Below are 62,082 nucleotides of genomic sequence, written 5' to 3' on the forward strand. Positions count from 1 at the left end.
TTCCTCCACCGCAGGAGCCTCGGTCTGGCTCGGATTCCATGGTGCCAGGACCGGCTGGTATCCCAACACACACTGAAAAGGGGACACGTTAGTAGAGGAGTGGCGTAGTGAGTTCTGAGCCATTTCAGCCCAGGGAATGTATCGTGTCCACTCCCCTGGCCGATCCTGGCAATACGACCGCAGAAACCTACCCACCTCCTGGTTCATTCTCTCCACCTGCCCATTACTCTCGGGGTGATAACCGGAGGTCAGGCTGACAGAGACCCCCAAGCGTTCTATGAACGCTCTCCATACCCGAGACGTGAATTGGGGGCCCCGATCAGAAACGATGTCCTCCGGCACCCCGTAGTGCCGAAAGACATGGGTAAATAATGCCTCCGCAGTCTGCAGGGCTGTAGGGATACCGGGCAACGGGAGGAGACGGCAGGACTTAGAAAACCGATCCACAATCACTAGAACCGCGGTGTTCCCCTGAGACGGCGGAAGATCGGTCAGGAAATCTATGGACAGATGTGACCATGGCCGCTGTGGAACGGGGAGGGGTTGTAGCTTCCCTCTAGGAAGGTGCCTAGGAGCCTTACTCTGAGCGCACACTGAGCAAGAGGAGACATAACCCTTAACGTCCTTAACCAACATAGGCCACCAATACCTCCCCTGAAGGCTCCCCACTGTCCTCGTCACCCCAGGGTGACCCGAGGAGGGTAGGACGTGAGCCCACCGAATCAGTTTGTCCCGAACACCAAGCGGCACGTACCTTCGCCCCGCTGGACACTGAGGAGGCGCGGGTTCAGCCCGTAACGCCCGCTCGATGTCCGAGTCCACCTCCCATACCACTGGGGCTACCAGCTTTGAGGCGGGAAGGATGGGAGTAGGTTCGGTGGACCCATCCTCGGTGTCGTAAAGGCGGGACAGTGCGTCAGCCTTCACGTTCTGGGAGCCCGGTCTATAAGACAAAGTAGACCGGAACCGGGTGGAGAATATGGCCCACCTTGCCTGACGTGGGTTAAGTCTCCTAGCTGCCCGAATATACTCCAGATTCTGGTGGTCGGTCCAGATGAGAAAAGGGTGCTTAGCCCCCTCAAGCCAGTGTCTCCACACCTTCAGAGCTCTAACCACCGCTAGCAACTCCCGGTCCCCCACATCATAGTTACGCTCCGCTGGGCTGAGCTTCCTTGAGAAGAAAGCGCAGGGGCGGAGTTTTGGTGGCGTACCCGAGCGCTGTGATAGCACGGCACCCACCCCAGCCTCGGACGCGTCCACCTCCACTATGAATGCTAGAGAGGGGTCCGGATGCGCCAACACGGGCGCATCAGTGAACAGCGCCTTCAACTTGTTGAATGTTCTGTCCGCCTGTGCTGACCACTGCAACCGCACCGGGCCCCCCTTCAGCAGTGAGGTAATGGGAGCCGCTATCTGGCCAAAACCCCGGATAAACCTCCGGTAGTAGTTGGCAAAACCCAAAAACTGCTGCACCTCCTTTACCGTGGTTGGAGTCGGCCAATTACGCACGGCCCTAATGCGGTCACCCTCCATCACCACCCCCGAGGTGGAAATGCGATATCCCAGAAAAGAGACGGCTCGTTTAGAGAACACGCATTTCTCAGCCTTGACGTATAGGTCATGCTCCAGCAGTCTACCAAGCACTTTGCGCACCAGAGACACATGCGCGGTGTGAGTGGCCGAGTAGATCAGAATGTCATCGATATAAACAACCACTCCCTGCCCGCACAGGTCCCTGAGAATCTCGTCTACAAAGGATTGGAAAACGGCTGGAGCATTCTTTAACCCATACGGCATGACGAGGTACTCATAGTGGCCGGATGTAGTACTAAATGCGGTTTTCCACTCGTCTCCCTTCCGAATACGCACCAGACTATACGCGCTCCTGAGATCCAGTTTTGTGAAGAACTGCGCTCCGTGGAACGATTCCACCGCCGTAGCGATGAGAGGTAGAGGGTGGACCCACTGTGATGGCGTTTAGACCTCTATAATCGATACACGGACGCAAACCTCCCTCCTTTTTCCTCACAAAAAAGAAACTCGAGGAGACGGGTGAAATGGAGGGCGGAATGTACCCCTGTCCCAGCGACTCCGTGACATATGTCTCCATTGCCAACGTTTCCTCCTGGGACAGCGGGTACACATGACTCTTGGGAAGCGCAGCGTCCACCTGGAGATCTATCGTACAATCCCTTCCCGGTCGATAAGGTGGTAATTTAGTCGCTTTCACTTTACTGAAAGCGATTGCCAAATCGGCATACTCGGGGGGAATGCACACCGTGGAACCCTGGTCTGGACTCTCCACCGACGTGGCACCGATGGAAACTCCCAAACACCTTCCAGAACACTCCTCTGACCACCCCTGGAGAACCCCCTGTCTCCACGAAATTTTAGGATTGTGCCGGGCCAGCCAGGGAGTCCCCAGCACCACTGGAAACGCAGGCGAATCAATAATAAAAAAATTGATACGCTCCCTATGATTCCCCTGCGTCACCATGTCCAGTGGGACCGTGGTCTCCTGACCATCCCTGACCCTAATGGCCGGCTATCTAGGGAGTGCACGGGGAAAGGAGAATCTATCGGCACCAGCGGAACCCCTAACTTAAGGGCGAGTCCGCGATCCATAAAGTTCCCAGCTGCGCCTGAATCGACTAGCGCCCTATGCTGGGAAGAGGGAAAAAAGTGAAGGAAAGAGATTAAGACAAACATATGGCCAACAAGGCGTTCTGGGTGAGTTTGATGCTGACTCACCTGGGGTGACCGAGAAGCGTTCCGCCTGCCATCTCTACTCCCAGACGGACCCCCCCAGCACCGATCAGACGTGTGCCCTCTCCGACCACAGTTGGTGCAGGGAAGGCCACCTCCTCCGGTACCCTCGGCGTAGCCCCTCCCAACTCCATGGGAATGGGAGCGGAGGGGCTGGGTGGTGGAACGCACAGAACCCTCTCTGAACGCCCGCGGGCAGCCAGCAGATTATCCAGTCGAATGGACATGTCGATCAGCTGATCCAGTGACAGAGTGGTGTCCCGACACGCTAACTCCCGGCGGACGTCCTCTCGGAGACTACACCTGTAGTGGTCCATAAGGGCCCTGTCGTTCCACCCAGATCCGGCTGCCAAGGTCCGGAACTCCAGCGCGTAATCCTGGGCGCTCCTCTTCTCCTGCCTGAGATGAAATAGTCGTTCTCCCACCGCTCGGCCGTCTAGAGGGTCAAACACGGCACGGAAGCGGCAGGAAAACTCTGTGTAGTGCTCCCGCGCTGAGTCTGGGCCATTCCAGACTGCGTTCGCCCACTCCAGAGCACGACCCGTGAGGCAGGAGATGAGGACACTCACCCTCTCTGCTCCTGAGGGAGTGGGTCTGATGGTGGCCAGGTATAGCTCCAGCTGAAGCAGAAACCCCTGGCAACCCGCCGCTCCATCATAAGCCCTCGGTAGCGTCAGACGGAGGGTGCTGGAGTCGGGAGATCCGGAACCGTGGGTGCCGAAGGTGGAGAGAGGAGACCACTCCTCTCCCATCTTTCCATTCTCTCCATCATTTGATCCATCGCGGATCCGATCCGATGGAGGACGGTGGTGTGGTGGAGAACCCGTTCCTCCATCGATGGGAGAGGGTTGGCTGCTGCTCCTGCTGACTCCATCAATCTGATAGGTGCGGGATTCTGTAATGCTCCGGGTGTCGTGGGTGTGGAGTCAAATGCAGGAGACAGAGTTCAATGCTGTGCGTCTTTTACTAGCACCAACGCACCACAGGGTGCTCACAAAAGTAACGTTCCCAAACACAGGGGAAAAAATACAATGGAAAAATCACGACTAGGCACTAAACACGTACCTCTACAACAGAGCCGAAGGTTACAATGAAATAATCCCGCACAACAACCAGGCGGGCCGGCTGTCTAATAAAGACAAACTAATTAAACATGAACAGGTGCTACCACTAAACATACAAGGAGGGAGAGGAAAAACAATCAGTGGCAGCTAATAGGCCGGTGATGACGACCGCCGAGCGCCACCCGCCCGGGAAGGGGAAACACCCTCGGTCGGACTCGTGACAATAAGAAAGTGGATATTTGTCTAGTCGGTCATAATTTATGTGTTCTAACAAGCCCACAATGTGGTTACTAAAATCCACATACACATGGTTAGCAGATGTTAATGTGAGTGTAGCGAAATGCTTGTGCTTCTAGGTCCGACAATGCAGTAATAACCAACAAGTAATCTAACTAACAATTCTAAAACTACTGTCTTATACACAGTGTAAGGGGATAAAGAATATGTACATAAGGGTATATGAATGAGTGATGGTACAGAGCAGCATAGGCAAGATACAGTAGATGGTATCGAGTACAGTATATACATATGAGATGAGTATGTAAACAAAGTGGCATAGTTAAAGTGGCTAGTGATACATGTATTACATAAGGATGCAGTCGATGATATAGAGTACAGTATATACGTATGCATATAAGATGAATAATGTAGGGTAAGTAACATTATATAAGGTAGCATTGTTTAAAGTGGTTAGTGATATATTTACATCATTTCCCATCAATTCTCATTATTAAAGTGGCTGGAGTTGAGTCAGTGTCAGTGTGTTGGCAGCAGCCACTCAATGTTAGTGGTGGCTGTTTAACAGTCTGATGGCCTTGAGATAGAAGCTGTTTTTCAGTCTCTCGGTCCCAGCTTTGATGCACCTGTACTGACCTCGCCTTCTGGATGATAGCGGGGTGAACAGGTAGTGGCTCGGGTGGTTGTTGTCCTTGATGATCTTTATGGCCTTCCTGTAACATCGGGTGGTATAGGTGTCCTGGAGGGCAGGTAGTTTGCCCCCGGTGATGCGTTGTGCAGACCTCACTACCCTCTGGGGAGCCTTACGGTTGAGGGCGGAGCAGTTGCCGTACCAGGCGGTGATACAGCCCGCCAGGATGCTCTCGATTGTGCATCTGTAGAAGTTTGTGAGTGCTTTTGGTGACAAGCCGAATTTCTTCAGCCTCCTGAGGTTGAAGAGGCGCTGCTGCGCCTTCTTCACGATGCTGTCTGTGTGAGTGGACCAATTCAGTTTTTCTGGGATGTGTATGCCGAGGAATTACTGTTCCATCGATGTGGATAGGGGGGTGTTCCCTCTGCTGTTTCCTGAAGTCCACAATCATCTCCTTAGTTTTGTTGACGTTGAGTGTGAGGTTATTTTCCTAACACCACACTCCGAGGGCCCTCACCTCCTCCCTGTAGGCCGTCTCGTCGTTGTTGGTAATCAAGCCTACCACTGTTGTGTCGTCCGCAAACTTGATGATTGAGTTGGAGGCGTGCGTGGCCACGCAGTCGTGGTGAACAGGGAGTACAGGAGAGGCCTCAGAACGCACCCTTGTGGGGCCCCAGTGTTGAGGATCAGCGGGGAGGAGATGTTGTTGCCTACCCTCACCACCTGGGGGCGGCCCGTCAGGAAGTCCAGTACCCAGTTGCACAGGGCGGGGTCGAGACCCAGGGTCTCGAGCTTGATTACAAGCTTGGAGGGTACTATGGTGTTGAATGCCGAGCTGTAGTCGATGAACAGCATTCTCACATAGGTATTCCTCTTGTCCAGATGGGTTAGGGCAGTGTGCAGTGTGGTTGAGATTGCATCGTCTGTGGACCTATTTGGGCGGTAAGCAAATTGGAGTGGGTCTAGTGTGTCAGGTAGGGTGGAGGTGATATGGTCCTTGACTAGTCTCTCAAAGCACTTCATGATGACGGAAGTGAGTGCTACGGGGCGGTAGTCGTTTAGCTCAGTTACCTTAGCTCTCTTGGGAATAGGAACAATGGTGGCCCTCTTGAAGCATGTGGGAGCAGCAGACTGGTATAGGGATTGATTGAATATGTCCGTAAACACACCGGCCAGCTGGTCTGCGCACGCTCTGAGGGCGCGGCTGGGGATGCCGTCTGGGCCTGTAGCCTTGCGAGGGTTAACACGTTTAAATGTCTTACTAACCTCGGCTGCAGTGAAGGAGAGACCGCATGTTTTCGTTGCAGGCCGTGTCAGTGGCACTGTATTGTCCTCGAAGCGGGCAAAAAGGTTATTTAGTCTGCCTGGGAGCAAGACATCCTGGTCCGTGACTGGGCTGGTTTTCTTCTTGTAGTCCGTGATTGACTGTAGACCCTGCCACATGCCTCTTGTGTCTGAGCCGTTGAATTGAGATTCTACTTTGTCTCTGTACTGACGCTTAGCTTGATAGCCTTGCGGAGGGAATAGCTGCACTGTTTGTATTCGGTCATGTTACCAGACACCTTGCCCTGATTAAAAGCAGTGGTTTGCGCTTTCAGTTTCACGCGAATGCTGCCATCAATCCACGGTTTCTGGTTAGGGAATGTTTTAATCGTTGCTATGGGAACGACATCTTCAACGCACGTTCTAATGAACTCGCACACCGAATCAGCTTATTCGTCAATATTGTTATCTGACGCAATACGAAACATATCCCAGTCCACGTGATGGAAGCAGTCTTGGAGTGTGGAGTTAGCTTGGTCGGACCAGCGTTGGACAGACCTCAGCGTGGGAGCCTCTTATTTTAGTTTCTGTCTGTAGGCAGGGATCAACAAAATGGAGTCGTGGTCAGCTTTTCCGAAAGGGGGGCGGGGCAGGGCCTTATATGCGTCGCGGAAGTTAGAGTAACAATGATCCAAGGTTTTTCCACCCCTGGTTGCGCAATCGATATGCTGATAAAATTTAGGGAGTCTTGTTTTCAGATTAGCCTTGTTAAAATTCCCAGCAACAATGAATGCAGCCTCCGGATAAATGGTTTCCAGTTTGCAAAGAGTTAAATAAAGTTTGTTCAGAGCCATCGATGTGTCTGCTTGGGGGGGGGGGGATATATACGGCTGTGATTATAATCGAAGAGAATTCTCTTGGTAGATAATGCGGTCTACATTTGATTGTGAGGAATTCTAAATCAGGTGAACAGAAGGATTTGAGTTCCTGTATGATTCTTTCATCACACCATGTCTCGTTAGCCATAAGGCATACGCCCCCGCCCCTCTTCTTACCAGAAAGATGTTTGTTTCTGTCGGCGCGATGCGTGGAGAAACCCGTTGGCTGCACCGCTTCGGATAGCGTCTCTCCAGTGAGCCATGTTTCCGTGAAGCAAAGAACGTTACAGTCTCTGATGTCCCTCTGGAATGCTACCCTTGCTCGGATTTCATCAACCTTGTTGTCAAGAGACTGGACATTGGCAAGAAGAATGCTAGGGAGTGGTGCACGGTGTGCCCGTCTCCGGAGTCTGACCAGAAGACCGCCTCGTTTCCCTCTTTTTCGGAGTCGTTTTTTGGGGTCGCTGCATGGGATCCATTCCGCTGTCCTGTTTGAAAGGCAGAACACAGGATCCGCATCGCGAAAAACATATTCTTGGTCGTACTGATGGTGAGTTGACGCTGATCTTATATTCAGTAGTTCTTCTCGACTGTATGTAATAAAACCTAAGATGACCTGGGGTACTAATGTAAGAAATAACACGTAAAAAAACAAAAAACTGCATAGTTTCCTAGGAACGCGAAGCGAGGCGGCCATCTCTGTTGGCGCCGGAAGTCATGAACATGACATGAACATCTATTGGGGATGACATCCATAAGCATTATACTCCATTTTTTAAAATCCCAACATAGTGTAAAATACTCTGACTACACCGTTTGCTTTGAGTGCGCTTCGCGTTGCAAAATACATTTAGAAATCTATGTTATTCAATTATTGCACCCACAGTGCTCACGCGCGTCTGTGTTGCCAAGAGCTAAAATAGAAGTCCTTTCTATTTCTGACGCAGATCGCGCAGCAAGTCCTGCCTCTCCTATCTCCTCATTGGTTTATAGAAGCAGCTACCCACGTGCCATCTCTTCATTGGTTATACCCATGTGGGTGATTGAAAGACAAACTGTGTTGCCTGTTGTCGTGGTAATACTATGAAAGTTTAAATGCCAATCACAATATAAGTACAAAGATGAAAAAGCCTGGAAGGAGAGATGACTAGAAATTATTCAGTCGACCGACCGTTTTATGTGTGGATTAATTGTCGGAGTAGAGGACCTTGTGCATTTCAGGTAAAATAACAACCTACTGTTTATATCACAGGACAAATTAGCTAGAAACAGCAAGCTAGCTAAATAGGACAAATTAATTAACATAATAAAAAAATCCATATCAAAAGCTATAAATTTAAGCATGGGCTAAGTCTCAGTCCACCACATCCGCCTATGTTGGCCTTCGCATCTGCAGTGGAAGGTGGTCGAGGTACAGCAGTGTTTGTCAGACCATGAGACGTCCCTAAAATTGGTCTTCTCACGAGAACATCTTAGCGTATGAATGGTTTGGCCTATACAGTTGTGACCTCCATCTGGCTCTACGACCCCCACAAGTGGCATGGAACTCGTCTGAAGGTAACCCACACAGATTCATTTTTTATTTGATTTATTTCACCTTTATTTAACCAGGTCGGCAAGTTGAGAACAAGTTCTTATTTACAATTGCGACCTGGCCAAGATAAAGCTAAGCAGTTGGACACATACAACAACAGAGTTACACATGGAGTAAAACAAACCTACAGTCAATAATACAGTAGAAAAATAAGTCTATATACGATGTGTGCAAATGAGGTGAGATAAGTGAGGTAAAGGCCATGGTGGCGAATACAATATAGCAAGTAAAACACTGGAATGGTAGATTTGCAGTGGAGGAATGTGCAAAGTAGAAATAAAAATAATGAGGTGCAAAGGAGCCAAATAAATACAGTAGGGGTAGAGGTAGTTGTTTGGGCTAAATTATAGATGGGCTATGTACAGGTGCAGTAATCTGTGAGCTGCTCTGACAGCTGGTGCTTAAGAGATTTTTGTAGTTTGTTCCAGTCATTGGCAGCAGAGAACTGGAAGGAGAGGCGGCCAAAGGAAGAATTGGTTCTGGGGGTGACCAGAGAGATATACCTGCTGGAGCGTGTGCTACAGGTGGGTGCTGCTATGGTGACCAGCGAGCTGAGATAAGGGGTGACTTAGCAGGGTCTTGTAGATGACCTGGAGCCAGTGGGTTTGGCGACGAGTATGAAGCGAGGGCCAGCCAACGAGAACGTATAGGTCGCAGTGGTGGGTAGTATATGGGGCTTTGGTGATGAAATGGATGGCCCTGTGATAGACTGCATCCAATTTATTGAGTAGGGTATTGGAGGCTATTTTGTAAATGACATTGCCGAAGTCGAGGATTGGTAGGATGGTCAGTTTTACGAGGGTATGTTTGGGTGAAGGATGCTTTGTTGCGAAATAGGAAGCCAATTCTAGATTTAATTTTGGATTGGAGATGTTTGATGTGAGTCTGGAAGGAGAGTTTACAGTCTAACCAGACACCTAGGTATTTGTAGTTGTCCACATATTCTAAGTCAGAACCGTCCAGAGTAGTGATGCTGGACAGGCAGGTGCAGGCAGCGATCGTTTGAAGAGCATGCATTTAGTTTTACTTGTATTTAAGAGCAGTTGGAGGCCAGGGAAGGAGAGTTGTATGGCATTGAAGCTCGTCTGGAGGGTTGTAAACACAGTGTCCAAAGAAGGGCCAGAAGTATACAGAATGGTGTCGTCTGCGTAGAGGTGGATCAGAGACTCACCAGCAGCAATAGCGACATCATTGATGTATACAGAGAAGAGAGTCGGCCCAAGAATTGAACCCTGTGGCACCCCCATAGATACTGCCAGAGGCCCGGACAACAGGCCCTCCGATTTGACACACTGAACTTTATCAGAGAAGTAGTTGGTGAACCAGGCGAGGCAATCATTTGAGAAACCAAGGCTATCGAGTCTGCCGATGAGGATGTGGTGATTGACAGAGTCGAAAGCCTTGGCCAGGTCGATTAATATGGAATGTAAGTACTGTAGGGAGGTAGTTTTGTGCTAACAAAAATCAGGGGTTAAATATGTGTCCTGAGCTTTCTTATATCTCCTAGATATATGACAGACACTTAAAAACCTTGTTCCTTGTGATTATTTTTTTTACTGTCTTATTTGCCATTTATGAATGTATTAGTCAATGTGTTTCTATGGGCGATAGTAGTAAAGGCCAAATTCTAGATTTTATCAAATAATGTTACATTTTTTAAATATATATATATACCCAAAGGGTTCTTAAATTCTTATATCTAAAGGGTTCCTAAATTCAAAATCAAATAGCTAATTGATCCATGGTATGTCCAGCTTAAAACAATTCCATATGTTAGCTTAGTAGAACCCACAAGGTTTTTAATGTAAAGTGAAATAACTTGAATTACTATGTAGTTACAATGTAACAAAAATTTTGCACAGTATAGGCTAACCAGGAGAAATTAGGAGACATGAGAATATTAACACTAAAGAAATAGACTAAGGTCCACAATGCATAATTTCTTTCATAGGCTTTCCTCAGCTGTAGCCTAAATTCTCTCAACTCGTCACCTTGGTATTGTTTGCTCAATTTCACTTCTTGTGGCCTAAAATATTTGTAAAATAAATCTGTGAGCCTCCCGAGTGGCAAGCCGGGCACGCTGACTTCGGTAGCTAGTTGTAAGGTGTTTCCTCCCATACCGGGTTAAGCAAGCAGTGTGTCAAGAAGCAGTGCGGCTTGGAAGGGCCGTGTTTCGGAGGACGCGTGGCTCTTGACCTTCGCCTCTTCCGAGTCTGTACAGTTGCAGCGATGGGACAAGACTGTAACTATGAAAAAGGGGTAAAAAGTTTAAAAAAATATATATATATATACATCAGTTTAGAATTATTCCATTTTAAAATCTTCAACTTTAGAACATTTAAAACTGTATTAGAGTAGTTTGAAAAATACTCTTCATAACATTCATTTGTTTGAATGTTTTTATGATATTTCAGTTAGTGGGATTACACTTTTGGTTGTTTGGTTCGCAATGACAAGAAATAATTTCAGTCTTATAATGCTTTGCTCAGGTTAGATTTTTATATGTTACTTTTGTTTCTTTGATCTCTTATTATTACCTTAAGCTCCCATGTTTTTGGGTCATTCAAATACAACTTCAAACTTACTAGGATATCTAACGTTATTCACTGTTTGATCATGATAAAGCGCGGCAGGAGAAATCTAGCATCTGTCGCACTGTAAGAATGGCTTAATAGGCCAATACTCATATCAAATGTAGAGATAATAGAAAATCTGGGCTTCTATAACAATAAGACACCGGAGTGTCCGCTATAAAAAAAAGACTTCGGCTATTGGCCCAGATCATCCGACATTCAAGAGAAAAAAATGTATTTGTAAATGGATATTTTTGCTTTGTAGACTAACAGAGTCTCCATTGTTCTCTTGCTTTGTTTAAATATAACATGTTTGTTTAAATGGTTATAAAAATGTATACCTTTTACTCAGAATGTCAACCATGCATTAGCCTATTTCCAAAATTGTGATACACTGTAAGTTTGATAGTGATTATTTTACTTGTCCATTAAAACTGAAATCTATGTTGTTTGTCAGACTATATTTATTTATCAGTTACAAGCAATGTAACTGATTGAGTTCACTCAACTTGACCAGTAATACAGATATCACCAACCAGTTAGGTTTCATTAGTCAATCACAAACATTTAACAACCAACTCTGTTTTAAAGGTTGTTACAAAGGAGTATACATGTATTTACAATGTAGCTGCCTTGCAAACAAGTAATTTAATGTAAGTGAAATAACTATTGACTAACTGGGGCCTTTTGGTGCAGCGGTCTAATTTGACAGATCCTTGTTCGATACTGGGTTTAAAACTGCGTTGCAGCCGGCCAGGCCGGAAGACCCATGAGGCAAATCAAGTACACACAAGGCCCAGCGTCGTCTTGGTTTGGGCAGGGTTTGGCAGCAAAATTGGTATGTCCATGTTCCATCGTGCTTAAAACTCCTGTGGCAGAGACTGTCATGCACGCAAAGAGCATGTTTACAGTTCTTCCTCTGACACATTGCACTGTCAACACTGTCACGCCTTGGTCTTAGTATTCAGTGTTTTCTTTAGGCCGTATTTGGTCAGCCAGGGACTGTGACTATGGGTATGAATTGTGGGAGAAAAATAAATGTTGAATTACTATGGGGTTTTGTGGGGTGTTGCAGTCAATAGGCTGCCTAAGGAGACAGGAAACATTGTTCAGTTTGATCCTTGTCTTTAATGGGAGCCATTTAAGAAAGATTCATATTCAATTAATAATTTCAGACTCTTAGCAATAACTATTTTAGTGAGTTTACAAACACAGGGTAGGTCAAAGCCAGCTAACATTCCTCCATAAATTAAGTTTCTGAGCTAGCTACCTAGCCAAGCAGCTAAAAAGCCCTGGAACAATGTCAATATGTTTTCCAACTTGGGAGAGGAAACGTCACAAAATTGTAACGTTAACAGAACTGCAGGAAAGCAGTGCTTGGCATGGCAGGGGCAAAGGATGTGGTCTACTGGTGTCTTGGGTGTAGCCCCCACCGCTCGGAAGTACCCTCCTAGTTTAAAAATGTCACTGGTTTTATACATCGCCTTGGTCCGACAATTTACCTGGGAGGCCCCAAAAACATAATAGTTACAGATCAACTGTAATGTCAATACCATTGTAAAGCACACTTTCTCCCTTTTGCAACAAAATAAATTACATGACCAAAACGGCCCGTTTCTGCATGATTCAAGCAGGCAATGAGCCCCGTCGGGTCTTTTTAAAATGGTGGGTGGAGAAACTAGAGTGCGTGATAGTGAGAAGGAGAGATGTTGTGTGGGAAAATTGCTTTTTTTTTTTACTCGATCTGTCCAACTTAGACCTTATCGCCTCTAAATGTAAATAAAACACTATAAAGAGTTTATATAATGTGTGATTACATACCTATTTGGAGATTTGTGTCGAATTTGAATCGGGTTTTTAGGGCGGGCTTGTGATCTTCAGAAGCTAAACAGTTTTTTTGCAGAGTCCGTGATCCAGAGCCACGACCACAAAATCCTGACTAGGTGTCCCCCACCAGGCTTCCTGTCCATTTCTTCCAGTTTTTAAACGATGAGCACCACGCATCAGGCCTACACCTGGTGGAGAGAAGTGCTAGCCAGGTGGAGAGTCTGCGCTAAGAGCCATTTATCTACTTCCCTGCTGAGTCAGATGAACTCATGGATACCATTTCAGCGTCTCTGCATGCAGTTTGAAGGAAGGTAGCCTGGCTGTCAGTCTGCATTGGGCAGTAACCAAAATATTACTGGCCCAAAGGTTGCTGGATCGAATCCTGAGCTGACAAGGTAGAAATCTGTCATTCTGCTCCTGAGCAAGGTAGTTAACCCACTGTTCCCCAGGCGCCAAAGACGTGGATGTCGATTAAGAGCAGCCAGAGCTGCCACAGGTTGTATGATTCAGAGAGGTTTGCCCCTTTCCTGGGTAAGTAGCATTGTAAATACATATTTATTCTTTGTAATAACAGAGTTGGTTGTTAAAGGTTGTTTTATTGTAAGAGCAATGCAACTAAAAGAGTGTCTACCTAATACTGCTGTCTCCCAACTGCTTGTTAGCCTATTTCTGCAAAATTGAGTTACACTGTAAGTCCATAGTAGTTATTTTACTTCCATTAATTTGACTTATGTCAGCTCCTAGACTCTTCCAGATTACCAGTTACAAGCAATGTAACTTTGAGATCACTCAACTTTCAACCAGTAATCACAGCAGTAATCACCAACCAGCCAGGATCACTAGTCAATCACCAAACATTTCTGTAAAAACCCAACGAATTATGCCTTGTGCTTCCTATTTTCTTTCCTCTCAGTGCTGAGCAGTTTTTGGTCTCGTGGGGCAGTTGATGGGTGCACCCAATTCAGTGCCTTGCTGCCCTCAGTCCCGAGAACTGCCCCCATTTTGAACCATTTAGCTTGCCTCAATGTCAGTGGGCCTCTGGGTGAGGCCCAGAGAGCAAATGGTACACCTCGGCGGCTCAGATGGACGGTGTCCCAGGTAGCAGGCATAAAAGAAGGCTAAGCAAATTTATGGTACCGTGAGATTTACAAATGTTTAAAACCATGGCTAGATGGACAGACTGTCAACGGATACAGCAAAGAGCATGTTTAAGTTCTTACTCCGCACTGTCAACACTGTCACGCTTGGTCTTAGTATTTTGTGTTTTATTTATTTATTTGGTCAGGCCAGGGTGTGACATGGGTTATTGTGGTGTGTTTTGTGTCTTGGGGTTTTGTGGGGTGTCTACGTAGTCTATGGCTGCCTGAGGCAGTTCTCAATCAGAGTCAGGTGATTATCGTTGTCTCTGATTGGGAGCCATATTTAGGCAGCCATATTCTGTGAGTGTTTCGTGGGTGATTGTTCCTGTCTTTGTGTTTGCACCAGATAGGGCTGTTTCGGTTTTTGTTATTTCATTTAGTTATTTTTGTAGTTTCTGTATGTATAGGGTTTCCTTCATTAAAATATCATGAATCATCATAACGCTGCATTTTGGTCCGATCCTTGTTCTACCTCTTCGTCAGAGGAGGAGATAGAAGAGAGCCGTTACAAACACTTTGTATTCAACACTTTTGTAAGCCGTAAAATTATTGCATTTTTACTATTTCCACTCAGCGCTACAACAAGCAGTGCAGCAGTAATGAATGAGTAGGAAAGTGTATTTTATAAGCTTGCTTTGTTTGTTGTTATTATTAGCGGCTTGGGTCTTTTTTAATATAGAGGAATATTTCACTTTCTCTCTTCATAGGATTAACAACATTAATTTGTGGATGAGGCAGAAGTAATGCGGTGCGACTCAAGTTTCCAAAATCAACTGGAAAACGGTGTCCCTTTTTGGTCAATGTCAGTGGAGGAAAGGGAAAGAGTAGGGATGGTGAGAGGCGGACCCCCAGTCTGCCCCAGTGCTCCTCCGCTGAGACTGAACATCAGATGCAGGCACCATCAGCCCAGAAAAATAAGATAAAAGCTAATTATTTAAATGTATGCTCAGTCAGCTGTGACTCACAAATGTTGAAAAATATATATTTTAAATGGCCCGAACAACAATGCATTGGCAGGGCAATTCAAGCAAAGCCAATACGCAGTGATAATGTAGGGTTAGGGTTAGGGTTAGATGTCAACATTCTTTAGAACCTTGTTTGAGGCTTCTACTGTGAAAGTTTTTCCTGAGGGTGGTAATGAGAGCTGCATGAGTCAGGGCTCTGCCAGAACTGTGGCATGAGCTGATCACGCGCATAACGTGAGAGCAACCTGCATTCCATCGCATTTCTACAGACAAAGGAATTCTCCGGGTTGGAAAATTATTGTTTGGACATGTTTCTACAAACTGTAATATAACTTTTCATCTGAAATTTTGCCTGCCACTTGCCCGGTAATTGTCAAGCCTTGTGAGTTTGGATTGTGTACTAAACGAGCAAACAAAAAGGAGGTTTTTGGACATAAATTATGGACTTTATCGAACAAATCAAACATTTATTGTGGAACTGGGATTCCTGGGAGTGCATTCTGATGAAGATCATCAAAGGTAAGTGAATATTTATAATGATATTTCTGACTTCTGTTGACTCCACAACATGGCGGATATCTGTATGGCTTGTTTTGTTGTCTGAGCACTGTACTCATATTATTGCGTGGTGTGCTTTTTCAGTAAAGCTTTTTGAAATCTGACACAGCGGTTGCATTCAGGAGAAGTGTATCTAAAGTTCCATGCATAACACTTGTATTTTCATCAACATTTATGATGAGTATTTCTGTAAATTGATGTGGCTCTCTGCAAAATCACTGGATGTTTTGGAAGTCAACTGAACGTCCTAACGCACCAATGTAAACTTGGATATAAATATGAACATTATCGAACAAAACATACATGTATTGTGTAACATGAAGTCCTATGAGTGTCATCTGATGAAGATCATCAAAGGTTAGTGACTAATATTATCTATATTTCTGCTTTTTGTGACTCCTCTCTTTGGCTGGAAAAATGGCTGTGCTCTTCTGTGACTAGGTGCAGACCTAACATAATCGTTTGGTGTGCTTTCGTCGTTTGAAATCGGGCACTGTGGTGGGATTAACAACAAGTTTATCATTAAAATTGTGTAAAATACTTGTATGTTTGAGGAATTTTAATTATGAGATTTCTGTTATTTTTAATTTAGCACCCTTTCACTAGCTGTTGTCATATCGATATCTAAGCCATAAGAAGATATCATACTGAAAGTGCCCTCTGGGAACGGAACCTTGGCCCCCTGATTGAGACAGGTAACCAAACCAACCATGTTAATCTTGGCATTCTCTTCACGTAAAAGTTCCTTTATAAAGCTAGCAAGCCCACCTAAACATGTAGGCTGGAAAGAAAATGAACAACTAAGGCTGGGCTCCTGATCTATCGTTTTTAAATAACCTTTCATTATGGCGAACCCCATGGGTTTAGACCAAATGCAAGGTTTCACATTTTGGAGCCTAGGCTTATGGATAGGGAAAAAAACAAGACTCTTCACCTGATGTCGATCTATGCAGCCGAGTGGAGAGGAAGGCTGGTGGTGAATAAACAAGATTAATAAAGAGAGTGATTAGAGAAGAGAGAGGCCTAGATAGATAGAGGTAAACAACCAAGCTTAATGCAGCCATTAGTGAGGCACAGGCTTTGCACCCTGTGGGAGCTCTCAACACTAGTGAGCTCTTCCTGTGCATTAGACTAGGTAGCAAATGTGCGTGTGTGTCACACCCTATATATTAAGCAGCACGCAGCACACACCAAATGGTTGTTGTTTGCATTATTCTTCAGGTTAGTGGGCGTGCTCACAGAAAAACCCTAGTTATGTTCATGTTGACATGCTGCAAACACCTGGGGTGCATTCGGCATGCTATGTAGACCTAACATGCCTCTGACATTTAGAATAAGGAATCACGTCAGGTTTATTTCAGCCATTTCTATCTACAACGCTCAACATCGTTTGGCTACTGAACTTGGCCCAGTCATGCTCAAGCGCACAGGTTTTACATGACGACATGACCTGACCAGGAAAACTCTGGGCCCTACTCATGCTGCAGTTTCATTCATGTTCACATCACATATGCTGCGATTTGACTATAACACCAGTGTATACACCCTTATGTTATACTAGGGCAATTGTGTTTCCATAGCTAGGTATTTTATGAAGAATTCCATTAAATCACTGGAGCCGAGCGCCCTGCCATCCAGGACGTCTATACCAGGCGGTGTCAGAGGAAGGCCCTAACAGCCACCCAAGTCATAGACTGTTCTCTCTGCTACCGCACAGCAAGTGGTACCGTCCTTATTATAAAAGGCCACATGGAACCATTTCAATGAGTTACAGTTCATATTAGGAAATCAGTCAATTAAAATAAATTCATTGGGCCCTAATCTATAGATTTCACATGATTGGGTAGGTGTGCAGTCAGGATGGGCCTGGGGGGCATAGGCCCACCCACTTGGGAGCCAGGCCCAGCCAATCATAATTATATATTTTTTTCCCTAGAAAATGATTTTATTACAGACAGAAATACTCCTCAGTTTCATCAGCTGTCTGGGTGGATGTCTCTGATGATCCCGCAGGTGAAGAAGCTGGATGTGGATTTCCTGGGCTGGCGTGGTGATCTGCGATTGTGAGGCTGGTTGGACGTTCTGCCATAATTCTCCAAAACGACATTGGAGGCGGCGTATGGTAGAGAAATTAACATTCAATTAATTGGCTCTGGTGGACATTCCTGCAGTCAGCATGTCAATTGCACACTCCTTCAAAACTTGAGACATTGTGTTTTGTGACAAAACTGCACATTTTAGAGTGGCCTTCTATTGCCCCCAGCACAAGGTGCACCTGTGTAATGATCATGCTGTTTAATCAGCTTATTGATATGACACACTTGACAGGTGGATGAATTATCTTACAACGGAGAAATGCTCACTAAAAGGGATGTAAACAAATCACTGCACAACATATTTAAGAAATGTGCTTTTTGTCCTTATGGAAAATCTCTGGGATCTTTTATTTCAGCTCATGAAACATAAAACCAACACTTTACATTTTGCATTGATATTTTTGTTCAGTGTAATTTACATTGAGGCATGTTTTACCTAGCTTCAAAGTAACCGAGACAAAATTATTTTATGAAGACTTCCATATGCCATTCATACCAGTAGCCTATTTCCATCATGTTCTATTGGTTTTCAAATCAACCGTCTTTCAGGTTGTTGCTGAGTGAGTAAGTGAGTGGGGTGGGTGTGTGTGTTGAGAGAGCACCACAAGTATTGGCTGAGTCACATGAGCGAGAGGAGCGAGAGCAGCACTCTGCACATCTTGACAACTTTTTTTCCAGTTGTAGGTAGGCTATTTAGATTGACATTATGGAGACATCTGTGTCCAACACTTTTCTCGGATTTGGTTTAAACTAAACTAAACTGCATTCAAATGTTGACCTTGCCTGAAGAAAACGGCATCAAGTGCTTTATGCATGCTCACTCCTTGAGTCTCTGGGCTGCCCGAGTAGAAATTTGAAAGGGAACTGTGGTTCTTTTAATGGGGAAAAGTCCTTAATGAAGCTGACATTAGGCCAGATGTGGAGATAGATACATTTGCCACTGCTAACCACCAGGTATCCCATTAATGTATATGCCATTGTAGGCTGCCATTTGATACAATAAATAGTTTGAAATTACAATTTCACTGGAGTCATTGCAAATCAATTTGTGCCACTTGTGTAGCCTACCTGAAGCGGACAAACCAATTGAATAGCCTTTTACTTCAGTTTATTGTTGTAGCCTTGTGTTTTAATGCAATTATTAATGGAAAATGTTTTCTTAATTTAATTGGAAATGATCAAGCAGCTAGAGCAGTTGTTACAATGCATTTGATGGACGGTAACAGTAGTCAGATTAGGCTACAAGGTAAAACAAATTCTAAAAAATAAACACTTGTTGACAAGCGCATTCAATTCAAATACATTACCAGTCCAAAGTTTGGACACACCTACTCATTCAAAGGTTTTTCTTTATTTTTACTATTTTCTTCATTGTATAATAATAGTCAAGACATCACAACTATGAAATAACATATGGAGTCATGTAGTAACTAAGTGTTAGACAAATCAAAATATATTTTAGATTCTTCAAAGTAGCCACACTTTGCATTGATGACAGCTTTGCACACTCTTCGCATTATCTCAACCAGCTTCACCTGGAACGCTTTTCCAACAGTCTTGAAGGAGTTCCCACATATGCCGAGCACTTGTTGGCTGCTTTTCCTTCACTCTGCGGTCCAACTCATCCCAAACAATCTCAATTGGGTTCATCACTCCTTGGTCACATAGCCCTTACACAGCCTGGAGGTGTGTTTGGTCATTGTCCTGTTGAAAAACAAATGATAGTGGGACTATGAGCAAACCAGATGGGATGGTGTATCACTGCAGGAAGCTGTGGAAGCCGTGCTGGTTAAGTGTGCCTTGAATCTGTTAAGCAGAGCGCCACAGGGGAACCCAAGAGCAGACTCCGATGAGGAAACGGGGATGAATGAACCAAAATAATTATCATTACTGTCACGAGCGTTGTTATAAGAATCGGACCACAATGCAGTGTGGTTTGGGTTTATCATCTTTATTACGTGAACCGGCAAAAAACAATAAAGAACCAAACGAACGTGAAGCTATGCAGTGCTCAAGGCAGCTATACACAACCAACAGGTTGGAAAAGGCTGCCGAAGTATGATCCCCAATCAGAGACAACGATAGACAGCTGCCTCTGATTGGGAACCATGCCAGGCCAACCTATAAATAAAGAAACTAGAATGCCCACCCTAGTCACACCCCGACCTAACCCCAAAATAGCAGCTGGTAGGGATCTCCTCTGACTCCAGCACACCTGTCTCCAACCACACAGAGAGGGAGAGAGAGAGTGTACAGGGGGAGTAACTGCAGGTAAAGAAGACACCAGATGAACACCAGAGGGCGGAGCAGGAGCAGATGTGACAGAATCATTGACAGTATCACCAGCAAAGCACCTTCACACCCCCTACTCCATGCTTCACGGTGGGAACCACACGTGCAGAGATCATCTGTTCACCTACTCTGCTACTCACAAAGACAGCGGTTGGAACCAAAAATCTCACATTTGGACTGACCAAAGAACTGATTTCCACCGGTCTAATGTCTATTGCAAGTATTTCTTGGCCCAAGCAAGTCTCTTCTTATTGGTGTCCTTTAGTAGCGGGTTCTTTCAGGAAAATCAACCATGAAGGCCTGATTCACACAGTCTCCTCTGAACAGTTGATGTTGAGATGTGTCTGTTACTTGAACTCTGTGAAGCATTTATTTGGGCTGCAAGTTCTGAGGCTGGAACTCCAATGAACTTATCCTCCGCAGCAGACTCTGGGTCTTCCATTCCATTCCTGTGGCGGTCCTCATGAGAGCCAGTTTCATCATAGCGCTTGATGGTTTTGAAACTGCACTTGAAGAAACTTTAAAAGTTCTTGAAATGTTCTGGCTTGACTTACCTTCATGTCTTAAAGTAATGATGGACTGTTAGTCTTTTCTTATTTGAGCTGTTCTTGTAATAATATGGACTGGGTCTTTTACCAAATAGGGCTATCTTCTGTATATTACCCCTACCTTGTCACAATGCAACTGATTGGCTTAAACGCATTAAAGGGGAAAGAAATACCACAAATGTACTTTTAACAGGGCACATCTGTTAATAATTGAAATGCATTCCAGGTGATTCCTGGTTGAGAGTGTGCAAAGCTGTCATCAAGGCAAAAGGTGGCTACTTTGAAGAATATCAAATATAAAATATATTTTTATTTGTTTAATTCAGAAAGGGATCTGAATGAATTAAATATTCTTATTTAAATATTCTTATTAAATACTTTTTTCTTTACATAGTTGAATGTGCTGATAACAAAAATCACGCAAAAATTATCAATGGAAAATTAAAATCAAATTTATCAACTTATGGAGGTCTGGATTTGGAGTCACACTCAAAATTAAAGTGGAAAACCACACTGATCCAGTGTGGCTGATCCAACTTTGATGTAGTGTCCTTAAAACAAGTCCAAATGAGGCTCAGTAGTGTGTGTGGCCTCCACATGCCTGTATGACCTCCCTACAATGCCTGAGCATGCTCCTGATGAGGTGGCAGATGGTCTCCTGAGGGATCTCCTACCAGACCTGGACTAAAGCATCCGCCAACTCCTGGACAGTCTGTGGTGCAACGTGGCGTTGGTGGATGGAGCGAGACATGATGTCCCAGATGTGCTCAATTGGATTCAGGTCTGGGGAATGGGTGGGCCAGTCCATAGCATCTATGCCTTCCTCTTGCAGGAACTGCTGACACACTCCAGTCACATGAGATCTAGCATTGTCTTACATTAGGAGGAACCCAGGGCCAACCGCACCAGCATATGGTCTCACAAGGGGTCTGAGGATCTCATCTCGGTACCTAATGGCAGTCGGGCTACCTCTGGCGAGCACATGGAGGGCTGTGCGGCCCCCCCAAAGAAATGCCACCCCACACCATGACTGACCCACCGCCAAACCGGTCATGCTGGAGGATGTTGCAGGCAGCAGAACGTTCTCCACGGCATCTCCAGACTGTCACGTCTGTCACATGTGCTCAGTGTGAACCTGCTTTCATCTGTGAAGAGCACAGGGCACCAGTGGCGAATTTGCCAATCTTGGTGTTCTCTGGCAAATGCCAAACGTCCTGCACGGTGTTGGGCTGTAGCACAACCCCCACCTGTGGACGTCGGGCCCTCATACCACCCTCATGGAGTCTGTTTCTGACCGTTAGAGCAAATCTTCTTGCCACAGCTCGCATTGATGTCCCATCCTGGATGAGCTGCACTACCTGAACCACTTGTGTGGGTTGTAGACTCCGTCTCATGCTACCACTAGAGTGAAAGCACCGACCAGCATTCAAAAGCGACCAAAACATCTGCCAGGAAGCATAGGAACTGAGAAGTGGTCTGTGGTCATAAACTGCAGAACCACTCCTTTATTGGGGGTGTCTTGCTAATTGCCTATAATTTCCACCTGTTGTCTATTCCATTTGCACAACAGCATGTGAAATTTATTGTCAATCAGTGTTGCTTCCTAAGTGGACAGTTTGATGTCACAGAAGTGTGATTGACTTGGAGTTACATTGTGTTGTTTAAGTGTTCCCTTTATTTTTTTGAGCAGTATATATAATATATATATATATATATATATTTTTTTTTACTGCTGCTTTTTAATTACTTGTTACTATTATCTCTTGTTCTTATACATACTTTTAACCTTGCACTGTTGGTTAGGGGCTCGTAAGTAAGCATTTCACTGTAAGGTCTCTACATCTGTTGTATTCAGCGCATGTGACTAATACAACGGGTAATTAGGGCCACAAGACTGTTACTCACGCATTTCAAAATATATAATAAAATGAACGGCAAGCCATCTGCAATAAAACTTACCAGAAATCCATCCTGCAAAATGGTCAATCGGTTTTGTTTGCATGATATTGACATGACCTTTCAACTGTCACAACGCGCTGTATTAATAGGCACATGGTAGCGATGACGCATTTATTTGGTTTTGCGTTTTATTTTCATGGTGGTACAGAATTTGGCAGATCATGATTGGTATTACATTCCAGCACAGTAGGTGGCGGCATGCACTTTAAACGTTTGTTTGTGGACCTCCATGATATCATAGAAGAAGAAGAAGGTTCTTTCTTTCAGGCGTCGTGAGGCCAGCTAGCGATTAGCAATGGATACAAAAATATCTGGGAAGAGTTTTCGCGTGAGCGACGGAGACTGGATTTGCCCTGATAAGAAGTAAGATAACGAACAAGCTACATTTTGAGCAGACATGTTGTTGAAGCATTCAAATAAAATGTTAGGCTTGCTGTGTCTAGCTTTCACCACATGTTAGCGAAACGTGAATTAGCTAGCTAACGTTACAAAGGACAAGGCCCAAAACGATTTGATATTGTAGCTACCTTGATACTAAAATTACTAACGGTAGTTATAGCTAGCAACAATTATATTTGCTAACGTATCTCGTTAGCTGTATTGTTAACCAGAACTCACTAGCTCGCCAGCTAACGTTACGTCTGTGCAGCCAGTGTATATAAAATCGTTTGCGAGCCTAACTCCCCTTGATGTGTGGTGCAGCTTGTTGGGCAACTAACCCCGATGTTCAATGAAAGAAGGATGGCTTGCTTGCACACATTAGCGACACTTCCTAGTGTTGGCTAGTTAGTTAACTAACGTTAGTTATGTCAACACTGGTTTAATTTTAGCCAGTGTGCCAATGATAAGGGAGGGTTTAACGTTAGATGGTGGCTCGCTATTGTTGGTCAATTATTTGTCCACTCGACACAATTTACAGTTATACTTTAGTCATTTAGCAGACGCTTTTATCCAGAGTGACTTACAGTACAGAGTGCATACATTTTCATACTGGTTCCCCGTGAGAATCGAACTCACAACCCTGGCGTTGCAAGTGACATTCTCTACTTAGTGGCCCACACTGTCCGGTAACAATTTCTCTATCACTAATTCAAGTGATACAAGCTAGTTAGCTAACCAATTCGTATTGAAATTTAAAAAATCCTAGGCCCCGGGGCTTTCCTCTTCCCAGCACACAATTTTCTATTAACAAATCCGTGTAACCAACATGCTAATTTGTCCGACGGCCTTGATTCGGTCTTATGTAGCAAAATTTGAAACTGTGTTTACATTGGATAAAAGCAGAGAGACAGAGCTACACAATTGTATTTCATATACTTCATTAGAGTAACAATGGGAAAGTAAATTCTGCTTTGAAAGATGATAAACTTGTAATCTCACTTCTGAGAAAGTGGCCTTTGCATTTTTTGGGGTACCTACTGAAGAGCTCTTCATTGTGTACACCCATTCAGCATCGTTCACACCCTCTTAAGCTTTAGCCCTCACCCAAACGGACCATTTTATTCACCCTAGTAGAACTGGTTAGGCTGTTTTCGTGTTATCCAGAGTGTTGGTGACTAACTGCTGCTGGCAACAATTTAATTACGATTTTTAGCCGACGTTTACTGACACTGGACATATTCAATGGGTGTTGAGTGTAAGTAAATGAGTTATTCTGCGTTCTGGCACACTTGGATGGCAGTGCTCTGAAATAGAAGTAACATGGCCAAACTGAATTTATGAACGCACCCAAAAGGGTTACATGCATAGTGGAGTCTTTTGTTAGCTAGCTAAACAATGAACCATAATCCCAAGTCATGTTACTACCCTGCATGAATCTGCAGGTCGCTAACCAACCAGGTTCAATGTTAGCTAGCTAACATTAGGCTATAACTAGCCAAGCAAATGGCTCTGAGATACGAATAATAAGATCATAGACGTAATATTAGCTAGTGAGACAGCCAGCTAATGTTAACTAGCTAACGGTACACTTGAAATGAAACCATTTTCTGTCCGTTAGAAATGTGAAATATCTGAATGTAGACTGTTACCCGTGTACATCATGGATGGATGCATCTCCTGTCGGATTCCGTGGTTGCCCTTAGTTTCAAGATGTAATCCGGAGATGGAGAGAACACCTATCACACTCGAATTCCACTGTTTTCAAAACTTGGTCCTCCAGAAAGTGGAGAGCAACACTTATGCAGTTTTACTACACTATTTTTTTAAAATGCCGCACTAGACAGGATTACCTTGACATACTGACCAGCTCAAATAGAGGCGTGTGTTTGAATGTTAAACATTTAACATTTAAGTCATTTAGCAGACGCTCTTATCCAGAGCGACTTACAAATTGGTGCATACACCTTATGACATCCAGTGGAACAGCCACTTTACAATAGTGCATCTAAATCTTTTTAGGGGGGGGGGGGTGAGAAGGATTACTTACCCTATCCTAGGTATTCCTTGAAGAGGTGGGGTTTCAGGTGTCTCCGGAAGGTGGTGATTGACTCCGCTGTCCTGGCGTCGTGAGGGAGTTTGTTCCACCATTGGGGGCCAGAGCAGCGAACAGTTTTGACTGGGCTGAGCGGGAACTGTACTTCCTCAGTGGTAGGGAGGCGAGCAGGCCAGAGGTGGATGAACGCAGTGCCCTTGTTTGGGTGTAGGGCCTGATCAGAGCCTGGAGGTACTGAGGTGCCGTTCCCCTCACAGCTCCGTAGGCAAGCACCATGGTCTTGTAGCGGATGCGAGCTTCAACTGGAAGCCAGTGGAGAGAGCGGAGGAGCGGGGTGACGTGAGAGAACTTGGGAAGGTTGAACACCAGACGGGCTGCGGCGTTCTGGATGAGTTGTAGGGGTTTAATGGCACAGGCAGGGAGCCCAGCCAACAGCGAGTTGCAGTAATCAAGACGGGAGATGACAAGTGCCTGGATTAGGACCTGCGCCGCTTCCTGTGTGAGGCAGGGTCGTACTCTGCGGATGTTGTAGAGCATGAACCTACAGGAACGGGACACCGCCTTGATGTTAGTTGAGAACGACAGGGTGTTGTCCAGGATCACGCCAAGGTTCTTAGCGCTCTGGGAGGAGGACACAATGGAGTTGTCAACCGTGATGGCGAGATCATGGAACGGGCAGTCCTTCCCGGGAGGAAGAGGAGCTCCGTCTTGCTGAGGTTCAGCTTGAGGTGGTGATCCGTCATCCACACTGATATGTCTGCCAGACATGCAGAGATGCGATTTGCCACCTGGTCATCAGAAGGGGGAAAGGAGAAGATTAATTGTGTGTCGTCTGCATAGCAATGATAGGAGAGACCATGTGAGGTTATGACAGAGCCAAGTGACTTGGTGTATAGCGAGAATAAGAGAGGGCCTAGAACAGAGCCCTGGGGGACACCAGTGGTGAGAGCGCGTGGTGAGGAGACAGATTCTCGCCACGCCACCTGGTAGGAGCGACCTGTCACGTAGGACGCAATCCAAGTGTGGGCCGCGCCGGAGATGCCCAACTCGGAGAGGGTAGAGAGGAGGATCTGATGGTTCACAGTATCGAAGGCAGCCGATAGGTCTAGAAGGATGAGAGCAGAGGAGAGAGAGTTAGCTTTAGCAGTGCGGAGCGCCTCCGTGATACAGAGAAGAGCAGTCTCAGTTGAATGACTAGTCTTGAAACCTGACTGATTTGGATCAAGAAGGTCATTCTGAGAGAGATAGCGGTAGAGCTGGCCAAGGACGGCACGCTCAAGAGTTTTGGAGAGAAAAGAGAGAAGGGATACTGGTCTGTAGTTGTTGACATCGGAGGGATCGAGTGTAGGTTTTTTCAGAAGGGGTGCAACTCTCGCTCTCTTGAAGACGGAAGGGACGTAGCCAGCGGTCAGGGATGAGTTGATGAGCGAGGTGAGGTAAGGGAGAAGGTCTCCGGAAATGGTCTGGAGAAGAGAGGAGGGGATAGGGTCAAGCGGGCAGGTTGTTGGGCGGCCGGCCGTCACAAGACGCGAGATTTCATCTGGAGAGAGAGGGAGAAAGAGGTCAGAGCATAGGGTAGGGCAGTGTGAGCAGAACCAGCGGTGTCGTTTGACTTAGCAAACGAGGATCGGATGTCGTCGACCTTCTTTTCAAAATGGTTGACGAAGTCATCTGCAGAGAGGGAGGAGGGGGGGGGAGGATTCAGGAGGGAGGAGAAGGTGGCAAAGAGCTTCCTAGGGTTAGAGGCAGATGCTTGGAATTTAGAATGGTAGAAAGTGGCTTTAGCAGCAGAGACAGAGGAGGAAAATGTAGAGAGGAGGGAGTGAAAGGATGCCAGGTCCGCAGGGAGGCGAGTTTTCCTCCATTTCCGCTCAGCTGCCCGGAGCCCTGTTCTGTTAAATGACGAGACAGAGGCATTGATGCGAGTAACCCGTCTTGTTCAGTACATGACAACACATCTGGGTATCTCAAGCACCCCGGTAAAACACAAGAGTTGCAGTAATGAACATTTACCAACAAACGGCATCACTGTGCCATCTTACACCCATAACATCTTCCATTTAATAAAATAGGACAGGAGGTGTCAATTCACTAACAAAACAAACCTAGTAACAATTTCCAACATGAACAGTTTAGTATTAAAAAAAATAATTCCCAGAACAACAACACATTTTGATATTCTCTTCACTTTTATCTCTGTCAACAATCCCTGATGGGAAACCTACAGATTAAGTATTTTTGGTGGCTGGGACAGATGCCTGCATCGTGAAAAGACAGGGGGCTTGTCTGTGAGGACTGCGGGTTCCCGCACAGGTGTGTCACCTGAATGTCTAAGGGGAGAATTGATGGGCGAGGGAGTGGCCGACCTGTGAACCCCTGGCTCTTCGCCCAGTGCCTCAGGCCCCATGTGACTTGCTGGGGTTCTGTCTTTTGTCATGCGACCCCTTTTGACCATCAGGGTTCTCAGTAGGTGCTGGCTCAGCAATCCGAAGGTCAACCCTGTTACGACGGTACAGTGATCCATTCACTTCGACCAAGTAGGAGCGTGGTGCCACTTTCTGTACACAGGATCAGAGTCTCCAGAGGCCTGTCCGGTCCCCTGGTAGTGGCTTCATTCGCACCGTTTCACCCACCCTAAGCTCAGGTAAGTCTTTTGCTGATTTGTCGTAGATGAACTTGGAGTGTCTTCTGTGACGTAGCTTCACCAGCACGTCTGTCACCACACATGGCTCCAGGAGAGTGCTGGCTACTGGCAGAGCTGCTTTTAAGCGCCGTGCCATGAGGCGCTGTGCCGGGCTGCTGTCCATGCCTTCTGTCGGGGTATTGCGCCACTGCAGGATTGCTTTCCAGGCATCTTTGCCCTCTCGCAGAGCCTTTTTGCAGAGGTTCTTTGCGATTTTTACTGCGGACTCTGCCTTCCCATTAGCTTTTGGGTGTCGTGGTGATGAAGTGACGTGCTCGAATTCTCATCCTGCAGCAAATTTTCGGAACTCAACTCCGGAGAATTGGGGTCCATTGTCTGAAATGACCCTATCTGGCTGGCCATAGTGGGCAAACTGAGCCTTGCAGCGTTTGATCGTTGTCTCTGCTGAGAGGTCGGGGAGGAGGTCGATCTCCCAAAAGTCTGAGTAATGATTGACTACCAGCAGAAAGTCTTTGCCACTGTGCTGGAAGAGATCTAGACTTACTATCTGACAGGGACGCATCGGTAGCTCGTGGGACATCATCGTCTCTCTCTGTTGCTCAATGGCATATTCATCGCAGATTGTGCATTTACTGACAGTCTTTAATTTCACTCTGCATTCCTGGCCAATACAGTGTGTCACGTGCTTGTCTGTAACAGGCCTCACCTCCTATGTGACTTGAGTGCACGCGTGCCAACATCTCAGGGCGCAGAGACCGGGGAATAACGACTCTCTGACTCTTGAATATTACTCTGTTTTGAACACTGAGCTCCTCTTTGATTGGCCAATATTCTCCGACGGCTAAAGCAGTTTCTTCCCTGCAGTCGGGCCAGCCCATCAGAATCACAGACAATGCCTGGAGTTGCCCGTCCCTGTCTGTGTGCTGTCTGATTTGTATAAGGCGCTGGTCCAGTGGACAGCTTCCTCCTCACTGGCTTCAGACCCAGTAAACCCCTGCATTATATGGCCATGGCCTCAAGGAGTGTTGATTGACATTCTGTGTTTCAAAATGCAGAAGTATCGATCCAAAATAAAAAATAAATGGCTTCACTGTCCTGTCTCTGTACAGTAAAATAGTTGTTGTACTGTGCTTTATGTAGGGTGTCCAAATACGCAGGAACATTTTACCCATTGTTCGAAACAGTTGTTTTTGATTGGACATGTACTCATTTTGACACATTATTTTCCTCTAGGTGTGGAAATGTGAACTTTGCAAGAAGAACAAGCTGTAATAGATGTGGCAGTGGTAAGTTATGTCTCTATATGACCCAGTACTACACTTACTACCCTGTCATGACTCTTACATTTGTCAAGATGAATCGCTCCATAAATGTGCAATCGTTTGGTTGGAGGAATAGAGAGATTCATTGTGATGAGACTTACAGTTGTAAATGCTGGTTCTCTTGATGTCAGTCAGCCTGTAAAGAAATCTGTGAGTCCATCAGAAAAGTAACCACTGACAATTCATGTTAGGCGGTATCAAGGAATAACTTGACCAGGATTTGTTTCAATTACTTCGGAGTCAAAGGTTTGTCACACCAATGTGAATCCCTATCTATCCAAAACAGAAAAGACAACGGAGGCAAAGATGATGAAAGCAGGGGGGACAGAGATTGGCAAGACCCTGGCTGAGAAGAGTCGGGGCCTCTTTAGTGCAAACGATTGGCAGTGTAAAACGTAAGTGATTAGCTAACTCTTCATTAAACTTTGACTCGTGCATGGTGGATCTTGACACGGGTTATGCTTTGACTGTGTCTGATAAGCACATGATTGTATTCCTTTTTAATATATAGCTGCGGCAATGTGAACTGGGCCAGGAGGTCTGAGTGCAACATGTGTAACACACCTAAATATGCCAAGCTCGAGGAGAGAACAGGTACATTACACAACACTGCCCTAGAAGTTTTCTGTCATGTTTTGAAATGCATTGCCTCCTTGGATATTCCTAGTTAATTCATTGCCCTTTCCTGTTATCAGGATATGGTGGAGGATTCAATGAGAGGGAGAATGTGGAGTACATTGACCGAGAGGAATCTGATGGAGAATACGACGAGGTGAATCTCTTTTAAGAAGCCACACTATGGGCTTATAACTGTCAAGTAATACTGGTTTATGATTTGGTATACTTTAGACAACAATGTATGTTGCCATTCCGTTTACACTAATACTTTTGGATTTCAATATCTGCCAGTTTGGGAGAAAAAAAAAAAAGTACCGTGGGAAACCTGGTAGCAGGTCTTCCTCGAAGGAGAGTGAAAAGAAGACGGAACCAGTGAAACCAGAAGAGGAAGAGGAGGAGGAGGATGACGACGAAGAGGAAGGAGACCTTTCAAAATACAAACTAGATGTGAGGACATGGTCCCTGAGATGGGGAAATAAAATGCAACCTGTGCTCTGCATTAACTGAACAAGTTTGGGGGCAATATGGCTCTTTTCCATAGCTTAACATTCTTGTCCAATATCAGTATGCAGCACAATGTGGAGAACCCACATTGCATCAGAAAGCTCGCCACACGAGTTGTTAATAGGCCATATTGCAGTAAAATATTGTGCAACGTTAAAGGAAAATTAGCTTCTTATTGGTCACTTTCAGAGAGGACCTCAGTTACAAACAGGGATGGAAGTGTCCATAACCTTAAAGTTAAAAATATAATTTGTACCTAGTTAGCACCACACCACTATATTTTGAAGCCGTGATCTCTGGTTCCCCAGGATGAGGATGACGATGACGACGATGATGCGGACTTGTCAAAGTACGATCTGGATGCCAGTGGTGATGAGGGGGAGAAGGACAAGCCAGTCGCAATAAAGGATAGCACCCCAGGGTCTTCCCAATCCTCCTCGGGCTCCTCCAGCTCTCGGTCCAGGTCCAGGTAAAAGGGTACAGGTCAAGGGTAACTCCAGGCAAAATGTCAGTATCAGCTCAATATTCCTTATAACCTATTGATCCTCATGAATTATGTACTTTTGTGCTACTTTTTTTTCCTCCTGTTTTGTCTTTTAAGTGATTCGGTATGTGTGTGTGGGTTTATCCCCTAATCGTAATGTGAAAAAGGGTACTTGTGCTTATTTGTACACTGAACAAAAATCTAAACGCAACAATTTCTAAGATTTTATTGAGTTACAGTTCATATAAGGAAATGTCCATTTAAATAATTTCATTAGTTCCAAATCTATGGATTTCACATGACTGGGAATACAGATACCTTTAATTTAAATAAAAAAAATAGATTGGGCGTTGATCAGAAACGCAGTCAGCATCTAGTGTGGCCACCATTTGCCTCATGCAGTGCGATACATCTCCCTCGCACGTCTTGACAAAGGAGAAATGGTCACTAACAGGGATGTTAAAAATAAAAAGATTGTGTAAGCAAAATTTTAAACTTTTTGTGCATATGGAACATTTCTGGAATATTTTTCAGCTCATGAAACATGGGACCAACACTACATGTTGCATTTATATTTTTATTAAGTATCTGTTTTTTGTAATTTGTTTCAACTGTTTTCAGATATGTTATTGATTTCTGTATTGCGGTCAATTGGTTACAGAGTGAAGGTTACTGCCATGACTTAAAAGTTGATACAACAATGTAAGATGGCGTATGACATCAAAAGGCAGGGGGGGACTGGGCATATTCACTAGTGTGCATCTTTTCATGCTTTAGAATGGTTGGATAATGCTTGCCAGTTTAATACTTGGTTTATTATTTTAGCTTGAATTAGATGCTTAAAAAAAAACGAATCCCTTGTATAGTCCAGTTTTAGATAAGTTGATTTGTCACATGGTCCAAAGTAGCTATTGATCATTGGTTTATGTGCAACATTTCTCTTTTGCCATTGACTGACTGTTAGTGTAACTTGTTTGTTATCATCCATGTGCATGCCCCTTGTTTTTCACTCTTTAGAAAATATTGTTACATTTCTTGTTTTCTATTTTTCAGATCCCAATCTAGGAGCTCATCAAGTTCCAGATCTCGCTCCAGTTCCCAAGAGCGAGGCCGGTCTCGCAGGTCCAACTCCAGGTGAATGAGGTGACATGCACTCCCCTTAGGAGAGAGTGTATGTGACTGGGCAGAATGTTCCAGAAACCATGTTGCCCTATTTAAAGTGTAGAAGAAGCTGTGCATTGATAACCTCAAATCCTACAGTTTCTCCATATACAGTTCCTTCCTTGGATGTCCCCAATTTAATTATGGAAAGTGTCACAACATAATGACAAGTTTGTCCCTGTTTCTGAACAACTATTTCTATGTCCGTTGGTCTTTTTCATATCCATTTTAAGGCTGCGTCCCCAGTGTTTCACTTCCTGTGCATTCGGAAAGTATTCAGACCCCTTAACTTTTTCCACATTTTGTTACGTAATAGCCTTATTCTAAAAAGGATTACATTGTTTTTTTCCTCATCAGTCTACACTCAATACCCCATAATGACAGAGCAAAAATAGGTTGTTATTAAATGGACTAAAAATAAACTGATATCACATTTACATAAGTATTCAGACCCTTTACTAAGTACTTTGTTGAAGCACCTTTGGCAGCGATTACAGCCTAGAGTCTTCTTGGGTATGACGTTACAAGTTTGGCACACTTGTATTTGGGGAGGTTCTCCCTTCTCTGCAGATCCTCTCAAGCTCTGTCGGGGTGGATGGGGAGCGTCGATGCACAGCTATTTTCAGGTTTCTCCAGAGATGTTCAATCAGCTTCAAGTCCGGGCTCTGGCTGGACCATTCAAGGACATTGAGACTTGTCCCGAAACCATTCCTGTGTTGTCTTGGCTGTGTGCTTAGGGTTGTTGTCCTGTTGGAAGGTGAACCTTCCAACACGCCCTGATTGCTCTGGTGCAGGGTTTCATCAAGGATGTCTTTTTTTATTTAAATTTGTATATACACATTTAACCTTTAACAAGGCAAGTCAGTTAAGAACAAATTCTTATTTACAATGACTGCCTACACCGGCCAATTGTGCGCCGCCCTATGGGACTCCAAATCACGGCCGACTGTGTTACAGCCTGGATTCAAACCAGGGTGTCTGTAGTGATGCCTCTAGCACTGAGATGCAGTGCCTTAGACCGCTGCGTCACTCGGGAGCCCTGTACTTTGCTATGTTCATATTTCCCTCAATCCTGACTAGTCTCCCAGTCCCTGCTGCTGAAAAACATCCCCACAGCATGATGTTGCCACCACTATGCTTCACCGTCTTGGGGGTTCAAAACTTCTTCCGTTTTAAGAATGGAGGCCACTGTGTTCTTGGGGCCCTTCAATGCTGCAGATTTTTTTTTTGCTACCCTTCCCCAGATCTGTGCCTCGACACAATCCTGTCTCGGAACTCTATGGGCAATTCCTTCAACATCATGGTTTACTTTTTGCTCTGACATGTCTTGTCAACTCTGGGACCTTTATATAGACAGGTGTGTGCCTTTCCAAATCATGTCCAACCAATTGAATTTACCACAGGTGGACTCCAGTCAAGTTGTAGAAAAGTCTCAAGGATGATCAATGGAAACAGGATGCACCTGAGCTCAATTTCGAGTCTCATAGCAAAAAGTCTGAATACTTATGTAAATAAGGTATTTCTGTTTTTAAAAATTCGCAAACATTTCATATTATATTATTATATTATAATACATTTGCAAACATTTTTTTTTTTTAAACGTTCGCTTTGTCGTTGTGGGTTATTGTGTATAGATTGATGGAAATGTGTTTCTTCAATTTTAGATTAAGGCTGTAACGTAACAAAATGTGGATAAAGTTAAGGGGTCTGAATAGTTTCCGTATGCACTGTACCTGGTTTGTTATTGTTTTTGCCTCACTGATTACTTGATTTATCTCTACAAAAGCTCCAGGTCTGGAAAGGCCTCTTCTCCCAGGAAGAGGACTCGCTCGCCCTCCTCCTCACCAGAGAGAGAAAAGAAGCGTAGTCGCTCCAGGTCCTCATCTGGAGAGAGGAAAAAAAGGCGCTCTAGATCACGATCGTCCGAAAGGTTTGGGTTTCTGTGGAATACCGCAAATGGTGTACTGAATATTAGCCTTGCCATCTACTACCCTTTTCACTACGAGAGTCAAGATTTTGATGTGACTTACTACAGTACCTTATCTTAATGCTGTAATATCAGGTGCATGTGTTGAATTTAAGCCTTAGTTAGAGGGTCGTGCCTGTCCACCCTACTCACCTCTCTGGTATTTTGTTTTGTTTCAGGCGCCGTGGCCAGTCCTCTGGATCGTCCCATTCTGGCTCAAGTTCAAAACAGAAATAAGTTTAAAGCAGCCCGTAAAACGGGAAAAAGGAATCTTAATGCCAGTGAATGCTGTAAAAAAAAAAAAAAAAAACAGGACAGATCCGTTCATTATGCTGTTCATTTTACCAGAGCTTTGCAGTACACAACAAATATTTTCCTTAAAAAAAGAAAATAGTGACGTCTCTTTTTACCATTCATTACATGCTGCCTTTTTAGAGCTCACTAAGCTCCCTGTCTGTATGAAGTGTGTAACTTTAGGTGTTCAATAGGCTTATGGTGTCTGGTCCTTTTTGTTGTTGTTGAAACAGAATAATATTGTGAAGAGGCAACATCCAATTTTAATCCAAACTGCACAATATCATGGCAGGAAACATTTTAATCCAGTCATTGTTAGGTTTTGAGAAATGAAAATGGCGTAGAATGAACTTTCATTTTTTACCAAGGATGTTTTACAGATGTTGGTCTTAACCCCTGATTTTCAGTGATTCGGGAACATTCTTGTGTGTGTGTGAAATTGTATAAGTGAGGCAAAAATGACCAACTCGGGTCTGTAAAACCATCTTGAAATATCTATTGTGTTCACCAATAAGCTTGCTAAACTAATTTGATGTCCTGTTAAGTCTTTTCTATGTTTTGAGGTAAAGTGAAGGTAAGTATTTTTCTTTACTTTCTGATATTTCTTGTTTTAAATAAGTGCAAGGTATTCCAATGGTGTTTTAGGCTTAGGAAATAACCCTAAATGATTTGGTACTGACAGTTGTTAGGCCACCAATGACAGTTGAGGTAATACTAAGTATATGTCTTACAGTAATTCATGTTTAGAGCCTATAAAATCACTACTCAACTTTGGTAAGTGTGTATGTGAAACTCAACAGGATTTCATGAAATTACTTTTTCTATTGTGAAAGCTAAAATCTTTTTGCTTTGTTTCTCTGCTCTGTTGTATACTCAAACAGTTAATGATTACTGTGCAGTAAGGATTAATTTAAAAACATATATTTTTTCTCTTCAAAATGACAGTATCAATAGAATGTGTTAAGATCTCGATCTCTAAAAATAAACTGAAATGTAAGCAGCATGAATAAAATCCCGTCAATCATTGCTGTGCTATTTTTAAATGCAAAACTCACAAGGTGTGAATGTCAGAAGACCATTTTTAAATGACAGTAGCGTGCCCGATCTAGGTCTGTGTAAACTTAATACGGTGGGAAATGTATCTCTGGTTGTCGCGTCGCAATAATCACTTACCACAGGTGACTGAGCGTTCTGTGATCCATGATGAAAGTATGCAAATTATTGGCGCTTTCAAGACAACCGGGAACTCGGGGGGAAAAAGAGTTCAAATCACGATCGGTGATCTTCAGGTCGAAAAGTAAGCGCTCTGGAAAGATGCCCAAGTTTCCGATTTGAGAATCCGAGTTGGATGACTTCAAAAGTCTGATTTCCCAGTTTTGAACCCCACTGTCCAGGAATTTCAAATGCCACCCTCTTACTGACATTGAGGGCACTACTATAATCAAAGCACAATGTTACGGATTAATCCTATTTTATTGACGTTCAGTCTTGTCTTTAGGTGGCACTTAACATACTAGCAAACTAAATTATGGAGCCCACTGTTAATTTTCAGACCAGATCATATCGTCCAGGAGGCTATGTAGAAACGCACTACAGGGTTAGGAATCTGGGTTTACAGGAAACGTTGAATATGGCGATTCTACTTTAAATCCAGGAAGCAGCCTTTCTACTTGCCATTCACCAGCGTTTCATGAATTATATCAAAATAGATTCGGTACTTACCGAAGAGTTTTGCTTACCAACTATTGTCATTACGGCTGGGAGGTACTTCAAAAAAATGTCTTAATAAAAAGTTGCATGCAACTGAAAAAATGCCTTGTCTGGAAAGAATATTGTTTTTGACCAAGTGCGTATGCGCCAAATCCATCTATTCCTCACCTACTATTTTAAGAATTGAATTAAAAGACAGTTTATCTAGAAATATACAACCACTAAAAACGTACTCTATATTGTCTACTTAATCTACTTGCATGAAATATTGCATTACGTGTAGCATGGATGAAACAACAGATTGATAATGCGTTTATATACTGTTGTAGGTGATTAAAATCAATTACCTTTCCTACTTCTATATCAGCCGACCTGTGCGTGGCAGCAATGGGGGGTTTTATTGGAGGTGCAGAAGAGGTGGAGTTGGCACAGCACACTTGATCAATAACAATACTTTTTATTTAGACATTTTTTGGGAGTACATAACTGCAGTAATGATAGTTGCTCAGTGAAACTCCATTCTTGATAAATACCGAACATATTTTGACATTAAGCTTGAAGCTAGTGCATGGCATGTTGAATGGCTGTTTCCTGGGTTTAAAGGAGAATTGCCATATTCAACATTCCTCTAAACCCAGATTCGGGTTCATTTTCAGGGCAGAAAAAGGCATTAAAACTGCACTGTGAAGGATTTAGGTTGTTGCATTTAAGAAAATGAAGCAACTAGGCCTAGGCTTGCCCATGGCTATGAAGTTTCCTAGGTCGGTAATTTTCAACCAAGGGGCCTCGGGACCTTTAAAAAAAAATATCAACAGCAAGGCCCAAATTTCTCATTTAATGCAAGAACTGACTGGCATAGTGTGATTTCATATTTTTACTGGGGTGTCTTGGATTATTTGAAAACTCCTCAGATTAACCCAGAAGGAATCAGAACATTTAGTCCAGGTGAGATCAATCATGGGCCTATCAAAGCCGTTGATAGCCTATATTATATTTAAGGCATAGCTGCCTACTACCATATGCTACAACTTTTGTTGTCTAATTTCAGCTGAAAAGTGAACATGAATTAAAATAATGTATTCAGTGAATTGACCCTTGTCTAGCTGGCAAAATTTTCCTGCTGGAGTCATAAGTGTTGAAAGATAGGCCCGCCTCTTGTGCTTTAAATGGTCTGATGCGCTTTTATGCAGTTGCTTTGCAGATAAATCTTGGTGATGCCAGCAGTGTTGGGGAAGCTACTGTGAAAATATAGTTTAACAATTACTTCACACTGGAAGAATTTCATCTAAACTTAAGCTACCGGTAAGAAAATAAAGATTATTAAGTGGCTCACTATCTAAATGACTGAGAAATTATATCTAAATCTGAAATGTCATACTACCAATTGCAAATCCAATCACTGCAGTCAAAGTTAACCAAATGTGTAATTTTTCAAAGTAGAATCAAACTATTTCAGGTGAGAATAGGGTAGGTCTGATGCTGAAAATGAAAATAATTCTTACCTACTTCACACATTTTCTTTTCGCAACAGAGGTAGTGCGTTTACAGTAGTGCTATTTACCTACACAACTACATAGACCAATTATTGTTAATCGTTTATTTACAAATTCCCTCCTAGTTTTGGTGCTGGTCCTGCCCTAAAGCAAGACGGATTGTGCAGTATGGCTGCATTCCATCCGAACAATCACTCCATTTGATTTGGCTGTGTTTTAAGTTCAGTAGAACCTCCCACACAGGACACTTTGCGTTAGACTATATTGTAAATCAAAACCTAAACAAAACGCTTGTCCCTGTCTTTTTATTTATTCTCCAAGATCTGGCCAATTTAAATTGCCAGAATAATTTTTTAAAGAAGAAATATATATATTTTAATTATTTCTGGGTATTTAGTTGCTTGGGTAATTTGATATGCATCAATCTGTTCCTTTGTGAGTAGGCATCGAATTGTGCGTATGCTGCGCAGGTTCACTGGTTTGCAAAACAAATGGATGGGTCTAGTTTATCGATTTGTAGATCTGACGCAGTTGCTACCTCAGATTATGAGCCCAACTAGTGTTGCAAATGAGGTATGTAGTCCCTCAGATGGCCACGGGGAGGAGCAATAGAGCTATAAACCCATACAGTTTTTGGCTGAATAAACCCTAAACCGAACCCTAGGTAAAATCGAATCAAATTTTATTGGTCACATACACATTTAGCAAATGTTATTGCAGGAACACAAGAATTTCACTATCTCAAACAGTTCAGTAATATCTAACAATTCACAACAGTACACGCATCTAAAGTAGAATGGAGTTAAGACATGTATAAATACTCAGATGAGCAATGTTAGTGGCATTGACTAAAGGGTAGAATACACTACATATGAAATTAATAAGGCATTATTATAAACATTATTAAAGTGACAAGTGTTCCATGTCTATGTATATAGGTCAGCAGCCTCTAAGGTGCAGGGTTGAGTAGTGGGGTGGTAGCTGGTTAGTGATGGCTATTTAACAGTCTAATGGCCTTGAGAGACTGATGAACAGCTTCTCTCGGTCCCAGCTTTGATACATCTGTACTGATGTGGCCTTCTGGATGGTAGTGGGGTGAAAAGGCAGTGGCTCGGGTGGTTTGAAGTCCTTGATTTTTTTGGCCTTCCTGTGACATTGGGTGCTGTTAGTGTCCTGGAAAGCAGGCAGGCAGCCCGCACCACCCTCTGGAGAGCCCTGCTGTTGTGGTCTGTGCAGTTCCTGTACCAGGCGGTGATACAGCCCAACAGGATGATCTTAATAGTGCATCTGTAAAAGTTTATTAGGGTCTCAGGGGCCAAGCCAAATTTCTTCACCCTTCTGAGGTTGAAGAGACGCTGTTGCGCCTTCACCACACTGTCTGTGTGGGTGGACCATTTGAGATCGTTGGTGATGTGTATGCCGAGGAACTTGAAGCTTTTCACCTTCTCCACTGCAATCCCATCGATGTGGATAGGAGCGTGCTCTCTCTGCTGTTTCCTGAAGTCCACGATCAGCTCCTTCGTTTTGTTGCCATTGAGGAAGAGGTGGTACCACTCCGCCTGGGCCCTCACCTCCCTGTAGGCTGTCATTGTTGGTAATCAGTTCAGTCGATAATCAACTGGTGTGTCGTCTGCAAACTTGATGATTGAGTTGGAGGCATGCATGGCCACGCAGTCATTGGGAAACAGGGAATATAGGAAGGGGCTGAGCATGCACCCTTGTGGGGCCCCTGTGTTGAAGATCAGCGAAGTGGTGGTTCCTACCTTCACCACCTGGGGGTGGCCCGTCACGAAGTCCAGGACCCAGTTGCACAGGGCGTGCTTCAGACCCAGGGCCCCGAGCTTAATAATGAGCTTGGAGGCTGAGCTATTGTCAATTAACAGCATTCTTACATAGGTATTCCTCTTGTCCCGATGGGATAGGGCAGTGCGATGGAGATTGTATCGTCTGTGTATCTATTGGGGAGGTATGCAAATTGAAGTGGATCTAGGGTGTCAGGTAAGGTACAGGTGATATGATCCTTAACTAGCCTCTCAAAGCACTTCATGATGACAGAAGTGAGTGCTACGGGGCGATAGTCATTTAGTTCAGTTACCTTTGCTTTCTTGAGTACAGGAACAATGCTGGACATCTTGAAGCAAGTGTGGACAGCAGACTGGGATAAGGAGAGATTGAATATGTTTGTAAACACACCAGCCAGCTGGTCTGCGCATGCTCTGAGCACGTGGCTAGGGATGCTGTCTGGGCCTTGCGAGGGTTAACAAGTTTAAATGTCTTACTCATGTTGGCCACGGAGAACGAGAGCCCACAATCCTTGGGAGCAGGCCGCGTCGTGGCTGGTTATCCCTTTGTAATCCGTGATTGTCTGTAGACCCTGCTACATACGTCTCGTGTCTGAGCCGTTGAATTCTCACTCCACTTTGTCTCTGTACTGACGTTTTGCCTATTTGATTGCATTACGGAGGAAATAACTACACTGTTTGTATTCAACCATATTCCCAGTCAACTTGTCATGGTTAAACGCTTTGGTTCGCCGTTTGAGTTTTGCGCGAATGCTGCCATCTATCCATGGTTTCTGATTTGGGTATGTTTTAATAAACACAGTGGGAACAACATCTGCTATACACTTCCTCAGAGGCTACCCTGAACATATCCCAGTCCGAGTGATCAAAACGATCTTGAAGCATGAATTCCGATTGGTCAGACCAGTTGAAAATACCTTAGCACGGGTACTTCCTGTTTTAGTTTCTACCTATAGGAAGGGATGAGCAAAATAAAGTAATGATTTTATTTGCTGAAGGGAGGGTCGGTGAAGGGCCTTGTAGGCATCCCGGAAATTGGAGTAGCAGTGGTCAAGTGTTTTAGCAGCGTGAGTACTACAGTCAATGTATTGATAGAACTTTGGTAGTGTTGGTCTCATATTTGTTTTGTTAAAATGCCCAGCTACATTAAATTTGGCCTCAGGATATGTGGTTTGCAGAATGTCCAGTGTAAGTCCTTGAGGGTCGCTGTGGTATCGGCTTGAGGGGGAATATAAACAGCTGTGACTATAACCGAAGAGAATTCTCTTGGGAGGTAATAGGGTCTGCATTTGATTGTGAGGTATTCTAGGTCGGGAGAACAAAAGGACAAAAGTAACAGTCAGTATCTGGTGTGGCCACCAGCTGCATTAAATACTGCAGTGCATCTCCTCGTTATGGACCGCACCAAATTTTTCAGTTCTTGCTGTGAAGTGTTACCCCACTCTTCCACCAAGGCAGCTGCAAGTTCCCGGACATTTATGGGGGGAATGGCCCTAGTCCTCACCCTCCGATCAAACAGGTCCCAGACATGCTCAATGGGATGAGATCCGAGCTCTTCGCTGGCCATGGCAGAACACTGGCATTCCTGTCTTGCAGGAAATCACACACAGAAGGAGCAGTATGGCTGGTGGCATTGTCATGCTGGAGGGTCATGTCAGGATGAGCCTGTGGGAAGGGTACCACATGAGGGAGGAGGATGTCTTTCCTGTAATGCACAGTGTTGAGATTTCCTGCAATGACAACAAGCTCAGTCCGATGATGCTGTGACAAACCGCCCCAGACCATGACGGACCCTCCACCTCCAAATTCGATCCCGCTCCAGTGTACAGGCCTCGGTGTAACGTTATTTCCTTCGACGATAAACGTGAATCCAACTCATCAGTGAAGAGCACTTTGTACCAGTCTTGTCTGGTCCAGCGACGGTGGGTTTGTGTCCATATGTGACGTTGTTGCCGGTGATGTCTGGTGAGAACCTGCCTTACAACAGGCCTACAAGTCCTCAGTCCAGCCTCTCTTAGCCTATTGCGGACAGTCAGCACTGATGGAGGGATTGTGCGTTCCTGGTGTAACTCGGGCAGTTGTTATTGCCATCCTCTACCTGTCCCGCAGGTGTGATGTTCGGATGTACCATTCCTGTGCATGTGTTGCTACACGTGGTCTGCCACTGCGTGGACCATCAGCTGTCCGCCCTGTCTCCCTGATGTTCTACTAGATGTTTTCAAATTACAGAAATTATTAACTGAATATTAATTAAAATAATAATAATAATTGTGTAAAAATGAAGTGTCCATGACTGATGTTCTCATCCTCTGCAACATTTTTGAAGGACTGTTTACACACACACAACATTTTAAATAAGGTTTGATTTTGAATGAAGCAACACATCTTCCAGTACCTTCAAGATGACTACCAGGTAAGCAGATCTCTTTATATTTCTCCAGTTAAAAGTAAACGTTCTCTTGTCAGACTGCGTACATGACGGTATTGATAATCATTACCGTTCCAGGTAGTTTTCCACATTAAGACAAACGTTAGATTTAAAAATGTATGAAATTATACTTCATTCATGTCTCATTATGTACATTGAGTAAAAATGTGCTTTGTCCTCATGTCTTCTCTATTGTTAGCAGAACATACTTAGGTTCCTCATCCTCTGCAACACCATTCTCACTTACCGCTGCAATTTAAGGCCAGTTGCGGTGGAGAACTTCTGTTTTGGTAATGAGAATTTAATCATACAGACTATATTTATAAATATATATAATTAATTATTAATTTAAATATTATTTAGTAACTTGATATTTTGTTCGTCCTGTTTAATTGCAGACATTCAGCCAGTGACAAAAAGAAAGCTTTAGCAAAGTCTGACAAAATTCAGAGAAAAGGTCTACGCCAACCCAGAACTGCTGGAAGAGTACAGCAGGAAGGAGAGAGAGGTTCGGGGTTGGAGAGGAGGCTGGGACTGGGCCCCCTAAGGGGGTTTCAGGATCTATCTATCTTTCCAAAAATTGGAATCGCTTCTGTCCCATGGTTGATCCTAGTATAAGACCTCATTAGGTCTTCCATTGCACGTGTGCACCTGTGTATGTAGTAGGTGCACACTACAAGGGAAATAAGACCAAGGATCATGGTAACAGTCAGGATACTGTTCGGCACCGTCCAAGAGCGGGCGACAGACCAATCTTTTGGTCTGTAGTCAGTCGGGTCAACTAAAAGTGCCTCATCCAGTACGCTGAGATCAACAGTCATGGGTCCCTCGTACTGGATTTGGTTTCGAATGGCTTGTGGTAACTCAAGGGAACGTTTAGCAAAAGTGTCTGGCATTTCAATCTCTGTGTCTATCCTGTCGGCGGGAAGTTGGTATAGAGCGAGGTCGTCTATGTGAATAATCGCCCCCTCTGGTACCTTATCAAAAACAGTCTGGTTGGGGAGGTTCGATTGGGTGATGGAGTCATGGCGTTCGTAAGTCATAGTGGCGGACGCGAACGGTGTGTTGACCAACCATCGGTTCCCTACCACCTCCACTTGTGTGGTGGTGGCCCCATCCTTGGCTGTTAGTTTGGCTCTACAGCGTTCTTCGCTGGTGATAGCTTTAATACCACAAAGATGCTCAGTGTTATCCCTTACAAACGGTTTGCTAGGACAGAGGTAGTGGACATCTTTGGTTAGAGTACACATTAACAGGTTAGGGGTGAGATAGAAATCTGGGTTGTTGTCTTGGTAAGCTACAACTTGGGGCGTGGCAATCTTTACGTGGGTACTGTCGCGCCAAAATCCTACATATGAGAACGGTTTTCAATCTATAGATATTCTCCAGTTCAACAACCGGCAGCGTCATAGAAATCCCACTTCCTTACGACCAACATCAACGTGTATTGGGATGGCTGACACCAGACTATAGGCCAAATGTGACTGTAATGGCCTTATCGTGGTTGAAGTAGCTGAGGTCAATATGTTCTGCACCATTGAGAGGGGCACTAGATATGAGGGGATTCTATTCATGGCCAAGTGGTCCATAGAAGAGCTAACTTCATGGAGAAAATCCTCCAGTAACAATCGAACCAATTGGACATGGGCATAGTCATGATTCATGACCTCTGCTAGCTTTCCTACAGAAAGGATAGTTTTGTTCAGGAGAGTAGCGTGTGTGTTGACCACCAGAATAGTGTTCTAGAAAGACTTTCCCACATGTTGCAACCTGAGGGCCTGTGCCTTCATCTGCTGCTGGATAAGTGGCATCTCTTCAGTAATGTACCTAACATTCCTCTTGATTGTGGATAGACTGACTGCGTTGACGGCAGTGGTACCTAGGGCAAAAAGTGACCCTACGGCAGCCCCTATCGATAGTAGCGCCCCGACAAATCGTTTCTCTCGCCTGGGCTCGGCTAGTTCTGACTGAGTTACTGTGAACTTTTGGAGTTGAGCCAAAAGGCAGTGTCTAGCTGGGCGTGCTTAATTGCCTGGCTGGTCCAGTCAGCCCCGGCCCAACTCAAATGCTCCGCAGGTGGAATGTATTCTCTGCATCTAGGCGGACATACACCCTCTGCGTGTGTACTCTGCAGTTAGTTATGAGGAGTCCTGGGTCGTCGCGGAGAATGATTCCCGTAGGGGGTCCGTTCGTGATTACGTAAGGTGGGTTTGTTTTGACCGGGGCACAGAGTGTCAGGATCAGCCAAAGGAATCCATCCTACAGAAACGCATAATCAGAGATTGTTGGATTATTTAAGTTATTTGTTTTTGTAAACAAAAATGTTTTGACAACTATTTTTCTGGTTTTCTTATTTTGAAACAGTACAGCGCAGGACGATATCAATAGTGTCAATAGATGTGTAGCTGGGAAGAGAATAAAATATGTTAAGTGCAACGTACTGATCTCCTGGAAGGGATCAGCTGAGGGTACTTAAAAAATGTCTTAGTACCTCTGACTTTGCTAGGTTTTTGTCTATTCGGTGCTGGCTAGCACCCCTTCTATTCCCATGGGGGGAGTGTACAATTTGATTTGGTTCTGGTGGACCCACTTTAATGTGGCGTTTTGTCGACCTTTGCTGATTCTGATCTGGTAAGCTACAGGTGATAGCTTCACCACAATCTCGTGTGGCCCCGTCCAGTGGGGCAGGAACTTTGTTGCGACCCCCGCGGGTTTGATGTATATGTAGTACCACACCTTATCCCCGACCTTAGCGAGCATACGCAAAGGTAGTCTGGAGATGGTTCCGCAGGTCGGTTACGTATTGATGAGCCGTGTAGGAGGACATCACCCGGTTGGTACAGGAGATGCAGTGGAAGCGTCATTTGCCGGCCCGTCATCATCCTGAAGGGTGTTATTCCTGTAGACCTGTTGCGTGTGGCTCTGATCTCCATCAGTACCAATGGGAGTTTGAGGTCCCAATCTTTGTGGTTGGCTGCCACATACTTCCTCAAGATTCTGACGATTGTTTGGTTGCTTCTTTCGACCCTGCCGAGCTCCTAGGGTGATATGCGAAGTGGAGTTTAGCTTTGACTCCCAGAAGCCTCCACAGTTCGGTCATTACAGCTGCAGAAAACTGGGTTCCTCTGTCGCTGTCCACGGTTTCTCCTGGCAGGCCGTAACGACTGAAAACGTGGTTTAGCAAAAGAACGGCCGTGGTTTCCGCTGTGTCATTGGTCGCCGGCAAGCACTCCACCCACTGGCCGACCTGGCAACTGGGCCGACCCAGTCGATCTGGATCAAGCTCCAGGGGTAAGACACACCGTTGCGTTGCAGGGGTGCTCTGTGAAGTGGCTTGGTGGGTTGAAACTGGCAGCAAACTAGACACCCCCTCACGTATTGTGCCACGTATTGTTCCATGTGAGGCCAGTAGGCCACCTGTCGCAATGTTTCGCATGTAGCCTTGACCCCCCTATGGCCTCCACATGGCTCGTCGTGGGCATGGGCTATCATTATCCCCCTCTGTGTTTTAGGAACCACCCATCTTCGAGCGGTGTCGGTTTCTGAAAAATACACCAGTAGGTCATCTACAAGTGTGAGGTGCTGTTTAGTTGCGTACAGCAAACGCAAGTTGTGTGAACCTGCCAAAGCCAGTTCGGACACTGGGTGGTTGATAAGATCAAACAGGAATGTCATCAAAGTGGCGAGGGACTCATCTTGGGGTTGCAGTGCTACCAGCTCGCCATTCAGGAATGAATGCATTAGCAACACATTATGTTCGTGCGAAGACATTTTCTGTGATGCTACATCGCTACGCGTTACCGCAGACACCATAGCTTCCACATTGTTTTTTTCATCTCGAGCATCAAACACCCAAGGGGTGCCGTGAATTGCACCAGATTTCGCCATGCTGTCGGCATGGTCGTTGTCAAGTTTGTCACGAACAGGTGAGTTGGAGTGTCCTTTGACTTTCTTCCAATACACCTGTATGTCGTGTTTGGTGATGAGGTCATCACAAGCTAGGATGAGGTCCTTGTTTTTCACCTCTTTACCACTTGACGTAGTCATGTGCTTTTGTTTCCAAAACAGCAAGTGGCATAAGAAGGTGAGTCTCGCATAGTTTGAGTCGGTGCTGATCACCAGTTCTGACTATTCGTGTTTCACTGCCGTTTGCAGGGTGATCAGCACGCCCGCCACTTCTGCAAACTGGCTGGTCTTGTTGCCAAGCTGAAATTGAAGTGGTTTGCACGGAATGTCGTTGTGCCATACCAATCCCACGCCAGCTTGCAAGTGGTCTAGATTGGCGGTAAGAACAGCCATCTACAAATGCCATCAGCATTTCAAGACACACGTTCTCTTCGAAGTAGTGATGGTTCGAAGGCAATGGCGGAGCGATGTCACGCGGGGGTGGTGTGGAGTCGGTTTCATCATCACCACAGTGTTGACACACCGCCAAAGCACTGCACAAAGGCAAGTTTTTCACTTTTGCGTAGTTGATTACTACATCATGGCTCTGCAGCGTCATAAGCCAAGCCGCTATCCTGCTGTTGTGTACAGCACCCTCATGGATTCATTGGCTTTTCAGAAAAGTCACCGGCTGGTGACATGTTTCTATGATCACCTTTTGTCCGCCGACATAACTGGTGTTGATTTACCAGACTGTCGACAGCAGCGCATTTTCGCAGTCTGAGTATTTGTGTTCAGCAGGGTTGAGTGTTTTGCTCGTATAAGCAACCACGTGTTTGTCTTGGTCGTATTTTTGGTACAACCCAGCGCTAAGGCAGTGTTCTGAGAAAGCGACTTCCAAAAAGAATGTCTTGTCTTTGTTGGGGTATACCAGGCAGGGTGCCTTGCAAAGCTGGTTTTTCAAGGAAGCAACAGCTTCGTTTTGAGTGACATCCCAAACGAATGGGGTGTCTTTCTGAAGAAGACAAGTCAACTGTTTTGACAAGTTGGCTTAGTTTTCGATGAATTGACGGGGGAAGCTGCGCACCTCGTTAAGGTTCGTAGGTGTTTTGATGTTGCGGACTGCTTGGATTCGGTTAGACTGTGGCAGGATGCCCTCGCCACCCACCAGAAGCCCAACATAGTTTACCTTGGTCCTGCACCATTGTCCTTTCATGATGGCCAACTTAGCCCCTGCAGTCCCGAGTTGGGTGAGAACGTGGTCCATCTCATTGAGGTGATGTGACCAAGTCTCACTTCTCATGAGAACGTCGTCCACGTAGATTATCGTCGCCCTAGAGGCTGCGTCTGGCATTGCCTTGTGCAGGAAGATGTTGAACTCTGAGGGGGTGTTCGCATACCCAAATGGGCAACAATTGAACGTGAAGAACTTGTTAGAGAAAGAGAAAGCCAACTTTTGTTGGTCACGAGGGTCGACGGTCATGGTCCAGAAACCATTAGCCACGTCGACAGCGGAGAAGTACTTGGCGTTTGCCAACTTTGGGAACTCTTGGTCAAGCTGTGTCATTGGCCAACGAGACAATGGAACCAGTTTGTTGAGTTGTCTATAGTCAACGGTAAGACGCCATTTACCCGTTGGTTTTAGAACCAGCCACACGGGAGCGCTGTACGTACTGTTACATTCCCTGATTATCTGTTTAGCTAATAAAGAATCGATCGTCTCTTGTACCGCTGTGTATGCTGCGAGTGGGATTTTGTATTGTCAAACAACCGTAGGAGTTGCTCCGGGTGGCGTAGGAATACGCACCACATGGATACCCGTAACCCCGCAATCCAGTGAGTCTGTTGACCAGATCTCACTGTGTTTGTTAACCTCTTTCAGCTAGGGGGCACTATTTTTATGTTTGGAAAAATAACGTTCCCAATGTAAAACGGCCTATTTCTCAGGCCCATATGCTAGAATATGCATATAATTAACAGATTGGGGTAGAAAACACTCTAACGTTTACAAAACTGAACATTGATGAACGTTGATGTGTCGTCAAGTGGCAATACGGGAGTTAGTGCGATTGCTTTTGACTGACAAGTAAAACAGCGTACCTCCCTCGCCATCTAGGTCAAGGGAGGACGGAAGAGGCCCAATCACGGGAACAACCAGTTCAAAATCATTGAAGGAATAATCAATCAATGTTCCTAGCTGAGTGTGCCGAGAAATGTAAATATCCGCTTGTACCAGGAGGTAAGTGGATCTAGCGGTTAGTTCCAACAGCGGGTTGCCATTGATAGTTAGCCCCAAGTCGAATAGTTGCGGAGAGGGTTGGAAGAACGCAGTGGTGCCTTCCATCCGGTATCCGGGCGCCAGGTTCCGTCTTACAGAAACCTTGGTGGTTCTTCCCCGACTAAACATGGCGGACTCAGTTATCACCTTGCAAGCTTCAGGGATAGTCTGCCCGGATGCCATTCGCACCGGGTCGAAAGACAAGGCATCTTGGTTTGGCTGCGCGAAAGAAGAAAATAACTTGGTTTATGGTGTCGAGTTTAACACCCAATCTTACCAAAATGTCCGCTCCTACATAGACTGTATGTCGGAGGTCCGCGACAACCAGTAGGTAGTGAGATACTTCCTTGGTTCCAATGCGGACCGATAGCCCACACACCCCTATTGCGGTGTGTCATCTGGGGAGTCCTTCCCAGTGGAAATCTAAACATTTTCGCCGCAAGGGGATGGCAGTTAGCCGTTTTCAAAATTTCGTTGAACATTTCCAAACTGATTGCGGATTTTTCTGACCAGGTTGCTAGTCTGGCATCCTCAACCATAGTCCCGTTTAGGAACACGCCCCCTATTAGAGGAGGGCGGTACGTGTCGGCTGGTGAGTCGCCCAAGCCACACAGGAAAACCTCATGTTCGGTTAAGTTCCGAGTTGAACTCACCTTGTCATTTTCCACCAATGGCAGGCTCATGGCCAAGTTCACCGGGTTTGCGTCAGATGCTGACGTCGAACCCACGTCATTGCGCAATGTATGGCAGGTAGCCTTGGAAGAATGCGGTAAAGTCAACGGAGTTGGCATAGGTATTTGTGACCAGATTTGATTGGTACCACAAATGGATTGGAAAACCAAACTGTCAATTAAATCGATCCCAATCAGCATCCGTTAAATTTCGATGCTAGTCACATACTGGATCAGTGACACGCTTTCGAAGTTGAGTTTAAGTAGAAGACGCTTGGTTAGGGGCGAGGTAGCTTGCGTGAAGCCTCGAAGATTCGTATCTCAATGTTCTGTTTTTAAATTTTAACCAACGTTCTGCAGGGTCCACTGGCCTTTTTAGTTCATCCAGCAAGGTTTTGGATATGAGGGAAATTGTTGAACCCGAATCTATCAGAGCGTGACAGGTCAAACAGTCCTCCCCAGGACTGTTCTAAGGTATGGTCTGTTCGAGAGCTTCTAGATAATTTCGGTTAGCGTTTAGATCATTGTTGAACACTTTGTTGCCCTTGTTACGCTTGTTACCCTTAGGTCCTGACCCTTTGTGAGAGTTAGGCGCAGGGGCATATCGGCTAGGTTGATCTCTACGGGACTTGTTAGATTGAGGACGTTCATCATAGCTATTGTTACGGCGGTGGTTGTCAGGGTGGTTGTTACTTGGTAGCCATCCACTTTGATCGTCCTCTTTTACCGCACATGTCCCCGATGCAGAACCTTCTAATTCGAGTGATGGTTCACTGAACATTTTCTTTCACAGTGACACTGACAGTGACAATAACTATATACAAAATACCAACATGGTATTCTAACACACTCCCCCCCCCAAAATTGAGAAAAAAACATGATTAAAAAAAAAATACATTTACCAAATAACACTTTCAATATTTGGAAGACCCTCAGTTGTCTACACAATATTGTGCTGCTGATGCCAGGTGCCATAGCAGTCTCTTTCTGCTGTAAAGCAGAGGGTCACCAAGCATGTGGTGCAGGACTTCATTTTGCAAAGAACACAGCGACGCCTCCATGCTGTGCCCTTTTGCCCCTGAGGCACATCCATGCCTGCAGAAATACATTTGTGCAGATGAACACCACTTGTGGCAGGAGCTGGATGAACCAGCTTCAGTGGGGGATGGACACCTTGGCACTGGGTGCTCCCATTCGGAGTCAGTGTCACTGTGAAAGAAAATGTTCAGTTGGAATAGTTTCACATATGAGCCCTGTATCAACAGGTATAATAAACATATATATATATATATATATATATATATATGGAGTACATGGAACATAAGGTTGAATATATTATTATAGACCTGCTAGATCTACTGTCTCATTTATATTATGACAGACCAGCTACTGTCTATTTTATATTATGACATTTCAGCTAGATCTACTGTCTATTATACACTGCTCAAAAAAATAAACGGAACACTTAAACAACACAATGTAACTCCAAGTCAATCACACTTCTGTGAAATCAAACTGTCCACTTAGGAAGCAACACTGATTGACAATACATTTCACATGCTGTTGTGCAAATGGAATAGACAGGTGGAAATTCGAGGCAATTTTTTAACTTCTCCGTATCCCTAACCACATCCCCACGCACACATTCTCTCTATCTTAAAGACACACACAGACACTCACCTCGATGGTTGCTATTGTACCATTACCTAACCTCTGTTACAACTTGTTAACCTGTTAGTCCTATAGGGGCAGTATTTCATTTTTGGATAAAAAGACGTGCCCGTTTTTAGCGCAATATTTTGTCACGAAAAGATGTTCGACTATGCTTGGAATTGATCGTTTTGGAAAGAAGACACTCTGACGTTTCCAGAACTGCAAGGATTTTCACTGTGAGTGCCATAGAACAAAATCTACAGGCAAAACCAAGATGTTTGAGCGACCAGGAAATCAACAGGATTTCTGAAGGCACGTTTTCCATGATCGCCTTATATGGCTGTGAATGCGACAGGAATGAACGGACACTTCCTATCGTTTCCCCCAGGTGTCTGCAGCATTGTGACGTATTTGTAGGCATATCATTGGAAGATTGACCATAAGAGACTACAATTGCCAAGTGTCCCGCACGGTGTCTGCGTGGAAATTGGTGCGCAAAAGTCAGCTACCAGTATTTTTCCATCCGAATCAGAGAAGAATGCACGCTTCCAGGGACGGCATTTCAATGAAGAGATATATGACAAAACACCTTGAGGATTGATTCAAACAACGTTTTCCATGTTTCAGTCGATATTATGGAGTTAATTCGGAAAAAGTTCGACGTTTAGGTGACTGAATTTTCGGTTAGTTTCGGTAGCCAAATGCATAGTAACAAAACGGAACGTTGTGTCCTACACAAGCATCTTTCAGGAAAAACTGGACATCTGCTATGTAACTGAGTCTCCTCATTGAAACATCTGAAGTTCTTCAAAGGTAAATTATTTTATTTGATCCCTTTGCTGGTTTTTGTGAATATGTTGCGTGCTAAATGCTAACGCTAAATGCTAAGCTAGCTATCACCACTCTTACACAAATTATTGATTTTCTCTGGTTCTAAAGCATATTTTGAAAATCTGAGACGACAGGATTGTTAAGAAAATGATAAGCTTGAGGGCAGGCATATTTATTTCATTTCATTTGCAATTTTTAGAAATCGCTAATGTTGCGTTATGGTAATGAGCTTGAGGCTGTAGTCACGATCCCGCATGCGGGATGGGGCGGACTAAGAGGGTTATTAAGCATATCACAACGTGTCGTGAAAGTGTAAAAAGAGAAAGTTTCCTCTGTTGACAGAGCTCTGTAGGATCTAGCCTACTCTAGATCCTTTGTCTGTGTCTGTCTGTGTTGTTTTGATTAACAGTGGACATCAGCTTTGTCCGTTGTGGACGTTTATTTGGGGAAGTTGTTGACTGAGGAGCATTGTGACCAATGACAAACCCTCATCTTCCTGATGGCATCTTATTCAAATGAGGTACACTACTTGACCAAAGGTATGTATGTGGACATGCAAACATCTCATTCCAAAATCATGGGCATTAATATGGAGTTGGTCCCCCTCTTGCCTGCTTCAACAGCATCCAATCTTCTGGGAAGACCTTCCACTTGATGTTGCTGCAGGGACTTGCTTCCATTCAGCCACAGGCATTAGTGAGGTCGGGTACTGATGTTGGAGCGATTAGGCCTGTCTCAGTCGGTGTTCCAATTCATCCCAAAGTTGTTTGATGGGGTTGAGGTCAGGGCTCTGTGCAGGCCAGACTTGTTCTTCCACCGATCTCAACAAACCATTTCTGTATGTACCTCGCTTTGTGCATGGGGGCATTGACATGATGAAACAGGAAAAGGCCTTCCCCAAACTGTTGACACAGTTGGAAGCACAGAATCGTCTAGAATGTTATTGTATGCTGTAGCTTCACTGCAACTAAGGGGCCTAGCCCGAACCATGAAAAACAGCCCCAGACCATTATTTCTCCTCCACCTAACTTTGCAGTTGGCACTATGCATTCGGGCAGGTAGCTTTCTCCTGGCATCCGCCAAACCCAGATTTGTTCATCGAACTGCCAGATGGTGATTCATCACTCCAGAGAACGCGTTTCCATGGCGGCGAGCTTCACACCACTCCAGCTGAAAGTTTGGCATTGCGCATGGGGATCTTAGTCTTGTGTGTGGATGCTCGGCAATGGAAACCCATTTCATGAAATTCCAGTTATTGTGCTGACGTTGCTTCCAGAAGCGGTTTAATACTCGGTAGTGAGTGTTGCAACTGAGAACAGAGGATTTTTACGTGTTACTTGCTTCAGCACTCTGTGGTACCGTTCTGTGAGCTTGTGTGGCCTACCACTTCGCGGGACGTTTCCACTTCACAATAACAGCACCTGCAGTTGACCAGGGCAGCTCTAGCAGGGCAGAAATGTGATGAACTGACTTGTTGGAAAGGTGGTATCCTATGACAGTGCCATGTTGAAAGTCACTGAGGTCTTCCATCGGGGCCATTCTACTGCCAATATTTGTCCATGAAGATTGCATTTTATTCACCTGTCAGCAACTGGTGTGGCTGAAATAGCCCTATCCACTAATTTGAAGTGTTGTCCACATGCTTTTGTATATATAGTGTACATTGTTTTGTCTTCTAATACCCTATGGTTGCACAAATCTCTCCTTGACTATCCCCAGATTTCAGTACTTCCTGAATTAAGACACCTGAACCATGACCTGTAAAAGCACACCTGAATGACCAGTTTAATAATGTCAGGTAGTGGATGATACATTTAGGCATAATCTTGTCTTAATGCTCAAAAATGCTTAATCAATGTTTTATTCTTCATATTATTATATTTATTTCAATTGTCACAAGCTGAATAACATTGTTACCTTGTCCTGACCTGCTATCCCAGCTGTACTGTAATTCATATTCGGCCTACTCTGCAACAGCCTTACACTTATGTGTCTTATGTTTTATTTGTATTAAAAAAAAATCTTCGAAGAACCTGCTGATCAGGTTTGAAGATGTGGGTGTACACCCTATGGGTGTATTGTTGCTCCTACTGTCCTCTGATAGAACCAATTTCAGCCCTCTCTGAAGGTCATGTGCTATTCAGAGGTATATTTCTTACATATTACTAGTATACTACCAGTTCTTGTGCCCGATGCAACGCGGAGTGCCTGGATATAGCCCTTAGCTGTGGTATATTGTCCATATATCACAAACCTCCAGAATGTGTAATGAGGTAGATGTTCTGCATAGAAAAGCTGAAGTGAAGCTGGGGGGATTGTTTCGGACTCTGTATCCCTCAGCACTGTATCTTATATGAAGCTGAGTGGAATCCTTTCAATGACACATCTGTCAAACTACTCAAGTTTGCAGACGACACCACACTGATTGGTCTGATCTCCAACGGTAACGTGTCAATCACAACAGGCTGCTGAGGGGAGAAAGGCTCATAATAATGGCCTGAACGGAGCAAATGGTTTGACATCAAACACACGGATACCATTCCACCTATTCCGCTCCAGTCATTACCACAAGCCCATTCTCCCCGATTAAGGTGCCACCAACCTCCTGTGGTGTCCATGTACCGGAGAGAGATTGACTGGCTGGTGCCCTGGTGACACAACAAGCTGGAACTTAACACTCAAAACTGTGGAGAGGGTGATTGACTTCAGGAAACTTCCCTCGCCACCTCTCCACCTTGACATCAATGGCTCAGCTGTAAGCACGGCTGAAATACAAACATTTCTAGGAACTGTAATCTCCCACAATCTGAAGTGGGAGGACAACATCACAGCACCAAGAAGGCACACCAGAGGATGTACTTCTTGCACCACCTGAAGAAATTAAATCTCTCACAAGCAATACTGGTAGAATTCTACAGTTCTACGGTTCTGCCAACGCCAAAGGCAAACTGCAGCGGATTGTCCGGTCTGCTGAGACGGTCATTGGCTGCCACCTGCCCTCGTTCGAGGACCTGTACAACTCCAGGGCAAGGAAGTGTGCAGGGAAGATCATCGCCATCCCCTCCCACCCTGGACACACTCCTTCCAAAAACTCTCTGGGATCCTGGGTGCCTCGTCTGGTGGGCACCACAGCAGTGGTGGAGGTCAAGTGTCCCTATGGTGCAAGGGACCTGACCATTTGGTGGTCCATCGTGTGGACCACCAAAGCCTCAATCACCTTCCCCAGCAGCGTGACGACCTCTGAGACTCACATTGCTCCTCTTGTCAGTACCTGTTTTCAGGGAAGCCAATGGTCCAAAAATATTCCACATAATTCATACACATTAGGCTCCCAGAATAGGTTATATATTACATACAAGTTTTTCTCAAAGCATCCAACTAAAGTATTGTAGTTAACAAAGGCAGGTCTGAGTGCATCTCCTCAGTTTCATTCAGTAGTACAACACAATTCACATTGCATTGGAATTTATAGAGCGTTGGACTAGTAACCGAAAGGTTGCAAGTTCAAATCCCCGAGCTGACAAGGTACAAATCTGTCGTTCTGCCCCTGAACAGGCAGTTAACCCACTGTTCCTAGGCCGTCATTGAAAATAAGAATTTGTTCTTAACTGACTTGCCTGGTTAAATAAAGGTAAAAAAATAAAAAAAATAAAAAATAAAAAATGTTCCGCATGTCTAAAACATGCGGAAAGGGGACATAAATTCCACATTTTGATGCATCTACAAATTCAATGTGTTACACTATATTGTATCACATTTCTTGAGTTACTGAACTTTCCTTCCAAATGCTCGATCTGCTGTAGTCTCTACAACCGGATCACACTGGCACAGGATTTCCATGCACCGGATGGCCTGAGGGATGCACTCACGTTGGACTGGAAAACAAAGAGACATTTGGTCAGTGGTACCGTAGGTTTTTTTTCACTATCTTTATCTGGACGGAAAACACATTGTTTATCAAACTCAACACACTATCCGCATTTAACATTGTTTGTTCTTGTTTCCCAATCAACAGTCTGGATCGTCCTATTCTGCCATGCTTGATGACTTACGTGGGGCCTGGGGAAAAGTATGACTACATTAACAATGAGCTATCATAACTAGCTAGCTAAACGTTAGCCCAATATTCCTGCCCTGGTGGAGTAGCATGTTACCATGTGGAAAAGTGACTACATGAACGGTGTGCTAACGTTAAATAGTTGGCTACCTAGCTCACAAAGGGCTCAATGTTGTAGCTGTCTTTTTTGATGTGGTCCCTTTTTCATTCTTTACTAACGACATTTGAGTAAAGCCAGTGTGTCTGAATGCGGATGACTCAATACTATACACGTCAGCTACTACAGCGACTGAAATGACTGCAACACTTAACAAAGAGCTGCAGTTAATTTCAGAATGGGTGGCAAGGAATACGTTAGTCCTAAATATTTAAAAAACTAAAAGCATTGTATTTGGGACAAATCATTCACTAAACCCTAAACCTCAACTAAATATTGAGGTGACTAAACTGCTTGGAGTAACCCTGAAATGTAAAATGTCATGGTCAAAACACATTGATACAACAGTCGCTAAGTTGGGGAGAAGTCTGTCCATAATAAAGCACTGCTCTACCTTCTTAACAGCACTATCAACAAGACCGTTCCTACAGGCTTTAGTTTAGTCGCACCTGGACTACTGTTATAAGTCGTGTGGTCAGGTGCCACAAAGTGGGACTTAGGAAAATTGCAATTGGCTCAGAACAGGGCAGCACGGCTGGCCCTTGGATGTACACAGAGAGTAAACATTAATAATATGCATGTCAGTCTCTCATGGCTCAACAATGGAGGAGAGATTGGCTTCATCACTACTAGCATTGGTGAGAGGTATTGACATGTTGAAAGAACCGAGCAGTCTGTTGAAACGACTAACACACAGCTCAGACACCCTTGCATACCCCACAAGACATGCCACAAGAGGTCTCTTCACAGTCCCCAAGTCCAGAACAGACTATGGGAGGCGCACAGTACTACATAGAGCCATGGAACTCTCCATCAGGTAACTGATGCAAGCAGTAGAATCAGATTTAAAAAAACTGATAAAAATTAACTATATGGAACAGCGGGGACTGTGAAGCAACACAAACATAGGCACAGACACATGCATATACACACATGATAACATACACTATACACACACGTACACATTTTGTGTTTGTATATATGTGATAGTGGAGTAGGGGCCTGAGGGCACACACTTAGATTGTTGCATCAGAGGGAAAGAGAGAGGCTGAGATATAGTATGAGGGAGAAGAGGATACAGGAAATCTGTTATGAATGTATTGTAATGTTTTAAAAATGGTATAACGGCCTTAATTTTGCCAGACGCCAGAAAGAGTAGCTGATGCCTTGGAAGCAGCTAATGGGGATCCACATTAAATACAAATACAAATCAAGCTTGATATTATGGGGTTAGGAGGAAGAACGTACAACTGGATAAAGGATTTGCCAGGTGAGGGTGGGGAAGTCTCTATAAGGCAGCTAACTGGTAGATAACGGTACACCAGAGGGGAGTGGGATTAGTCCTCTGTTCTCATTCATGATCAGTAATGTTAACTCTCAGGTACAGCCGGATATTGGGAGGTCGTTATTTGCAGATGATGCTGCCTTATGGAAGAGGGGAAGAAATGTGCCATACATAGTCAGGAAGGTACAGGAAGCAATTGATGAGGTAGAGCGGTGGGCATTAAATGTGGGGATTCAGGTTCTCTGTAGAGAAAACTCTTTACCAGGAGAAAGGTGGGAGATGAGGTACACTTGAGGTTATATGGGAGAAACTTGGAGAGGGTGTGGGCCTTCAGATTCTTTGGGGTATACTTTGACACGAGACTGACCTGGGCAGAACACACTGAGAGAGTAGTGGGAAAGTGTAAGAAGGTGCTAAATGTGATGCGCTGTCTGACGGGGAAGGAGTGGGGGGCTGGGCGTTCCTCATTGTGGACCATGCATGTTTCATCGATCCAATCTGTAATACACTACGGCAGTATAACGTATGGTTGGGCAGCCCAGACCTCATTGGAAAGGTTAGATGTCATACAGGGGCAAGGATTCAGAATATGTTGTGGGGTGTTTCGGACCTCCCCAGTGGCTGCACTACAGGTGGAGATGGGGGATATGCCATTTCAGATTAGGAGTCTCCAGTCCTTTAACTCATGTAGCAAACAACACCTTCTTTATGAGGTGCTACATGCCCATGGCCGGATTAGACAGATGGGTACACAGATAAGAGTTACTTGGGTCGCAGCCCATGTGGGGGTGGAGGGGAACGAGGCAGTTGATGTACTGGCTAAACAAGTACTTAGTAATGGGGATGTTTAGGTTGTATGAGCAAGGCAGAGGCAAAAAGCCTGGTATGGATAGTGATGGTGCAGAGATGGCAGAAGCAGTGGAATAGAGATAATAAAGGCAAGCATTTATTTAATGTCGGGGATGGGAGGACAGCAGGAAGGGACGGAAGAATGGAGGATATTTTTTACAAGATAAAGGGTGGGACACATCCGGTTTAATAAGACCTTAAATGTGATAGGAAAGCATCAAACAGGAAAGTGTGATTATTGCCAGGAAACAGAGACTGTGGAGCATTTATTGCTACAGTTTTTTTTATTTTTCCTTTATTTAACTAGGCAAGTCAGTGAAGAACAAATTCTTATTTTCAATGACAGTGGGTTAACTGCCTGTTCAGGGGCAGAACGACAGATTTGTACCTTGTCAGCTCGGGGGTTTGAACTTGCAACCTTCCGGTTACAAGTCCACCGCTCTAACCACTAGGCTACCCTGCCGCCCCAGGTGTGGGTAGTATCAGAGGGAAAGAGAGAGGCTGAGATATAGTATGAGGGAGAAGAGGATACAGGAAATCCGTTTAAAGAGTATGATGAGCAGAACATAATTAGATATTGTCTGAAATATTTTATATTTTTTAAGAGCAAAGGTGCTAGCAGGTGGGATTTAGTTTCTGGCCCACACTCCAGTACAGTAGGTGACGGTAATGCACCATAACGTTGGATGCCAACCGCCGATAAACTCCACAGAAGAAGAAGTCTTACCTGTGATGAAATGTTTTCCACACACATTGAGCTAGTAGCTAATTAGCTAATTAGCTTGATCAGTTTTGTTTAGCTTTCTGTTAGCAAACAGAGCTAGCCATTTTTCATGTTAGTTTAACAGTACATCCATATGTTTTCAATAATGTATTGCGAGGTTAGTACGGTCATGAAAATCCTGCAAAAGTCATGGAATTTTTTTAATGCTTTTTCCAGGCCTGGAAAGCATTTGGAAAATGATCAAATCTGACATTTTGGGAAAGTCATGGAAATTAATGTAATAATTTATGTTAATGTAAATAATTTAGGCACAGTTTTTAAATACTGTATCAATCAAATAAAAATCTAAAAATCTACCCATCAGCCCATCAGCCAGGATCAGAATGACACTCATCAAGCAGTTTGCGAACATTACCTGCGTTGTGTGCAAGACAAGTGGGCCGTTGCTCAAGGAGAGAGAAAGTTGGACATTACAGCAGCAGGTAAGCCTAGCCTCTAAAATGTGATCGAGAACAGACTAACTAGAAAGCCAATTTTAAACAAATCTTGTACTCTGTAGTTAACTGTTTAGCGATTGATAGCATGTATTCTTGTTTTCGTCATGTCCCCCAAAAAACCAACCGACACTCTTGAATAAGGCCATACTAAGTAGATTTTTTTAACGATTCAAATTATTAATTTAAACTACTATTTTTGATAAAAACAAACAATTCACTGTCATTGCATTAGTTGGGATTTGGTTCAATTGTGGTGAATCGAATCATTTGAATCAAAATAATAATTTGTGAATATTGAACATTAATTTTAGAAAACAATATTAGATGTAGGTTTTCTTTTGGATTATGTGGCTTCAAAACTTCAGCCTGCAAAGTAAACACTTCTAAGGTAGCTAAGATAAATATGACTAAACTTAGAAAAGGGTACATTTCCTGAAGAAAAGTTGCATGTTTGCTTCAGCTGATTTTTTTTTGTCATTTGATCTTTTGATATACTGAATGAGCAAATTATTTCAAAAGGCATAAAATGTATTTGGTTGTAATGTTGCAATGTTTTGGCTTTTATTCACTTCCCCCCTCTAAGAAACAACATTTTAGAAATGAGCTTTTCAACCAGACATTGATGAAACTGACTCTGATGTGTTTGAACAGGGCTTCATCAATAGCCTGCACATCAAATCAAATCAAATCAAATTGTATTTCTCACATACACATGGTTAGCAGATGTTAATGCGAGTGTAGCGAAATGCTCGTGCTTCTAGTTCCGACAATGCAGTGATAACCAACAAGTAATCTAACTAACAATTCCAAAACTACTGTCTTATACACAGTGTAAGGGGATAAAGAATATGTACATAAGGATATATGAATGAGTGATGGTACAGAGCAGCATACAGTAGATGGTATCGAGTACAGTATATACATATGAGATGAGTATGTAGACAAAGTAAACAAAGTGGCATAGTTAAAGTGGCTAGTGATACATGTATTACATAAGGATGCAGTCGATGATGTAGAGTACAGTATATACGTATGCATATGAGATGAATAATGTAGGGTAAGTAACATTATATAAGGTAGCATTGTTTAAAGTGGCTAGTGATATATTTACATCATTTCCCATCAATTCCCATTATTAAAGTGGCTGGAGTTGGGTCAGTGTCAATGACAGTGTGTTGGCAGCAGCCACTCAATGTTAGTGGTGGCTGTTTAACAGTCTGATGGCCTTGAGATAGAAGCTGTTTTTCAGTCTCTCGGTCCCAGCTTTGATGCACCTGTACTGACCTCGCCTTCTGGATGATAGCGGGGTGAACAGGCAGTGGTTCGGTGGTTGATGTCCTTGATGATCTTTATGGCCTTCCTGTAACATCGGGTGGTGTAGGTGTCCTGGAGGGCAGGTAGTTTGCCCCCGGTGATGCGTTGTGCAGACCTCACTACCCTCTGGAGAGCCTTACGGTTGAGGGCGGAGCAGTTGCCGTACCAGGCGGTGATACAGCCCGCCAGGATGCTCTCGATTGTGCATCTGCAGAAGTTTGTGAGTGCTTTTGGTGACAAGCCGAATTTCTTCAGTCTCCTGAGGTTGAAGAGGCGCTGCTGCGCCTTCTGCACGACGCTGTCAGTGTGAGTGGAACAATTCAGTTTGTCTGTGATGTGTATGCCGAGGAACTTAAAACTTGCTACCCTCTCCACTACTGTTCCATCGATGTGGATAGGGGGGTGTTCCCTCTGCTGTTTCCTGAAGTCCACAATCATCTCCTTAGTTTTGTTGACGTTGAGTGTGAAGTTATTTTCCTGACACCACACTCCAAGGGCCCTCACCTCCTCCCTGTAGGCCGTCTCAAAACTGTTCGCTGCTCTGGCCCCCCAATGGTGGAACAAACTCCCTCACGACGCCAGGACAGCGGAGTCAATCACCACCTTCCGGAGACACCTGAAACCCCACCTCTTTAAGGAATACCTAGGATAGGATAAGTAATCCTTCTCACCCATCCCTTTTAAGATTTAGATGCACTATTGTAAAGTGACTGTTCCACTGGATGTCATAAGGTGAATGCACCAATTTGTAAGTCGCTCTGGATAAGAGCGTCTGCTAAATGACTTAAATGTAAATGTCTCGTCGTTGTTGGTAATCAAGCCTACCACTGTTGTGTTGTCCGCAAACTTGATGATTGAGTTGGAGGCGTGCGTGGCCACGCAGTCGTGGGTGAACAGGGAGTACAGGAGAGGGCTCAGAACGCACCGTTGTGGGGCCCCCGTGTTGAGGATCAGCGGGGAGGAGATGTTGTTGCCTATCCTCACCACCTGGGGGCGGCCCGTCAGGAAGTCCAGTACCCAGTTGCACAGGGCGGGGTCGAGACCCAGGGTCTCGAGCTTGATGACGAGTTTGGAGGGTACTATGGTGTTGAATGCCGAGCTGTAGTCGATGAACAGCATTCTCACATAGGTATTCCTCTTGTCCAGGTGGGTTAGGGCAGTGTGGTTGAGATTGCATCGTCTGTGGACCTATTTGGGCGGTAAGCCAATTGGAGTGGGTCTAGGGTGTCAGGTAGGGTGGAGGTGATATGGTCCTTGACTAGTCTCTCAAAGCACTTCATGATGACGGAAGTGAGTGCTTTCTTGGGAACAGGAACAATGGTGGCCCTCTTGAAGCATGTGGGAACAGCAGACTGGTATAGGGATTGATTGAATATGTCCATAAACACACCGGCCAGCTGGTCTGCGCATGCTCTGAGGGCGCGGCTGGGGATGCCGTCTGGGCCTGCAGCCTTGCGAGGGTTAACACGTTTAAATGTCTTACTCACCTTGGCTGCAGTGAAGGAGAGACCGCATGTTTTCATTGCAGGCCGTGTCAGTGGCACTGTATTGTCCTCAAAGCGGGCAAAAAAGTTATTTAGTCTGCCTGGGAGCAAGACATCCTGGTCCGTGACTGGGCTGGGTTTCTTCTTGTAGTCCGTGATTGACTGTAGACCCTGCCACATGCCTCTTGTGTCTGCGCCGTTGAATTGAGATTCTACTTTGTCTCTGTACTGACGCTTAGCTTGTTTAATAGCCTTGCGGAGGGAATAGCTGCATTGTTTATATTCGGTCATGTTGCCAGACACCTTGCCCTGATTAAAAGCAGTGGTTCGCCCTTTCAGTTTCACGCGAATGCTGCCATCAATCCACGGTTTCTGGTTAGGGAATGTTTTTATCATTGCTATGGGAACGACATCTTCAACGCACGTTCTAATGAACTCGCACACCGAATCAGCATATTCGTCAATATTTTTATCTGACGCAATACGAAAACATGTCCCAGTCCACGTGATGGAAGCAGTCTTGGAGTGTGGAGTCAGCTTGGTCTGACCAGCGTTGGACAGACCTCAGCGTGGGAGCCTCTTGTTTAAGTTTCTGCCTGTAGGCAGGGATCAACAAAATGGAGTCGTGGTCAGCTTTTCCGAAAGGGGGGCGGGGCAGGGCCTTATATGCGTCGCGGAAGTTAGAGTAACAATGATCCAAGGTTTTACCACCCCTGGTTGCGCAATCGATATGCTGATAACATTTAGGGAGTCTTGTTTTCAGATTAGCTTTGTTAAAATCCCCAGCTACAATGAATGCAGCCTCCAGATAAATGGTTTCCAGTTTGCAAAGAGTTAAATACAGTTCGTTCAGAGCCATCGATGTGTCTGCTTGGGGGGGGATATATACGGCTGTGATTATAATCGAAGAGAATTCTCTAGGAAGATAATGCGGTCTACATTTGATTGTGAGGAATTCTAAATCAGGTGAACAGAAGGATTTGAGTTCCTGTATGTTTCCTTCATCACACCATGTCTCGTTAGTCATGAGGCATACGCCCCCGCCACTCTTCTTACCAGAAAGATGTTTGTTTATGTCGGCGCGATGCGTGGAGAAACCCTTTGGCTGCACCGCATCGGATAGCGTCTTCCCAGTAAGCCATGTTTC

General features: G+C 44.6%; 1 protein-coding gene across 1 annotated transcript; it reads left to right on the plus strand.

Annotated features, from left to right (window-relative positions):
- Positions 1–22,587: 22,587 nt before the first annotated feature.
- zranb2 (zinc finger, RAN-binding domain containing 2) lies at positions 22,588–34,843 on the plus strand. The gene is made up of 10 exons (XM_035736915.2): positions 22,588–22,753; positions 28,702–28,754; positions 29,077–29,185; positions 29,302–29,384; positions 29,486–29,562; positions 29,700–29,855; positions 30,221–30,381; positions 31,450–31,530; positions 33,344–33,487; positions 33,703–34,843. Exons 1-10 carry the CDS (start codon positions 22,686–22,688, stop codon positions 33,758–33,760), a joined length of 990 nt encoding a protein of 329 aa, XP_035592808.1. The 5' UTR covers positions 22,588–22,685; the 3' UTR covers positions 33,761–34,843.
- The last annotated feature ends 27,239 nt before the right edge of the window (positions 34,844–62,082 follow it).

Source organism: Oncorhynchus keta, chromosome 26 (assembly GCF_023373465.1).
Source record: "Oncorhynchus keta strain PuntledgeMale-10-30-2019 chromosome 26, Oket_V2, whole genome shotgun sequence".
Lineage (NCBI taxonomy): Eukaryota > Metazoa > Chordata > Actinopteri > Salmoniformes > Salmonidae > Oncorhynchus > Oncorhynchus keta.

What these genes read in the sequence shown, in the direction of transcription:
- zranb2 (XM_035736915.2), top strand. Translation starts at nt 22,686, where the DNA reads ATGGATACAAAAATATCTGGGAAGAGTTTTCGCGTGAGCGACGGAGAC. An exon ending in CTGTAATAGATGTGGCAGTG is followed by an intron (nt 28,755 to 29,076) that starts GTAAGTTATGTC and finishes TATCCAAAACAG; the next exon opens with AAAAGACAACGGAGGCAAAG. An exon ending in CAAGCTCGAGGAGAGAACAG is followed by an intron (nt 29,385 to 29,485) that starts GTACATTACACA and finishes TCCTGTTATCAG; the next exon opens with GATATGGTGGAGGATTCAAT.